Genomic DNA, 72,089 nt, shown 5'->3' on the forward strand with positions numbered 1-72,089 from the left:
CACGTGTAGATGCAACTTGATATCTCAGTTTTGCATTATCCGCCGAGTGTTCTTCATCTGTTCTATTTATTCGACGATCATGGACCAATTGCGCGTTCGCAGTACGTCGACCAATATTTCTGGCTCTTCCTCGAAGACGTAGCAATTTTCTGCAAAAAAAAAATACTTTGATATAATACGCAACGAATGTGAGTTTTTTATTGAGAAAGAAAATATAATTAACTAACAAAAAGATTTATTGTAACAAATTTTAGATAAAAAACGTGTAATTTTATTTAAAACATGAATAATAAAAACAATTTAAAAAAATTATTATGAAATTAATGAGCTACACAAATAAATTTTAAGGTTAGGTTGGTTGTTATAAAATTCACGTGTAAATTTGATAAATTAGATAAAAAAACGTGTAATGTTATTTAAAACATGAATAATAAAAACAATTTAAAAAAATTATTATGAAATTAATGACCTACACAAATAAATTTTAGGTTAGGCTGGTTGTTATAAAACTCACGTGTAAATTTGATAAATTAGATAAAAAAAACGTGTAATTTTATTTAAAACATGAATAATAAAACAATTTAAAAAATTTATTATGAAATTAATGAGCTACGCAAATAAATTTTTAGGTTAGGTTGGTTGTTATAAAACTCACGTGTAAATTTGATAAAAAATTTATGCAAAATATATTTACTTCGATTCCACCCTAAATTCGCAAAAAAACTTTTAAAATGAATTTAAATTTTTTGATTGTTTTCTTTTAAATAATAATTTTTATTTACCAAATAACAATTGAAAAATATGTTATGAAGTCAATAAGCTACCAAATAAGTTTGAGATTACCCAACCAGCTAGGATATATTTAAAAAATATTTTTCTAAATATTACAAAAACGACTTTAAAATGTATTTAAAATATGTATTAAACTTTGCAGAAACATTGCAGCAATGTTATGAGTAGCACAAACCCATTGCGAATGAAACATTGTTGCAACATTTCAAAACATTTTAAAAATATAATGTAAAAACATATATAAAATGTACAAAAAATGATTACGATAGCAAAACAACATATTTTAAAAACATTAAATAGATATTAATAAAAGGTTCCAGCAATATTGGTGCAAGATTTTTAACACTCCTGTTGCAAATGAAACATTTCTGCAATTACATATGTACATGAAATAAATATTAAGAAATGAATGTTGCAAGATTTTGAGCAAGCCTGTTGCAAATGAAACATTGCTGCAATATTTAAAGTATATGGAATAAATATGAATAATTGGTTGCTGCGATATTTTGAACACACCTTTTGCAAATTTAACATTGCTGCAAAATTTTTTAACTTGCAAAACAAATTTTGCAAAATTTTTATGAAATATTAACAAAAGGTTACTGCAATTCAGCTAAAATATTACAACCCTATTGCAAAAGGGACATATTTATAATATTTTTTTAATGTTGGTAGAGCACATCAACCTCCATTGCACATGAACTGTCATTGTATTCTGCTGATATGAAACTCTAAATAAGTAATCGGCGAAGCACCAGAATTAAAAAAATCTACATGAGATATGCTTAGGCAATCTCCCTGTCAATACAATTACATATGTGACTGAACACACTCTCCGCTAATATTTACTATACAAATTTCTTCTTTCATGCCAAAAGAGGGGAAAAGGGGGTAGGACAATGTTGAAGAAAAAATATGCATGGTTTAACAATGCAAGCACTCAATTTTTATTTAACATAGCACAATCAGCAAACTGTCCACCCTCAGTTTAGGAACTCGTGTTCATCTCCCTTATCCTGAGCCGAAGCACTCCTGCAACACATAAAGGATTAATTTATCTTCTTTGTAAGCACCAGCTTCATACAGTGTTCACTCTAGGTTCAAATCTAGTAGTGTAGCCTCTATATCTGAAACTGTCTGGTCTTGTGCTATTTTAAATAGTAGAAATTTTTGGATAATAGTATATTTCTTTGGGGAGGGGATAAAAAAATTAATGATTACATATATGTATTTAACAGTAAAAACCCCCATTTACAAATATTCTTTACTTATATCTAGCAGAAAAAATGCACTCTTACAGAAAATGTTGGAAATATTATTCTAAACATAATATCTCCCATCATTTTTTACCTGATACATTTTTAAAGTGAAATCTACACACCACTCTTTCTTTGTCTAAACGCTGTAACGACAGCCTAAGTCGCAAATGTAGCATCCAACAAAGAACACACAGTTGAGAAAATGTCAAATCCAATTTTTAACAAAATATCCCCTATGTTAGTTCTCAATTTAGTAAGTTTTTAAAGTTAAAAATTAGTAAGTTCTCTTAAAAAAACAATATTTTATTTTGCAAAGTGTGTGAGGCACACACTATGGTCTGTTCTAGGTGTGTGCAACTTGTTGCAAAACTTGTATTAAAATCGTTAAGCAACATGTTTTTAGGCTATCTAGCCAACACCCATTCATATCAAACAAATTTGTGCCCTATCGATTATGACAGCATACCTGCCAACTTTGGCCAGTCCAAAAGAGGGAGGTTTTTTAGTGGAGTAAATACTTGTTCCCCCAATAAAGTGGGGGGTCCGGGGGCTCTCCCCCGGGAAAATTTTGTTTTGAAGACGCAAAATAGTGCTTTAAAGCATATTTCTAAGTAAAAATTATAAAAAACAGCTGGTTGAAATTGTAATATTTTTATTGGGCTAGTTGCTTTTTTTAAGAATTGTCTGCACGTGCCTACTGTGGAGAGTTCAAAAGAGAAAGATTTTCCCATTTACAAAATATAGGGTAGGAAGGGCCACAAAAAGAGGGCATAGTACGGGCACACCATATAAAAACAAATTTAAAATTAACTCATCTTTAACATGGGTTAATTCTAGATTGTTAAATTTTTTTTCCCGATTTTCAATCAACATCTTTAAGTTTCTTGATATTTACTATGCCTAAATAAGTCCTATGTCATTATCAATATTTTATAGAAATTTACCACTTTACAAAATGCAGCATGTTCACCTTTCCTCGATTGCAAATGCACGGAAATTCGTCACTGAATGTCTTCTTGTACACAGCAAGATACTTCACTGTAGGCTTACTTAACGCCATTTCTATTAAATCCCTATTGCGGAGTAGACCTACAACTAAACAAAAATACTCATCACGCAACTGCTTCACAAAATAATATTTTTATGAATACACCGTTGAATAAATTCAAAGACTATAATGCTAACTCTACACTTCGTCTGTGAGCACAGACGCAAACAAAGGCGAATTTGTTCGGGCACAAACTAACAATTCACACATAGCCGGCTTACAAACCAAAGCGAATTTGGGCACGAATGTAAACAGTGGTATCATGAACTCATTAATTCAGTCCGTCTTTATTTCAAACCACCACCACCAAAAACAGTTTTCAATGTTGACAACACACGCCATCTTGGAAAACGAATGAAACCTTTTTCTGGTTGGCTAACAAACACCAATGACGAACGTGTACCAAAACAGCTCCCATAATTATCGTAAATAACTACGTTTCTTTCTACGCTTAACCAAGAGTTTTAGCCGACAATTGTGGGCATTGAGGCTATTAAAATAACCACACGTTATGGTACGAACCGTAGTTACTAAACGCTTGTACGGAATAATGGTACAAACATATTAATACTATAAATTTACGGCATAAAAAACTTCAAGAGAAACAGAACCAAAAAGCGGGAGATTTGAATAACAAATCGGGAGGGCGGGAGAAAGGTTATAAAATCGGGAGTCTCCCGCCTAAAGTGGGAGGGTTGGCAGGTATGTGACAGCGGAGATTCCGTAGTGTATTTCTGCTGTATGCAAACAATCGCCATGTATACCAAAAATATTTATTTATTTATTTTTTCTCAAACTACCATGAGGCCCTGTGCATGTGCAATAACAGGGTTGTTTAACTTAGTTGTTGAAGGATGTGTTTCAAAATCTGTCAGGTCATCACAAACGAGAAAATTTACATTTTTATTCCTACTGCATGCCTTTTTTCCCCCTCAAAATGATAGGAAGTCATGAGGGAGCGTTTTACACTTGTAAACTCTTTAGATTAATATTTCAGAAACCACAACAGCAATGTTCTGCGTTCAATTTGTCAAGACTGAAATTAATTAATTAATTTTTAATTACACACTGAAAAAAAAACTGTATAGTTTACATTATCTGTGTCACTATTTACAAGATTGCTCTGATTGTAGGACTTAATATAAGTCAGTAACTACAGGCTTTAAGCTTGTAACTACACATTTGAATTTCCAGTCACCAGTAATTTCCCCAGGATTTCAAAGATTTCCTTGACCAATTTTAATCCTAGACTTTTCCATGTTTTCTAGTCCTGTAGCAACCCTAAAATTTCACATACGAAAAGGAAACTGAAGAATAGCTAGTGCTGATGTGTTGAGGCTTACCCAAGATAATCTTGACTATCTCCAAATTGCACAGTGCCTTCTTATGCTTCTGCCCCTTCCAACTGTAGCAGGCAGCCGAATTTTTGTCGAACATTAGCCGGAGAGAACTTCCAACTACTCTGGAAATCGTAGTACCCTCAACTGCAAAAAGTGCCTAAACCTAAAACATAAGAAAAATAGTAATTATCTTAGTTCAAACAATGTAACTGAACTGCAAAGGTTGTAAATTGCATGTTTTTCACAAACAAAAAAGGGTGAATAGATTTCCAGCAAATTTATTAATAACAGTAGTTATTTATTGAAAAATAAAATATGAAGCAAAAAATAAGAAAACTTCGAGTGCTACGAGAACATGAATTAATTTAAACTTAACATATTGTAACAAAAAAAATTTCAAGGCATTCAGGTAACAATTTTAAGATATCAAGTAATAACGCACTTTTTAAAAATATATTGGCTTCCTTACCCCAAAACTATATAAAATATACACCAATTCAAAAACCAACCCATTATAGAAAAATTTACTAAATTACACTTAGTTTTATTTCTAAACAATTTTTTTTAACCCTCCTTTCTTAATGCCTGAGTCTGGAAGGTATACCTACTTGCTAAAAACGCCAAAACAATTATTTTATGGGACCGCCCCCTTGAGCCAAACAATACCAACAGAGCTGATTAATTAGCCCTTGTCACTTTTCCGCAAGTTGTGTTAAAAAGAGTAAATTCTTTGGCACAAAATGAAAGTATTGTCAATTTTTAAGGAAGACGGACTAGTCATGATAATTACCGAATTTGTTTATTTCAAATGTTCAATCAAGACCTTGACACTTTTACGAATCTGTGGATAGGCTTGTAAATATTTATCGTTTTTAAATTGTGTCGTAGATGTGCTTATATGATAAAGGAAGGGTTTCTACTACAATGCATTCAGATTTACCCCCTAAAAAAAGTAAATACTATTTGCCTGTACCTACTCAAGATGTTATTACTTCTAGGTTAACAAAATCACTTTGTTATGAAAAATTAAACAATTTAATCCTGAACTAGAAAACAGAAAACTATAATTTACCTGCAATGTGTACGTCCACATTTCACGATTATTTATAACCAACGCACAAACAAATAGCCCAAATAACACCTTTTACTTTCACCACATATAGGCCTACACTGAGTTTTTTTTTCTCATCGTCCACATTCTTTAAGTACCGAGAGGTCTTGTCCAGAGTTTAGCAAAAGCTTTACATTATCTACCTAACCCTACACAGCAGAAAAAGTAATTGGTATCTGCGGGAACACTTGCTTGAGAATAATTCAATGCAACACGTTACAAAAACAAACACATCGTAGCCACCATTTTCTTTTCTGTGTACAAGCAAAAAAAAATCATTGCTGGTTCTACCAATAGGAAATCAGAAACAGATACTGCTGAAATGAAAGCAGCTTTGCTTTTAAAACTTTCTGCAAAACACAATTTTACGGTTGAATAGAATTCTGCACCTATGGTTCAGTTTCATTTTGGTCTCATTTGGTCAATAAGCATCGGTGCAGTAGCTCCATCCAGATTCATAAAATTAAAAAAATTTATTTCAAATTTCTTAACGATTAAGAGAAATTTTCAAAATCAATGGTTTTAAAGGTTTTATTAAAAATGTTTTATAACATGTTTAATGAAATATTTTTCGTGCAATATTAAACAAAGGTTTTAAAAAGACCTTATAAGTAATGTTATACAAACAACATATTTAAAATGTTTCTTCATTAATGTTTTTCAGGAAACATTTTATATATATTACAAAAATGTTTTATTTAACAAATATTGTCAGTGCAATGAAGAAATATTACAAAAATATTTTTAAAATATGTTCTTGCTGCTTGGGTCGGATGGTTGTTAACAAACACACGTGTAAATTTGATGAAAAATTTATACGAAATATACTTAAATAATCCACAAAGAATATGAGTTATTTATTGAAAATAAAATTTTTAATTATCACCGAAAACGATTTATTGTTACAAATTTTAGATGAAAAACGTGTACTTTTATTTTTTTGCTTCTTAATTTTGAAAATGAATAATTTTTTTAAAGTATGTAATTTTTAATAGAATTTTTTTTTAATTTTTTAATATTTTTTTTTATTTCAAACATGAATAATAATAACAATCTAAAAAAAATATCAGGAAATTAATGAGCTACACAAATAAATTTTTAGGTTAGGTTGGTTGTTATAACACTCACGTGTAAATTTGATAAAAAATTTATACAAAATATTCTTACTTTTATTCCACCCTAAATTCGCAAAAAGTATCGTTTTTTAGGAACACTTCAAAACTCTTCAAACATCAATTTCTATTCATAGTTAATATTTTAATTAGCACACGACTTAAACGAACACAATAATAACACAAAATTTTAAATATTTTTCTCAATTTGATCGCAGCACCAACTGTCGGGACAAACTGAAATTAAAATAGACTTATATTTAATATTTGTTGCTGCGATAGTAGCGCAGTCTACCGGATCGAATGTAAATCATTCCAAAATTAACAACTACTTATAAATGAAAAATTAGTTAAATAAACATTTTCCAGTGGACCAAATTGAAATAAACTGAAGTAATCCACAACGAATATGAGTTATTTATTGAAAATAAAATTTTTAATTATCACCGAAAACGATTTATTGTAACAAATTTTAGATGAAAAAAATGTACTTTTATTTTCTTGCTTCTTAATTTTGAAAAAGCCCGTTGCCATGGAGGCTAATTATCAACAATGCTTAGTTTTTTTTGAGGAAAAATATATATAGAAGAAATTAAATTAAAAAAAATGGGTGCGTGTACTTAGGTACGCGCATATGAAGTTATACTTCTTTGGCATCATTAAAAAATAGTTTTTAATTTGCATGCAAAAATATTGCGTGGAGTCCCTCCGCGTGGAAGTAGTGAAACTTCGTAATGTGGAAATGAAAATAGGAAGGGGTAGAAATTGATTTTTAGTGAAATCATATTGTATCAAATCAAACTAAAAAATAAAGGAAATAAATTTGTAACGATTCATAGATTGATCTTCAGAGAGAGAGAGAGAGAGACAGAGAGAGAGAGAGAGAGAGAGAGAGAGAGAGACAGAGAGAGAGAGAGAGAGACAGAGAGAGAGAGAGAGAGACAGAGAGAGAGAGAGAGAGAGAGAGACAGAGAGAGAGAGAGAGAGAGAGAGAGAGACAGAGAGAGAGAGAGAGAGAGAGAGACAGAGAGAGAGAGAGAGAGAGAGAGAGAGAGGGCACCTATTCAATGTCTATAAAACTAACTTTTTTATGAGAGCAGATTTTCATGAAATATATCATGAAATCATTCAACGATAAAACCTGTTTATTTAATCAAGCGGACGGGTTCGCCCCTAGGAGAAAATAACGCGGCGAAACCTTGTGGACATAGAGAAATGACACACTCGCTATTTATGTGTCTATGAAACATGATTTTTTTTCTGCAATTTAAATTGTAATATACAAAAACGGTATTGAAAATTTAAACAAATATGGCGACTCTACAAACTGTCAAGAGCTTTTTTTTTTTCTTACTCTCACTTAGTTCCTTACAATAGCAAACGTAACGTAATGGCTTGAAAGCTATTGCTCGGCAGACATAGAGGAATGACACTAACAGTTTGTATATCTATGACACACATTACATTATTTAGTTTTTTCTTAACTCAGAATCGAGATAAAATATCCAATTGTGAATCTAAACCATCCTCGAATACCCCGTGAACTCACACAAAAAATTTCATCAAAATTGGTCCAGCCGTCTAGGAGGAGTTCAGTGACATACACACGCACACAAGAAATATATATATGAAGATAAAGATAAAGATATATGTCAAGGCCAAATAATTTTATTGTTTTGTGTGGGTGATATCTCATGATTTGAACAAAAAGTAAATTCACTGATAGCTTGCCCTTGCACATTTATAAAATTAATATAATATATTTAATTTAAAAAAACTTGCTAACATGTAATACGGTTTCATGCCGGTCCGTGGTTTTCGCAGCACTGAGCATTCTCTCTTTTCTATAAATATATATATATATATTTATATTTAAATTTATGTGTGTGTGTGTGTGTGTCCTGATATGTCCATTGAGTGCTATTTTGAAATTTAATCTTTAACAGAAAAAGAAAATTCTAAGGAATAAACCAGGATGCCTATAGACATGTTTGTAGTATTCCTTTAATCAATAATGATCCTCTTTCCCCCACCTGGTTTAAGGGGAAAATCTTAATTAGTTTGTCTGGCCTCTCCTTGCTCCCGCTGATGGTATATTTACTTAGTTTTTTTTTCCTCGCGCACTTCCAGTTCTTAATCAGCCACTTGGGCAATTATATTTAATTAGTAGCACGAGAGCCAGTTACACCATGTCAAGTTGTCTCGTGGTACGTACGGTTTTGTGGCTCAATAATTTTTCCATTATTTTTTTTTTTGTTTGTTGTAACTGTATTTTGCTTTACCAGTTATGTATTGTTTTCTGGTCTACGTTAATATTTTAAGCCGTTTGAGGCATGATTGCACTGTATCTATTTGACTCTCTCTCTTTTTGTTATTCACAGCTGGCTAGCTTTTCTTTGCGAAGGTCCAATTACGGGACCTGATAATGTAAAATATAATCGATTTATGTTATGCTTATAATTTTGTACAAGTATAGAATGTTACATTTGCAGGGATCAGTATTATACATTTTTAAGCGAATTATTCAACTATGTAAAAGCATTTTGTGTAAGAAAATATTTGTATCTATTTATAATGTATCTATTTTCAGTTGAAAGGTTAATAATTAAAGGAGACATAAAGATAAAATTTAACTTTGCTTGTACCTACAATAGCACACCTCTAGCAGCCATTCCTAATCCAGCTTAGGACTTTGTCATTTGTTTTAAGGTACATATTTTGTGAGAGTACTTTTTACGTTTATCATTGCGTGGGTTGGAGGTTATTTGCTTATCTGCAACAAGTACCCTTCAGCATAAGAATGTACTTCATGTCGTGGCCTTGGGGTGAGGCCGAGCCTGGCCGAGGTTAGCGCCCGGTCAAAGACCCGGGGTGGTGTTCCCAGGAAAACCTGTAGAGGGGGGTGGGGGTTAAAACTGCGGTTCCAGTGGGAACAGTTGTGTACAGGACCCGAAGGCGTGACTTTATTTTGGTGAAGATGATTCGCGATCATGCCAAGAAGTCAGGCGAGGTCTAGGAACTGGCCGGTCCTAAGAGCTTACAGTGCCTAGCAGTTCTCGTCACAAATCGGGGACGAATTACAGGAGACGTCCGTGCGCCAAGGCGGTAATGAAAATGAATACCCTGCTGGGTCATTGAAATGGTAAAGCTGGGAAAACTTGGGGAGACAAGTCTTATAAAGGTTGGATGGGAGTGTACAGGAGGATGAACAAGTTTAAGTTCATGCAGCAGAGGAATGATTGGAGACATTATTTAAGTTCAAAAATTTAAAATTAAAAATTGTTCCAAAACTATTAGTTGGCGGCACAGTGTTAAAGTGTATTAAAGTATTAAACTGTGTTAAAGTGTTCAAACAACGCTTCATCCTTTTTATTGATATGCCTGAATCAGTTCCACTTCCGTTAAAGAAAATAATTGACTATTAAAGACCTCACAGCCTTGCTGATCTCTTCTGCCACTGCGAACGAATTCACACTTATTGTTACAGGAATGTAATTTGTCCAAATATCAACATCTTGATCAATTGCATTCGATGCGAGAACAAATTCGTAAATTCTTCTTTGAGTTTTTTTAGTGGTCTTGTCATCTTCTGGATCTGTCGCTGTAGTGGTCGAAGGAGGTCCAGTGTCGTGTTCCATATTGTGTGGTTTTTTCACACTATCCTTTTATAAAACATACTTGTGAAATTCTCAATTGAAAATAAGTCTTTACTGCTCGTATGAATTAGTACATACGGTAGGTAACAGTGTAACAATGGTTCGAAATATACCGACAAGGAGCAGCGGGCCGGTTATGGTCCCCAGTTACTTCTCGGAATCAAGGCCTCGTGACAAAATGGTCTTTGCCAAGGGTCAGCCGGTAAAAGGCACCTAAGGTATACCAAGTTAATGCACAGAGAACATCGAAATATTTCCATTTTTAATATTGCACAATAAATATTATAATGCGTGAAAAATCTATAAAAATATTTTTTCAAAACTGTCCAACGTGGGATCGAACCTGAATCGCCAGTGTGGTAATCAACTGCCTAACTGCTGTGTACATGTGCCTCGTTTACCGATCGGTTGTTTCACGAGAAAAATTCACAATTGGGGATTTCTTCTTTATATACGGTAGGTAGCTATTGGAATTTACTTTACTCTCGCAAAGGGTCGTCACATTCGGAGACTCGAGGTTCACGCCCTATCCTAGTTAGTGTGTTAGTTTATCTATTCACAATACCTGTAAAATTTACAGAAGTAGAATTATTTTATGAGAGCCTTGAGCAAAATAAAAAATATATAACGTTTACTTATGTTGTTGTTACATGTGTTAAATGCGGTTTCTCTCGCTCAACATTCTTTAAAAAAAAATGTAATATTTTTTATTTGGTTCAGGTTTTGGCTATCCCTAATTTTATCAATTTTATGGCAATTATTTTGCAAAGCAAAGAGGAGTAAATAATATTTTAAAAGTGGTGTAATGTATTATTTTGTTATTTTCAATGTCCATTTAATAATGTTTGTGCTGCAAACCTTTTTTGAACATACGTATTTGTTTTGTCAAAACACATATTAGATAGTGACCAAAATTTTTATTTACAGTTTTAGTTGGGGCACTTTTGAATAATTTTTGTGCTCGGCCAACCACTTCTAATATTCCAGTAGAATTTGTATCTGGCGTGCTTGTTTATTAGAATCGTTAATTTTTAATTTAACTAATTATTCTAATATTTTTTTATAATTTTTTTCTAGGAATACTTTTACAACTGTCAAACATCCCCACGAGCTTTCACATGAACTAAAATTTATTATATTAAAATTGTTGTTTTTTTTTTAGCCATTATAATAATTTTTTGCGTTTTTGTTTCTGAAGTTTTTTTTTTTAAATAACCTTGTTATTACACTTATATATATGTAAATATATATATATTTTTTGCAATTTTGGGACTATTACGTTAATTTCCTGGGGCTTTCATTTTTTAAAAAAAAATTTGTTGTGTTTCTGGGTAGCTGGTGTTTGCTCAGCCCCAGGGGTTGCCAAATAACGCCGCCGAAAGCCGGCCATTAGTGTGGTATGTGGGCGCACTGATAGCGTATCGGCCGCTGGCTACAGCGGTATCGGCCACCACCAGAAAGCATAAATCACTGCAGTGAGCGCGCACATATCAATGCTTGGCTGAAGGGCCCAGCGAGGGCAAATGGGGAGGGGGTGAGTAGGGCGGCACGCCGGCCGAATGAAGTATTATTGGCGGGAGGCGAGCGCGCAAGGGCGGGACCCACAGCGCCTGCTTGCCTGCTATAAATAACCCTGGCCTCGCCCGCCGAGTTGGACCGCCTGCCCTGCGCACAGTAGCAGTCACAATCGCTCGGCAACCAATCCCTGCGTAAGGCTGCGTCATACCTAGTCAGTACCTACAGCCACCGGCACTGCAGGGGGTGGTGCATGTTTCACTCACTCTTCACATCGAGACGTCTGTTTTCTGGACAAACATTATTATAGTTCAAAACTTGGTATAATTTTTGTCATTGTATATTTTACATATAACCTACTTTAAGGTTACATTTAGTTTACAAATTAATATAACTCAGTAGAGAGAGCATGTATGATTTAGAACACAAAAAAATATGCAAATTAAGTTAAATAATCACTTCTTAATCTTATAATATCTTATAGATCAATTTTTTTTATTTTACTCCCTCCCCCTTACATCACAGGGCACACCCATAATTCCTATAGCACATACGTAGAGAAATCGTCTGTTTACCTACACGTATGGCAGAATAAATTTGTTTTATATTTTATTATAGCTACATTATTTAGCAAGTTTAATTTTTGTATTAATTTTGCAAAAACCTGGTTCTTTAGCATTGTTTTTCCCAACAAAATATGCGGTTTCCCTTGTAAAATAAAGCTATATTCTTTAAATAAACACTATTTATTTTTGTCATTGTATATTTTACATATAACCTACTTTAAGGGTATATTTAGTTTACAAATTAATATAACTCAGTAGAAAGAGCATGTATGTTTTAGAACACAAAAAAAAATATGCAAATTAAGTTAAATAATCACTGTCATCTTATCTCTACGTGACCACGAAAAAATAACTTATAAATCAAATTTTTTTATTTTACTCCCTCCCCCTTACATCACAGGGCACACCCATCCTTACCCCCCCCCCCCCCAAAAAAAAAAAAAAAATATTGAACCACTATACACAACTGTACCTCCCCTTTTTCAATATTAACATTTTTTAAATTTAATTTTCAATTAAGACTGGTCAGTGTATCTCAAAAGTTATTTCCGCCTCTGCAATTCCACAAAACCCCCTCTCACCCTCCTCCGCACCATGTCACTACACCACAAATAACTTTTTTTATTTCCCTCACACACTAATGAACATATTTCACAAGTTGGAATTTAGATGTCACCAATTTTTTTGTCAGCTATCATAAATTGCATAGGAAGGAATATCAGAGTATGCTCAAAAGTAGCTTCAGAGTTGCTGGGTGTCTTTTTAATATATAACAAATTTGAGTGCAGTGGATGAGGCTCGTTCCATTCTAACTCATTTGATTTTAAGGATAGGAAGAGAGCACCTTATCCCTTTAACGAAAATTTCAACTGAAGATTAAGAAAGTAAACTAGGTAGTCTATATAAAATAAAATAAAATAAGTAAAATAGAATAATATATTAATAGTAATAGTATAGTAACAGTATAGTAATAGTAAATAAAATAATAAAATAAGTAAATAAAAGTAATAAAATGTCGAGGGAGGAAGTTCGAAGATGTTTTGACAGGATGGTGGAGGGGAGGTGGTGGGGAAATTTTAAGTTATAAAATTAATTATTACATGTAATGACAGAGATGGTAGCCAGAGCACGCCAAATGTGATGTCAAATCTATATACTAGGATTGCTAGTGGCATCCATCTTTAACTAACAAAAAGGTTACAAAAATATATCACGGTCATACACACCAAAGTGTTCCATTTAGTGCATGATCACTCCCCCTCCAACACAATCACACACATACCTCTCCTCGTTCTTTCTCTTCCTCACACATTCTTTCTTCCTCTCCTCTCTTCTCTTCCTCTTCACCTACAGCCCTATCTGTCCATCACATGCCCCTCCTTCCTCGTCCTCACTACTCTCACTATCTCTACTTTGTCTCTCTCTCCACAAACCCTTTCTCTCTTACCTATTATCTTCACTTGAAGTGTAAATAATTAATAATAATATGTAATAAGTTTACCTAAAAAATAAGAATGTATTTTAAGTAGTATATAATAGTTCCTCCGGGCACAGGGTTGAAGGTATGGAGCCGAGCAGCTAATCACCATCTTGGATGATGACATCACGGCAGCCATCTTGGAAGACTTTGACCTTGACCTTGGCGGCCATCGTGGGTTTGCCATCTTTGAAGACGTCATTGTAGCCATTTTGTTTTCTCGAACATTCCACTATTTAGTTTTCCGCCATTTTGGATTATAACTTCACTGTTGAAATTTCCGTTATGAAAGCAACCTTACAATTTAATTTATTATCCAATTTTAATGAAAAAAATCTAAAATACATATAAAAGAATCAAATTTTTGTTAAAAATTTAATTAAAAATGGGTGCGTGTACTTATGTACGTGCGTGAGAAGATAAATTTCTTTGGCAACATTAAAAAATAGTTTTTAATTGCATGAAAATAATTAATTACAATAAAATAATAAAAGGGATGGAAAAAGATAGTCATGACAGTCAATTTAATTCAGTTCTAATTACAAAAATTAAATAATAAAAAATTATGAGAATAATAAATATATATGACATAATTTGTACTAAATAATGTAAGATACTTAATATTAAATATTTATTATCCACTAGCTGCAGTACCCGGCTTTGCCCGGGCTGAACACCGGGTGATATATTGTCCGCGAGTTACAGCAAAATGGATAGCGATATGTCCATTGTGGTGGAAATTAAGAAATGACACATAATTACTGTTTGTGTATCTGTGACCTATGATTTTCTGTTTACCCATGGCGATCAGTTGAAAGGTTTAGAAGTTGATTCGCTACAGCGCTATCTAGCGGCAAGTTACAAATAAAATGGATAGCATAAAAACCTTCTTCATGATAAAAACACTTCGATGTGCCAACTTTCATAGCGATCGGTCGACGTCATACATGCCAACATCAAATTATATATATTCTTATATTTCGAAATTTTGGGGGTTTCACTTTTGCGGAAAGTGGATGTTCAGGACCTCGAATGGTTCGAAACACTCCATCTCGAAAGAAATAATATTTGAAATTCCTGAAATGTTCGATATTTTTGGGCTTTGTCCCCAGAGGGTGAGGGGTGATTTTGAGGACCCTGAATGGCAGGGAAACACTAAACATCGAAAGAGAATGATTTTTGAAAATTTCTAAATTTTGGGGATTTGACCCCTCAGAAAAAGGGGGGGGGGGGATGTTGAGGACCCCGAATGGCTCGTAAACACTCCAAATCGAAAGAGAATAGGTTTTCGAAATTTTGGGAAATTTTTTTATTATTAGGTCTTTGACTCCTTGTGGGGGGAGGGTAGTTTGAGGACCCCGAATGGCTAGGAAACACTCCAAATAAGATAAAAATTATACTTAAATTTAAGAAACTTTTGAAATTTTTCGTAAATTTGGGGTTTTGCACTCCCCCCCTCCTCCCTCAAAATTGGGTGGGAAGTCAACTTTGGGTAAAAGTTCCACCATACCCCGGACACTTTAGTTCGTAATGGCTTATTTTTAATACAATTTCCTCCATTTTTTCGAAATTTTGTGGCTTTCACTTTTGAAGAAGGGGAGGGGGTGGATGTTCATGGACCTGGAATGTTTCGGAACACTCCATCTCGAAAGAATAGATATTTGAAATTCCTAAAATTATCGAAATTTGGGGGCTTTTTCCCAGAGGGGAGGGGGGTTCGAGACTATGAATGACTCGAAAACACTTAAAATCGAAAAAGAAAGATTTTTAAAATTTTTTGAACTTTCGAAATTTTGGGGCTTTATTCCCCTGGGTAGGTGATGTTGAGGACCCCTAATTGCTCGGAAACTCTCAAATCGAAAGAGATATAAAGAATATAAGTATGTAGGCATTTACTGTACGCCTATCTACCATAATAACAATATTGACAAATAGAAAAACTTATTACCTACCTATGAACAATTTTCTAAATAAATTAATAAATAACTCTATGTTTAAGAATTTGCGTACATACATAATATTAAACTTCTAACTATACACACCAAAAAAAACTAAGGATGTTTGTAAAAATTATTTTTTATTGTCATAATGTTTAAAACATTTGTAGGATTTGTTTATATGTATAACTGTGGTGGCCATATTCCGCTTATCCAAAGTAGTATAGAAATTAATTGAGATATTACTCCCTGTACACACCACAAATCTTTTAATTAATTTAAAAAAAACATAGTCCAAAATGAAACAAAATTATAAATAACAACTAATTTGACAAAAAAATTTATTCAACTGGAATGACAATGTTAACATCCACCTGAAATTTAAAAGAAGTAGGTAGGTAAGTATATATATACACTTATATATATATAAGAAATTAAATGAAATTAAAACATACATAAATAAAATTATCTCACACTCAACCAAACATAATGTTTTATATGAAATAAAGGAAGAAGGCAATTACACGTAACTATTCTAATTAATAAAAAAATCAACCTACCTGAAATAGTAAAATTCAAATTTTTCAACAATATATTACATAATTTATAAATATTTCTGGTCTTCGGTCTCAGAAGCCCTAAGACTCTTGACGCTCAGCAGATAAATTATAAACACTAAACCAAACTCCTTGCAAATAAGTAGGTACTGTAAAAAAATAACAATATTGACAAATAGAAAAAATTCGTAGGCCCTACCAACCTATGAATAAATTTCGAAGAAATTTATAAGTATAAGAATTTATATACCTACATAATATTAAACTTGAAACTATCCACACAACAAAAACCTAAGAATGTTAGTGTTACTAATTTTTTTTATTTGTGATAATACCTAAAATACGTATGTTTCCAAATGAAACAAAGTATAAATAATGACCAATTTGACAAAAAAAAAATTGTACAACTCGAATGATATTGAAAACATACACGTCAAATTTAAAAGAATTATGAGTGCCCTAGGTAGGGAGAAAAAATATATATTGTATAGAAGAAATTAAATTTAAAAAATGGTGCGTGCACTTAGGTACACGCATATGAAGTTATACTTCTTTGGCATCATTAAAAAATAATTTTTAATTGCATGCAAAAATATTGCGTGGAGTCCCTCCGCGTGGAAGAAGTGAAACTTCGTAATGTGGAAATGAAAATAGGAAGGGGTAGAAATTGATTTTTAGTGAAATCATATTGTGTCAAATCAAACTAAAAAAATAAATGAAATAAATTTTATAACGATTCATAGATTGATGTTCAGAGAGAGAGAGAGAGAGAGAGAGAGAGAGAGAGAGAGAGAGAGACCGACCTATTGAATTCCTATAAAACTTACTTTTTTATGAGAGCAGATTTTCATGAAATAAATTATGAAATCATTCAACGATAAAAGCTTTTTATTTAATTAAGCGGACGGGTTCACCCCAAGGAGAAAATTGACGCGGCGAGACCTCGTGGACATAGAGAAATGACACACACTCACAATTTATGTGTTTATGAAACATTATTTTTTTCTGCAATTTAAATTGTAATATACAAAAACGATATTCAAAATTGAAACAAATATGGCGACACTACAAACTGTCAAGATATTTATTTTTTTCTTACTCTCTACTTAGTTCCTTACAATAGCAAAACGTACCGTAATGGTTTGAAAGCTATTGCTCGGTGGACATAGGGGAATGACACATATTACATAAAATTAAGATATATTTTTTTAACCCGTTTAAAATTTATTTTTTTTAGACAAAAGATAGCCTATGTCCATCCCCAGGATATAATCTATCTTTTTGCCAAATTTCGTTACGATCCGTTCAGCCGTTCAGCCGGGAAAAGGTAACAAACAGACAAACAGACAGACAGACAGACAGAGTTACTTTCGCATTTATAATATTAGTAAGGATTATTTAATATTTTAAAAGAAAATAAATAAATGAAATAATTAATTCATTTATTTAATTTAGGTTTATTAATTTTCGAAATATTTATTATTTTCTTAATTTAATAAACACTTTTCATTTTTATCAAAAAGTTTACATTGAATTTGTTCATTTATTTTCATAAATATTTATTGAATTTAATAATAAATATTAAAAATTAATATTTTAATTTGATGCTCTATTTTAATTTTTATCACACATTCTTTATTAAATGTTTTATTAAATTTATTATTTATTTTGTAAATATTAAACAAGAATTATAAATTTTTAACATTTATAATTTAATAATATTTTGTATTAATTATATTAAATAATTATATTTTAATTTATATCAATAAATAATACATACGGATAATAAATATTAATATAATAATAATAATAATAATAATAATAAATATTATAAATATGAAAATAGTGATCAGAGGCGACGAGCGTGCCAACATGCGCGAGTAATAGAGGTTCTATTTCTATTTTGTTGTTAGCATTTTTTATAGACTTAATGAGCGGTTTAGCGGACAGCTTAAACCGTTAATTTTGTGTTACAGTGATCTGCGCGCATCTTAAAATTTCACTCTCATCATTTTGTCATAACGCACCTAAAGAAGTATAACTTAAAAATTGTTTAAAATAATTAAATGTACTTTTTGGCCAAGGAGCTCGGAGTCCTCGGTTCGAAACTGACGAGGTCTAAATAAATAAATAATAGTTTTAAAAAACTAAAAACACGCTTTACATAGAAAACCAAACTTAAAAAAAGAAAAAAATTAATAAATTTTAATTAAGAATAGTGTAAATTTTTTATAAATATAAATTAATAATAATGTAAATAAGAAAAAAAAATGTATTAAATTTAAAAAAGCGTGGGGTTCATGGTGTCAATAGTTATAAATATTTTATAAACAGATATGGGTAGAAGGATTATCATTTCGATAATATCTTAAAAAGCACCCCACGCTTTTTTTTAAATTTAATACGTTATTTTCTTATTTACATTATTATTAATTTATATTTATAAAAAATTACACTATTCTTAATTCAAATTTATTAAAATTAATTTTATATTTTTTAGTTTGGTTTTCTATATAAAGCTTGTTTTTAGTTTTTTAAACTATTATTTATTTTATACTTTTTAGTTTGGTTTATTTATAAAAGTTTTTTTTTCCCTCAATTTCTTCCAGGTAATAATCCTTAAACTGTAAGTTTTGCTCTCTATCCAAATATGTTTTTTGATTTATCATCTGCCAAACTTATCCATATTTTCCGTGTTTGATGTCTTTTATTTAATGATTTACTGACCTTGACATAGTTTGGAGTATTTGTAACTGCTTGGTGTAGATTTGCAGGTTGGTTTTCGAGTGGAATTTAAAAAATCTCCTTATCAGGTGTAGCTATTGAGGTTATGCATAGATATGGTGTTTTTACAAATATAGATAATATTCTCTTCAAGAAAGTATATTGTTCACAATAATCATAACCCACTCTCACTGTTCAATTATTTAAATTTCACAATATATAGTAGGATTTGTTTATATCGCGCCAAAGACAAACTGAAAGAAAAGAGTTTACACATGAGCGAAATGGTTTTCTTTATATATATATATATATATATATATATATTTGTTTCATTTTACCAATAAATCAACAATAATCTTATTTTGCAAATAGATTAATGGAATTATCTTATCAAATTAGTGTATTTTCATTGGTCCTCGATAAATCTACAAAGTTTGAATGAAATCTGGCCGTTTAAAGTGGGTCAAAATCGCACCCAAAGGAGTCGGTTACAAACATACAGGTGAAGCTAATATAAAGCGTATAAAAATGACGTCAGATCTTTCCTCCACGGAAGCGACCGGCAGACTGTTCTTCCAACACTTATGCTAATGTATATATATCGCCAACTAGTAAAACGTCATGTCCGCCATCTTGAAAATCAGTTATTCTTATCCGATTTTGTAAAATAAATTTTAAAATTTTTCAAAATTATTTCATTAAAATTTAATAAGATATTACTTAAAAACCACCGTTTCACATATCGTTATGGTCGCCATCTTGGATCATATAAATTTTGCATGTTTCGATACGCCCGTCATCTTGGTTGAGTATGTAGTCAACGTTACACTTTTCGTTACACCAACCGTATTGAATTCTATAAATGTTGCATTTTCTGTTACGGCCGCCATCTTGATAATCCGTTATTTTATTGCTAGAAATTCCGAAAAAATCCAAAAAATATTTTAAAAATTGGTTACTTCAAATGATTAGTTTCTTAAACGATTTCGGTCCTTTGTTCGATTCCCAACGAGAGTAAACCAGTATATTATTAATATGTATATAAAAATTTCTATGAAAATTAATAAAAAAATCTTGCATTATACCCGACAATTTTAATTATGTCACCACTGTATCAATTATCGTTACGGACGCCAACATGAAATTCTTTATTTATTATCCGTTTTTATGACGAAAAAAAGTTCAAAATTCATTAAAATATATATATTATTAAACTTATTGATTAGATCATATTCCATCCTTGTTAGAAACCGATAAGAGCAAAAAGTAAAAAAAAAAAAAAGAGATCATTCCTCCACGGAAGCCACCTGAAGACTGACCTCCCACCACCAATAACAAGAAATATATCGTCAGCTGGTATGACGTCATTTCATCCATCTTGTCTTCGTCCGCTGGTATGACGTCATGTCCAACATCTTGTCTTCGTCCGCTGGAGGCCACCATCTTGTTTTCGTCTGCTAGAGTGTGCTGACACCATGTTAGTGAAATGTTTTGTTCACCGTACCTTTGACCTCGACTGTTGGCATTGAACTTTGACCTTGATGACCATCTTAGATCCACCATTTTGTGTTCAGTACTCGCTACCAGGAACGATAGTTAACATAATATCATCTGCTAGCAGGCATTGCAACCATCTTGTTTTCGTATGCTGGAGGATGCCATATTGTGTGTGAGACTACTTGTCTGATAGAGTGCATACCATCATATTAGTTTAAGTTTTACCTTCTAGAGTGCAGTTATCATTTATTATTAATGAGGTGCCCACCATCTTAAAATATGGGGGCCATCTTGGAATTGTGTAATTATTCTGCTCGAAATTCAAGAAAACTGCCAAAATTCACCAAAAAATAACCTATTAGTTTACATATTGACTTGATAATTGGTTCGGTCCCTGGAAAATATATATTTCTAAATACCACAAAATTGAAAGTTACAAAAAATAAAACAACACACGTTCTTTTACAAACGTAATACTTATTACTTAAATTATATTCTACTACAAGATCACCCTGCGAATGTTAGCAAATTTTACAAACATTTAGGTCTGCATAGGCGTGAAATGACTAATTCTTAGCTCTAAACGGTTTATACAAGATAGAGACCAGCCAGAATTATTTACTGACATAGTCCTCCTCTTCTTGACAGAGTTTATGGACAACATGTTTAACAGTATGCTTCACATCGTCAGAACTGTAAATAACAGCAGCCGATGTCTTGAAGGTACGCTTCTTAACTTTTTCCTCGAATTGATACGGCTTACCATATACACAATCCAACCACAAAATATATTTCAAAGGTCCGTTTGTTGCTACAACCTCAGTAAGCTGATTTATTATGTTCCGTCTGATTGCAAGAAAATTACAAATGATTTTTGACTCACTAAACGTATTTAGAAAATACCAGTCTTTCAATGTTCCACGAAATGTAGACTGCAGCAAGTACAAGCCATTATCATTCACCTTTAATGCACCGAACACAGTATTAGGTTTTGTTCCATGTCCAGACGCCATAGCAATCGGTTGCTGCACATCTGTTTTCTTGCTTGATCGCTTACAAGCCTCCATTCTAAAGCGTGGAGTCAAAATTTCTGCAGGTTGTTCAGCAGTAGGCGCATGGACTTTACCTTCACATTTTTTCGCATGATGTTGCAAACTGTCAATGCGTGTAAACCAAACACAGCACTCATCGCCGCGAAGCTTTATACGAGAAAGATTCTTCTTGAATTTGGTCCGCTCATTTCTTACTGCATCATGGGAAAATGCGAATGACGTATCACAGTAGCTTCAAGGATACCGTGGTGATGAAGACGAGACTTTCAGACCCGATCAAGATACTGGCGTTGCCAAAGTTGTACCATTTCAAGGCATACTCTTATAAACATCAATTCATCGTTGTTGTATAGTGTTGAAGAGCATTGCTGATGCTTGAGAAAATCTTGTCAAAGTAACGACTTCGATGTTCGTTAGTTGTTGACGAATCACCATCAATTGAAGTCTCCATCGAGGGCGAAAGGGCGTTCGCCGAGGTTTCCTGTGCAGCTAGCACTGAAGTCATTAAGCACTCTTCTGCTGGTGGTACCACGACTGTTGAATTCTCCTCCAGTGTTGACGTCAGGGTACCTGTAGTCTATGGTAAAACCTCCATCGAGTTCGCCGTTAAAGTCGGTAGAGATGCCATCGTGTTAACAAGTACAGGTAATTACCCGACTTATGCACCAGCTGAAACAAACTAGGTGATCCTTACACCGTTGACGTCAGTAACAAACTGAGCGACGTGCTGTCTAGGACTCCCTTATGTACATGCACCTGATGGAATAATATGCTAGTCAAATCAAGAACCATTTACACAAGTCAAAACAACATTAAAAATAGAAGCCCATATGATCGAAACTAATCGATGAGGTGTGATACGTTCTCGTCTCAGTACTTCGATCCCATCAATGTACGCTAGGCCCCAAATGCTCCAATTCAAGCCATCAGGTCTATATACATTTGGCTCCATAACTCCAATTGCCCATCAGCATCATGTGCTACAAGAGCTCCATTAGCTCCATTTGCTCCAACATGCAATAATAACGTAATATACACGGAATGAACAAACAGTACTTACAGTACACACAGTATACACAGTAAACGAAACGAACACGCAATGTTTACGCAATTAATGCGCAAAACACGCATTGTACACGCAATGTACGTAATGACTACACATCGTTCACGCAGTTCAAGCATTTAATTCAATGGAAGTACAATCGGAAACACAATCAACGAAAGGCAGCACAATCGGAAGCACATTCGTCAAAAAAGGAAGCACATTTAACGAAAAGGATGCTATTTTTTCACAAACATTCAACTCAGCAGGATGCAATCACCAATTTTACATAGGATATAATGTCTCCAAAGTTAATTTGCTCCAATAGTCATTAGCTCTAACAGTCATTTATTCTTACAGTCATTGGCTCCAGCATTCATTGGCTCCAACAATATTTTGGTTTTCTAATTTTTTTTTTCGCCAACAGTCATTGGCTTCAATAGTATTGTCGCGTGGCTCAAAATTATCATTAATTTATTTAATTAGTTTATTTGTTGAAAATACAATTTTAAATTCATTTCGCTAGTTCGGGACTTGGTTTCCCTTACGCTAAGATGGGGTAACACCTTTGTTTGATTTGGGTCTCCGCGGGGCTGGAAGAGTGCGAGTCTTGCACGTCTTTGTCTGGGAACGCAGGCGTGACCGCGTTTCAGCCAGGCCAGCTGACACGTTGTTTGCTGCAGTTCCAGAGAAACGCGGCGCAGACTTGTTTACCGTTTCTTTTGAGGCCAGCTGGGAACGAGGTTGTGCGCACGCGCTTTGCGCAGGGCGAGTGTTGCAACCTGGTGGCAGTTTTTCTGACTACGTGGACAACCCGGCGCGGCCGACCGCGCGGCCGGCTTGTTGTAATAACTTTACGTGTTTGTAAAACACAGGAAAACTTCCCGTCAGGATGTTTTCCCCGTAGGGGTTTTGCGGCCAAGCAAATGGCTTAAAAGAGATGTAAAATGTTTTCGTGGGGCTGTAATCCTGTGGAAGGCTGTTATGCTGCCCGGCCGTGCGGCGACTTGGTAATGGTTAGGTGAGTTCTATCGAAATGGCGTCTGAGTGATGCCGAACTCTTAGTCTTCCGCACCTTCATGTTTCTTCGTAGTTAACTTTAAATTTCTCGTTTGGTGTATTATTTGATCTCTTAAATAATTTGTTTTCAAAGCCTGGTGTTATTAACGTGTAATGAGTTGAGCCCTACAGTTTCCTTTTTATTTTCAAGTATAACTCGGTAATTTGTTTGTATCACGATCCTTGTCTTTTCATGTTTATGATGACGTTATAGACTTAAACTAAATAATTTTTAAAATCAGTTTCGAAGTAGTGAATGTTATTAATAATTTTTAAAAAATGAAGTTGTGGAAGAACTAATGAAGTTTGGTATCATTGGGTGGTCGGGAGGAAATTATTAGGATAATGTTAATGTGTAAGTCCTACTAAGGGAATCTTATCTGAAGTCTATTGTTTAATGTCTGGGTATTGAAGGCTTATAGCGTACATGGAAGGTGCCTCATCATTTGTCAGCTCTATTTAATTGTTATAAATAAATGTGATTGTACTATTGTTTTTAGGTTTCTCTTATTTTTTTTTTCAGTATCCTGATTTTCTATTCTTGTATAAGAATACACCTACTAAGATTCAATCCTCAGTGAAACGCTCTATGGCTAACTAATGTTTTGAGTTTATAATTTATCTGAGCTACATTTTTGAAGAATTGAACCCCCCCTCTGAAAGTGAGACGTGACAGTATTTTACTCCAAAAAGTCTCATGTCTAACTGCTTTATAGCTACTAGACTAGGATACTAAGAAGCTACGTGACTACATGACTACAGCATTACATGGCTTTAACTGGCTACGAGGCAGCAAGTCTACAAGGCTACGAGACTAGAAATATACAAATCTAAGAGGCTACAAGTTTATGAGACTACATGACTCTTAAATGTCTTTGGCTCCATTCAGTGGTGAGAGTTAATTTATCCCATGTAAAATTTAATGTTTAAAGTAGTGTCGATTCTTGTCAACAGTGTTGCTTGTAGGTAAATAGTAGGTATTTAGTTCTTTTATGCGGGATGCGGGTTGCTCACTAACGATCGCAAAAGAAGGATGGCTTCGCTCGTGGACCAAGGCTCATTAAGTGTTTTGATGTGGTGAGAGGTTAGTTTGAGTGTAAACAAGGCTGACTGGTCATGCACACTTACAATATACAATTGGAGTATTACTTAATGATAAAAAAAAGGTATTTTCAGATAAATAATAATTTATTTGAATAATTATTTAAAAGTTATGTTACACCTTGACTGACTATGTCAATAATCTCAACAGAAAGTTAAATATCTTACAACATTAATTTTTGTTGTTGTTAATATAGTAGTTGTTTAAACATACTTATATTTTATATTCGTTTTTATTTTAGCTAGGGGCCCCCTTAAAAAATTATTTTCACATACTTATTAAAACACAACCTTTTAAAAGAAAAAAAAATATTAATTACATTATTAATTTTATAAATAACATTTTCCTTAGTTTATCAACATATCTTTAGTCCAAGTCGTTACTCTGTTTTGTTGTTTCAAAATTCATAAATTAGATAAAACGTTGTTTCGTTGGTCCAAAAAAAAAGTTAATTAAAAAAAAGGAGAAAAACTTGGTTGACGAAAAGTCCGACGAGATTAAGTCCACAAAAATTTTCCACTTAGGGTCATGTTGTAAAAAGGTTAGTAATTCATGCCAAAAAATAAAAAATAGCCGTCGGCTTTCCTAATTTGGTGCGGTCACTTCATTTGCTTCAGGGCTGCTGAGGACAGGCCTCAACACCACAGCACAAGGTGGATCAAGCAAACCGCATGGCCGGTAGCGTGGAACCGCACTAAGTGCGGTTTAAAGATGCTTAATGCATGTTGAAAATCACAAACTCCCACAAGAATGAATTTAGCCTTAAGAAAACATGGCGTCAAGGTGCTGGAAAAGACCGTTTGTGCTCGCCAAGGGCAAGACGAATCAGAACATTGAACATGGTACTCGTAGAGAGTACTTTTTGAAAAACAAAAAAGATCGATAATTACTGGAGAATTAAATTCTAGTACAAAAAAGATTGACTTATAATTCCTTAAATATACCTTCACATATTTACTACAATAATTAAATTGTGAACACATTATTCATAATAGATTTAAAAATACATTGACAGAATAAAAAAAACTTTGTGTTCAAACATTTAAATTACACATAATTATAATTATTACAAACAATTTGATCTTTGTTCAGAATTAACTTTTAAATATTTAAATGACATATAAATTATAAATACCAATATTGAATAATGAAAACGTGTGGAAACCAGTTCGCCATTAAAAAAAGAAAAATAATAATAATTAAATAAGTTGAGCAAGTGCCACCAACATTACAATGGCACAGAAATAATCAGGAGCACATTGAGAAAACCATTAAAATATTGACAAGAATAATCAGGAGCACACAGAGGGAACCATCATATTATTGACAAGAATAATCGGGAGGCCACAGAGAAAACCGTTACATGTTTGCTTTGATATCATAAAATATAAAAAAAATATATATAAAAAGTACAATTAATCGAAAAATTACCAAAGTAGTATAGAAAAAGGCAAGCTGGGACTGGGTCCTGGGTCCGGTGCTGGGTGCCGAGCCACATGTCTGATTATGACATCACGGTGGCCATCTTGGATTGTGACATCATGGCGGCCATCTTAGATGACCGTGACCTTGACCTTTGAACTTGACCTTAACCCCGGCGATCATTTTGGATCCACCATCTTAGAGCCGCCATCTTGGATCCGCCATCTTGGATCCACCATCTTTAAATCGAGCGCTCCACTCACTCATGATGAAATTTTCGACATATTGATTTTTCTTGGTCCGCTGGAGGCCACCATCTCGGATACCGTTACTTTGTTTCTGCTGTTTGTTCCTAGAGAGCGCCAGCATCACTCTTGATTTTTTTTTTTTCTGTTCCACTGGAGGCTGTCATCTTTGATACCGTTGACTTTGTTTCTGCTGATTGTTCCTAGAGAGCGCCAGCGTCGCTCTGTCTTACACATAATGTCGATGTTCCATTACCTAACACAGCTATTATGGACCTTATCGACATATTAAATTTAATTTTTTATGCAAAATACATTGGAAGCGCTGTGGTTCGAACCAGCGCAGCTCGGACCTCTATGTTGAAAAACATACACCTTTAACAGCATGGCTATCGAGACACTTTGCCGACTGAGAATTAAATAAGGTATATATAAAAATAACATGCATATTAGGACTTATAATTTTGTTTAATTTGAAGTAATAAAATCATCGAATGTTCGAGACAGAACCACCATCTTGTATTAAGATGTTACTGTTGCAATTAATGTTACAGTCACCATCTTGAAAATCTGTAATTTCAATGCTTGAAATTCCAAAAAGAATACCAAAAAAATTGCCTACTTCAAATGTTTAGTTATTTAAACGATTTCGGTCATCGGTTCCATTTCCGGCGAGAGTAAACCAGTAATTTTTTATTATATTTAAAAAATTCTCAATAAAAAGTAATAAAAATGTCTTACATCACATGCGACATTCTGAATTATGTCACCACTTGTATCAATTTTCGTTACGACCGCCATCGTGAAAATCTTTATTTATTATACGATTTATTTTAATGAAAAAATTAAAAAATATATCAAAAATTTACTTATTATAATACTGATTGATTAGATCGAATCCTGTCCTTGGTTCGAAACCGGTAAGAGCAAAAATTATAAAAACGACAGATCCTTCCTCCACAGAAGCAACCTATCTTTGACCTTAACCTTGAAATTTGACCTTGACCTTGAACTTTGACCTAGACCTTGAACTCTGACCTTGACCTTGAACTTTGACCTTGACCTTGAAATTTTGACATTGACTTTGACGACCATCATGGATCCAACATTTTATGTTCAGTACATGCTACCAGGAGCTACTGCCTGCTAGTGGTCATTGCCACCATCTTGTTTACGTCTGCTGGAGGACACCATATTGTGTGTGTACTCGCCTTACTATCATTGCCATCATGCTAGGTTAATTCTAATCCGCTAGAGTGAGGTAATCATTTATTATTACTGAGGTGCCCGCCATCTTGAAATTTGGGCATTATCTTGGATTCGTGTAATTATTTAGCAAGAAATTCGGAAAAAATCCAAAATTCATTAAATAATTCACTAATTAATTTACATAATGAAACGATGGATTCCTGTATTAGGTTTGATTATTGACCAGTGACAGGTGTACCTAAATATTAAATATATTTAATATTTTATTTTCCATTGCCTTTCGTTTAAGGTGAAAATTTATATTTCGAAATTTAATTTAGCAAAGTAAATGATATTGGTACCAATAATAAACATAAACCTAAAAACTACGAACCAAAATTTTAAATTTTTCGAAGTTTTTATCACGCTAAGTAATAATGACTTAAAATGCGCGTACATATTAGGTGATTCAATATTTCTTTTCATTCACTTATACAGTAGAATGTGGAATCTGTTACTTTTGAACGATGAGCAATACTTGCAATGACCACAAGCACAACTTTTAAGCGAGGTGGAGCAGAAAACCGAGTACGTGCTACGACCTAAAAACACCCCGCACGCGGAAGCTGTTATCTGCGGAGCCGGCCGTAGCAGGCGGCGAGGTAAAAACACTGCTCCGCGGCGCAAACACAAGAACGCCCGCTGAACGGACCGCGCAGAGACGTGGAGGAGCAGTTGGCGGCGCCGGACCCGGACCGGCGAGGCTGCGTCCAATTAGCGAGGCGCGCCCTTATCTCGGCGATAGCGATCCTCGCTGTGCCGCGGCAGTGGTGCGGGCGAGGCTGATCGCGCGCAGATAAGCCCGCGCCGCGCTGAGCCAGCAGCCGAGCCAGCCAGTCAGCGCTCACGGAGCGCGCTTCTTATTTCAGGCTTTTCAACGAACTTTGGTTCATAAACTTTCTGAACGAAACTAGTTACGAGCCGAGTACATATTTTGTTTTGAAAACAATATGGTGACAGGTAATAAATTTTCAATGAAAAATAATTTAATTATATTATTAGGTATGCTTCACAGAATTGCAAGCGTTCGCTTGGATAGTAATTGTTTAGTTAGATACTTAGTTTTTTAAGAAATTCCGCTAATAAGGAGTAATCATCACTGGAGCAACTTTTTATATTTTTTTTCTCTCAGACTGAGTTTATGTGAATTAAAATTAAAGGAAATACAAAAATTTACCGATAATTATTATGAAAAAGCGTAAGTTTTATAATGTAAAATAATCAGTTTAAAAAATTCACAAAATAAATACAAAATAGAGCAATTATTAATCAAAAAATGTAATAAATTAATAATTTAAACAAATTCAGTTAAATAAATTCAAGTTATATATTTTCATATAAATCGGATTCTTTTGATGTACTATCATGACAAATACTGTTTTCTGGTTGTCTTCCGAATCTGCCTCATCGCTATTTTTCAAAGATATTAAATCTTTCAAGTCATGTTTCACCTTCTCAGTTAATCTTCTAATGTTTTTCTTTGGAAATGGGCAAGCGAATGTGACAACGTGGTCTAAAGAAACAAACACTCTTCGATATAAATCATCAATATTTAATTTTATATTTATTTTTTTCTGGTGGAAAATTGTATTTAGTTACGGATATCTTTCCTATTGGCTTCCTGTGTCTCTTTCTGTGTCCAAGAAGCAAAACAACATTTTATTTACAATCAATGTACAATGTTCTCAAATTTTATTAACAGTTAGGGTCTTTTTTAATTTCTCTGCCACAGGATAGTGTGAACAATATGTCTGAAAAACGTTTCATTAATTTCTGGTCCAATCAAGTCGCTTTAGAAGCCATACTTGGATCAGCGAAAAACCTCCTAACAGTGTTTCTGTCGCTAGTTGAACCGAAACCTTGTTTTGGGCGATCTGGTTGGGCGATCTAATTTCTTAAGTAGACGTTCTCTTTGTTCTCGCACTTTTTGAAAATTGTTCTTCTCACAAACTTTTTTTTGTATCTGAAATAAATGTATTTTATTTAATTATAAAATATTACAACATTAAAAATAATAAAGCTATACAAATATTTTTCCTAGTCTATAAAACATGGCCAAAACAAATTCCAAAAATCGTTTATAAGCATGTTGTTGCGTTATTCCATACTATATATTAAGGTGGCCTCATCCGTAGAGTTGTTCCGATTTCACAATGGCAAACCTGTTGATGTTTGCGTACAGATTGGTCACTTAAGCGTATTGATTTCTGTTCAGGAAGAAAAAACTGTCATATTTATCATTGTCAATTGCATTTTGATGTCGATTTCCACTCCTCAGACTTGAAATGATACCAAATTTCTTAATTTTATTTGTTATATTTTGCTCCTCTGAAATGATCACCTGTTTTGTCTCCTTTATAAGTCGAAGCTTTGTAGAACGACAAAGCGGATGGAACTTGAACGGCTATTTTTCTAAATAGCACCATTTTCTCCCAAACGATTTATGGGACAAGTAATGAATGAAATACGCTATCGTCCCTGGATTCGTCTTCTTCCCAGCCTGGTATATATTCTGATTGCTTGAGGAGCCATCAAACCTCCATTTACATAACAAATTATATTTTCCTTGAAATCTTTTACTGACAGTTTCGACAATCCTGCCAGCAGTGTAGTTCAATAAATCCTAAAGTGGAATTTCGGGAACAGTACTATATTTTGGATAGGCCAGCTGTTTGGCTTCGATTAGATTCTTGTAGTTTAGGTAGATAGTGCGCCTTTATTATTCTTAACTGATTTTAACAACTATGTGACCTCTTCGTTAATTTTGCTTTAACGAGAAGAGCTAATCCTCTTCTAGAGACAATTATTTAAATTTCTATATTTTTATTTTTATTTTGCGGTATAAACTCTTAGAAGAACCAGGAATTTCGCTAGAGTATAGCTTTACTAAAGCTGATCCAGCACGATTGCCCTTCTTTGTAGTCAGCAGGAAAGAGCTCTCGCTTCTTGAGGAGTTGTAAATCAGTCGGCTTCACCCTTTATAATTTTCTTTTTTGTTCACTTTTTAGCTTCTTCGAACACGTTTTTGGACAACCACATTTCAATAACCGTAGATGAAGAATTCTAGTCTCTTGTCTCACTGACGGTAGATATTATTTATTCATCATTCAACCATGATTTATATATTATTAAAATCTTGTCTTTGAAATATAAGGCATTTTCCATTTACTTATGTTCAAGTAAAAAATGACATAACCCTTCTTGTAGGCATGTTTCAGTTCTTAAAAGAAATTGAAAATTTATTGCTTATTCTATTCTAGAGGAAATTTACATAACACACATGTTTATTATGAATTGTCTAGGTAAATACATACTTTATTGACTACCCCTACTCAGTTGAATCATTGACAGGTCAGTGTCAATATTAAACGTAAATATATTAGTGATCATAAAATATATATGTAAACGGAAAATTAAAACTTACCGAAAATGATACAGTCCACAAGTTTACACACAGCCACTTCACTCTTTCACTACTTAACGAGAACTGAACACTGGAAATACAAAAACTGCAGAATTCACCAAGATTTTCCCAAAGGCGATCCCCAGGAGGAGGATAAGGGTTAAATGGAGGTAAAGGAAGTATGCCCTCTAGCATCAGGTATGTGAGTTCTGAGATTTTTACAGAAATGTCCCATTCATTACTTTGGCTGTAGGTGGCTGCTGACAAATAAGGCACAGATTGTTACCTACATATATAAATATATATATACACGCATAATATAAATATGTATATCTATATATAAACAATTACCTGGCAACAATATCTTTGCATGATAAGTTATTAATTAATTTAAAATCCTTCTCAGTTTTTAAAGCTTTGAGAATAAATCTTATTCATTTCAATAGGTATTGTTACGCAGCATTTCTTGGGGTACCATTATATAGGGCATTCTATTAACTTTTTAAGGTAGTTGAAATCGTATTAGTAAAAAATATCATCGCATTTAAAATAAAACGTGTATGTATTTTGCGCACATGTACATCAAAACAATTTAGTTATAAATTACAATGTTTGAAAAATCACAAAAGGTTCAATGCATCAATCAAATTAAAATCTAAATTTACCAACAGGTAGTAGACATACTTTAGACGTATACATGAAATAATCGATTAAAAAAAGGTATTTCTCATTTTTTGCAGAATGATTGCTGGATCGGTACACCTGTGAGGTGTCTCTTCCTGACACACGTGACATCCAACAACTTGTAAAAAAGCTAACTTGTATGTCGGGTGAAATAAAACCAATGAATGTTTTTCATGCCATTCTTAAATTGATAATTAAGTGGTGTTTTTACGTTAACCACTTTTATTAAGCATGCAAGTTATAACTTATTTTGAATATAAAAAAATACAATTTGGACATTTTCCACCACTATCTTCAAGAAATGTTTATTGTAGAAGTGTTAATAAACGCTTGTTTGTCCTTCCATTTACATGAATGGGATGTAATGTTTCACTTTAATCTTATTACATCTAACATCTCTAAGAAACTTAATTTCCAAGGGACTTTAGCTCCAAAATTAGTGAATTTACATTTTTCCTCATATGTAATTTGGCTGATATTTTAAATTTTCATATTTTTTACGTTTGGTCAATATTATTTTTACAAAAAAAGCGCAGTACAAATACACGAAAGAGTAGCGGGCATTGGCTTGCCGGGGCCCAGAGCCTATACAGTTATGTAGCCCTACTATTTGGGGAAGTGAGAGAATGTTGCATTGAATTATTGTAGAAAAAATTTAATTTACAACCTAACTCCTCCCCCTTTAGTAGTATACAAAAGTCTTTCCTGCGCCAGGTGTCATGCGGTGGAGCCTGGAGACGGTCCGCCATTTTGGATTGTGACGTCACAGCAGCCATATTGGATGGCCTTGACCTTGATCTTCGACGTTTACCTTGAACATTGACCTACAAAATTTGTCAAACTTTGCCCAAATTTTCCAAATTTCTCCAAAACTCGCCAAAAATTTCCAGTTTTTAGAAAACAAATCCGGAAAAAAATCTTTAAAAATTTGTTTATTCGAAAATTAGGGTTCCGAAAACCTCAAAATACATTTTCCATAGAAAGAACACAAATTCCTAAAAACGGCTTAAGCATCCATGTCTACAGCCTACGATAAGACGTTTCTAGAAATTAGGATGCCATGACTTCTATCTTGAATTATGACGTCACCATTGCAATTTACGTTACGGCCGCCATTTTAAAAATATTAATTAATTCTCCGATTATAATAAAAAATTTCTTAAATTTCAATAAAAAAAAATTATCACACATAGTTCAAAAAATTCCACTTGATTTGTTTTGGAGCATATATTAATTTTAAGTAAAATTTTATAGAAACATTTTTGAAGTAAATATATTTAATGTTCAATAAATTTGAATTTAGGCTAAATGTGCCAAATATTTTATTTAAAAAACTTTAAAAGAAACCTTCAGTAGCTTTTAATTTACGCCAAAAACAAACATGCAAAATAGTAAAAAAAAATTTTTTAAATAATTTATTTCTGATTTTGTTTAAATGTATTATAATATTCTAGATCTGTTTTTCATTATTTCATGCAGTTTTGTAATTAGTATATGTTGTTGTAACCCTTCTTCCTCCTTAATTGGAAGAGGGGTTGCGTCCCCGACTCACTCTGGGCGCGAAGGGAAAAAACAAATATTAAAACCAGGCATAAAAAGCTAAACAATATAAATTCCCCACACCACTGCCCAGGGGCCAGGCCAAAAACTTCAAAGGATATAATAGCAGAGTAACCATTAAACAAACAAGAGGCAAGACTTTGGACGTATGTTATTAAAAAATAGAAATTTGCAAAAATAGTATTTACTATACATAACCATACAAGCTTAGTTACAAAAGCTGACGCTAATAATGGCAGCATCTTATCCCCATTTGCGATACTAACAATAACCTTTAAAACATCATAAAAATATAAATACTGATAACAACAAGTATAAAAATATATAAGGGCGTGAGGCGTGGCCACTATAAAATATCAAAATTTACTGACTGCCCTAATACCAAAAATCAAACAAGACAATCAATACAAATATATAAAAATTCTACAATAATAAAACTGAAGTACAAAAAATTTATTTAAATAAAGTTCTTAAACTCTCAATCAACAGTTTAGTCTTTCATTCTGATGTTCGTTGCTAAAGACTTGCCAAAAAAACAAAGTTAATATCCTAGGCGTGCGCTGGCTTCCTGACCTTCCTCACCAACTCCAGAGTCTAATGCCACGCCGGGCCATAGGTACGAATTCACAAAGGCGTGAACGATGATCAAAAAAAAAATTATCTTATTTTTAAGGGAAATGTAGTAAAAACTCTTCACGTAACATAACTATGTTACCACAGAAGTATTTATCATCTGCTTCAAACAAAATCTTACTTCTTTATTAACTTGCCAATGATTTCATAAAAACGTAGAATGCCCGCACCAACCAACATCAGGCTGCGCATGTAGTCCAATACAGATCGCATACTTTTAATAATACTGCACAAACTGATTATATTAGCTAAAGCCAACTTTAAGTATGCAAATTCCGAAGACAAAGTCTCAAAAACAAATTGCAAAAAGTTCGTTTCTTCCAAACTTATACTTTTATCACAACTACAGGCAAACGGGCGACCTTTTTTAAAAAATCCCACCCTGGAACAACGTGTGAAACGAATGGGCCTCTTCACCAAACAGGCTAATAAAAGTTCCGTCCAAATAAAATTTAGTATGGGAAAATACACAGTTCACTAGGTTTGCCAAAAACCAGTGCAGCACCACGAGGGTAAAAATCAAAATTGCGGCCTCTCTTTACCTTGATAAGTGCAGTATCACAGGGCAAACCATTGCCCTGTCACCCAGCGTGGAGCCTCCACCCCCATACTCTTCGTCGCCCGTTGCCGTCCGGCACACCAGTCCGCGCCGTCACATGGCTCTGTCCTCGACGGTCGCTCGCCACACACTTCGCGCGGCCCCAGCTGATTTTTCACTCCCGGCAAGCCGAAAGTCTGACGTCATCAGCCAACCGCCGGGCGCTCGCCAAGTGGTATTTACGTAAAACACAATCGATGTTCTTAAACTCATAATCGATAGCTACCAAACGGCGTATAACTAATTAACAGAAACAAATATAATTAAAAAAAATTTACAGATAAATTTACATTAATTAAAAAAAGGCGTAAAAATACGTGAAATAAAAAACCATATAAAACTAGAGACCAGCAACAAAAATAAATTACAAGTAAAAATGTGGCCCTGCCGGCCACAACCTCCGCCTTGAACAAAAAAAAATTTAAACAGCAAAGAAAATCTTAAAAATACTAAAGCGTCAAAAAAAAAACCCTTGGACTTGGAGAAAAAGTGTTCACAAAAACTTATAATCCAACAAACCAGCCCAAACTCAAACAAACAAACCAGCAACAAGGAAAACTAGCCTCCAAAGTCCCAGCCAAAAATTTCAATGCTCAAAAAAAAAAACAAGAGAAGGATTTTCCGACAAGAAACGGAAAAGACAAGCTAAACATCACAAACCCAACAAACGGGATCTAAGAATGCCAAAACAAACAAACAAGCTCCAAGGTCAAATCCGAAACGTATTAGACAAAACCTTCTCTTTCAAAAATTATCAAAAACTAAAGATCAAAAAAAAAAAAAAAACAAAGTCTGACAACCCGGAGGTTGCAAACTAAAGCAAAAAACTATAAAAACTATAACCTCACAGGAAAAAAATCAAAATCATCACTGGTAATCTAAAAGACCACTAAAATTCCTGGTGCTGATCCTGCTCCCGCTTCTTTTTAAAGCAAAATTTTTCTGAATGACCATTTTTGCCACAAAAACCACAAACAAATTTATTTACCTCCGAAACCGAGCAATCCTTAGCAAAATGCCCTACCTTATTACACTTAAAACAAGTCTTATCACTTTTTTTATTACCCGGCGTTTTAAAACAAACCGGTTTAAAATTGATTTTGCCTTTACACTTATCGAATTCACTTTTAGCGTAAAAAAATATTATCAACCTGGATAGCCCAAGTGTTGAGTTCCTCCACACTATTAGGTCTGCCAATAAATGCGCATACGTGTCTGATGGCAGGATTTAGATTTTCCAAAATAATAGCTACAAAACGGTGATCATCTAACTGCAGACCAAATACATTAACGTGATTTCTAATATCCTGTATAAATTCTAAGGTACTTTCATTTTCCCGTTGAAAATGGAAAATCAATTCCTTAATTAGATCGCCCTTCACCCTCTTAGGGCACAAATATTCCCACAAATTCTCTTTCACTACCGACCATCCAACAGACTTATATATACCTGACGTAATCACGTCTCTAGCGATCCCGCTACATTTAGTCGAAATACACCTTAACAATTCTTGCTCGTTTTGTAAACAACAATTAGTTTTCAAACTATCTACCCCCAAGCAAAACTTTATTAAATCTCTTGGCCCACCGGAGCATAAAGATGGCAACCTTTCCAGTTCCTTAAAAAGTAATTTACTTTGCATAGCAGTATTCAATGAATTTACTTGGCTGATCTCCGAATTCTCCACATTTTCCTCAACAGGTTTTTTCCTCCCTTCTTTAATGTGGGTACTTAATTTCCTGCGTAAGGTATCAATGTCATCCTCCCGACCACTCTCTACTCCCGCTGCTTGCAAATTAGCGTAAACCTGTTCTTTGGGAAGTTTATAAATCCAAGAAACTGCCATTATTAAAAAAATCAAAGAAGTCAGCAAAATCGCAAAAGTCCAAAGTTTCTGCCAAGCAGAGTGGCGCAGGTTGTAACCCTTCTTCCTCCTTAATTGGAAGAGGGGTTGCGTCCCCGACTCACTCTGGGCGCGAAGGAAAAAAACAAATATTAAAACCAGGCATAAAAAGCTAAACAATATAAATTCCCCACACCACTGCCCAGGGGTCAGGCCAAAAACTTCAAAGGATATAATAGCAGAGTAACCATTAAACAAACAAGAGGCAAGACTTTGGACGTATGTTATTAAAAAATAGAAATTTGCAAAAATAGTATTTACTATACATAACCATACAAGCTTAGTTACAAAAGCTGACGCTAATAATGGCAGCATCTTATCCCCATTTGCGATACTAACAATAACCTTTAAAACATCATAAAAATATAAATACTGATAACAACAAGTATAAAAATATATAAGGGCGTGAGGCATGGCCACTATAAAATATCAAAATTTACTGACTGCCCTAATACCAAAAATCAAACAAGACAATCAATACAAATATATAAAAATTCTACAATAATAAAAACTGAAGTACAAAAAATGTATTTAAATAAAGTTCTTAAACTCTCAATCAACCGTTTAGTCTTTCATTCTGATGTTCGTTGCTAAAGACTTGCCAAAAAAACAAAGTTAATATCCTAGGCGTGCGCTGGCTTCCTGACCTTCCTCACCAACTCCAGAGTCTAATGCCACGCCGGGCCATAGGTACGAATTCACAAAGGCGTGAACGATGATCAAAAAAAAATTATTTTATTTTTAAGGGAAATGTAGTAAAAACTCTTCACGTAACATAACTATGTTACCACAGAAGTATTTATCATCTGCTTCAAACAAAGTCTTACTTCTTTATTAACTTGCCAATGATTTCATAAAAACGTAGAATGCCCGCACCAACCAACATCAGGCTGCGCATGTAGTCCAATACAGATCGCATACTTTTAATAATACTGCACAAACTGATTATATTAGCTAAAGCCAACTTTAAGTATGCAAATTCCGAAGACAAAGTCTCAAAAACAAATTGCAAAAAGTTCGTTTCTTCCAAACTTATACTTTTATCACAACTACAGGCAAACGGGCGACCTTTTTTAAAAAATCCCACCCTGGAACAACGTGTGAAACGAATGGGCCTCTTCACCAAACAGGCTAATAAAAGTTCCGTCCAAATAAAATTTAGTATGGGAAAATACACAGTTCACTAGGTTTGCCAAAAACCAGTGCAGCACCACGAGGGTAAAAATCAAAATTGCGGCCTCTCTTTACCTTGATAAGTTCAGTATCACAGGGCAAACCATTGCCCTGTCACCCAGCGTGGAGCCTCCACCCCCATACTCTTCGTCGCCCGTTGCCGTCCGGCACACCAGTCCGCACCGTCACATGGCTCTGTCCTCGACGGTCGCTCGCCACACACTTCGCGCGGCCCCAGCTGATTTTTCACTCCCGGCAAGCCGAAAGTCTGACGTCATCAGCCAACCGCCGGGCGCTCGCCAAGTGGTATTTACGTGAAACACAATCGATGTTCTTAAACTCATAATCGATAGCTACCAAACGGCGTATAACTAATTAACAGAAACAAATATAATTAAAAAAAATTACAGATAAATTAACATTAATTAAAAAAAGGCGTAAAAATACGTGAAATAAAAAACCATATAAAACTAGAGACCAGCAACAAAAAAAAAATTACAAGTAAAAATGTGGTCCTGCCGGTTATATTTTTAATCTAATGCATTTTATAAAGAATATCGTTTGCCACTTTTTAACTTATTTTCATAGCCTTTGGGGAAAAAAATCATAATTTTAATACTATATTTATAAATTTCATACTCACGTGTTTTTTTTTAAGTTGTGTATTTCAGGCAGCACATTGAAGTTAATATATATTTATTTATTTATTTATTTATTTATTTATATATCCATACTTCCAGAAGTCACGTTCTTCCTGTCTTCAACATTTTAAAATAGATTTGGAAATTACTCAAAACTTAGTTTCATAATTTTATAAAACCATCCTTGTTTAGTCAAAAATGATAGAATCATTTTTTGAAAGTATATATTTATTTATAATTCTTAACTAAAAATCCTTTGATTATTTCCCCTTTCTCCCACTAACAGAAACATGTAATAAATAAATTTTAATATATACCTATATATAATAAACACTTTTTGAAGAAGGATAAAAAAATGAATATGATTTTAATATATTAATTTACAGATAGTATAAAATAATTTTATGGTGTGGCAAAAGAGTTTAATATATTAATTATTGAAACAATTTTCGAAATATTTTTAATTTGATCTCAATAAGTATTAATAAATAATTGTAAACTAGATATATGTCTTGCCTCTTCTTAAATATTATTAAATTATTTAGTAACCAACGTAATTCTTTAATTTCACAAACAAAATTTTTTTAATAAAAAAGGAATGAACAAATTTTTACAGCAATTTACCAAATTTTTTATTTAAACAAATTAAATAACTGTAACGTATGTGTATTGACCATCTAATACTTATGATTTATAAAATAACAGTTCTTATTTTTATATAAACAACCTAGACAATTGAAATAATTGAAATCCTACATGTTATATTTTAACATGTGTGCAATGGTCATACACTATACGCTTTTTGACATTTATGTTTTTTCTTCACAAAGAGAATATTTTTAAGCCTATCGGTGTGTACCTTCGACTAAGAAAACAACACACAAAACCCATACCTTTACGCATCAGTAAGTAGTATCTGAATGCAAAATTTTGTTTTTTTAACATTTTGATTTATTTGTTAAAACCTGGAGATGAATAAAAAATAACACTAATTTTACTATGTCCTAAATTAAAAGAAACTAGAGTAATTATATTTTACTAAATTTAAGGCAAAATTTTAAATTATCACTATTTAACTACAAAATAAATTAGATATTTGAGGTATGGTAAACGTAATCTGGAAGCCAATTTTCTTTCTGACGAACAAAGTTAAAATGCTGCAGTTACTTAAACCTCATAAATAAATGTACATTAAATTACTGAAGAAAATGTATTAAATATTTAAAATCACTTACATGATACACTTTTTTAGTTGTGACACGTTTAAAAGAAAATACTTATAAATTATATTAAAATGTTAGTGTTATTTCTTGTTACTTAATTATTGCTGAATATGTATTGTTTATTGAAAAGCCATTGGGCATTTCAATTTAAATTGTCTTCATTTTCATAACATTTGTGATTGTTATATTGTATTATTTTAAAATATCTTATAACATTTAAAAATTACAAATTTAATCAATAAACCATTAGAGGAACACAATGCAACGTAAATTCATAAATACGTATTTGATTATTCGCGTAAGACATATTTTACAATTCCAATATTTGATTCAGAACTTTCTTCAGAATCTTTGTTTAGTACAGAGTCCATTTCAAGCCGATGTCGAGAGCGATGAACCGAAGCTTTGGCCGGACGTGAAAACGATGAACGTTAATCATTTCCACTGTCTTCCCGCAGTAACTGGCTGGTTAATTGGCTTCCTTCGGCTTTAGTCGTGCGAGGTCTCTGGGGGGAAGCAGGGGTGGGAGCTGGGACTGAAGGCAGGGAGCCACGACCTGTATTGTGAGTCCTAATGAGCGAGCAGCCTCGTCGCTTTCTTCGGCGGGATTCAGCCATCCGAGAGAGCGCGAGCGGCCTCCGCGACGCCGCAGGAACCTGTGCTATCTGCTCCACTGCAAACATCACTTCCAGTTTTGCCCAAGGTCTTCGTAGGCTCGTAACCGTAAAAGTCAAACCATCTTAAGAAAATCAATACGTACTCAGTGAGGAGTTTTAGAACCACTGCACGTTTGCGCAGCAGATACTAGTGGTTTAGTCAAAGAAACAAATATTTTGAATTTCAATTCTTTACAAAAAAATTTGAACAAACAACATTTTGAGATATGGTTTTCGTTGGAGTGTGCCAGCTGTCTGGTGAAAACATATCCATATATCCATCTAATTGGAGGAGAATCGCCGATGTATGAGGCCGAATACGTCTGGAAGAACCGTGGCGAGTCCATGATGGTTGCACAAAGGACCTCTCTATGGTTTTATCAAGACTTTGCAATTAATCTATGTCACTATTTATAATAATACCGTGTAAATGTTTTAATTTTGTGTCAATAACCGATAAGCATTTATATAAATCTACATTATCAGACTTACATAGCAAAACAGTTCACTATAGCTCAAACTGTAAAAACAAGTGTGATTGACGAGGTGAGTTTATTTCTAAAAGTAAGAAAGTATGTTTAAGTTACAAAAACACGTTTTGTGTAATTTTACACGAAATTGAGCCAAGACTGGGAAAAAAAGTAAAACAATTGTTTAAAACACATAGTATTTGTGTGTCATTACACAAATATATATATAAAATTATAATTTGTTCAGTGTCTAAATATATAAAAATATTGTGTATTTTTACACAGTAATTCAGTTAAAATACAATTTGCAATAAGTGTGTTACCTAACTTTTTAATTAAGTAAAATAACACATTAGTCAGTGTTAAATTTATCCTTCATTGTTTGATTAAAATCCCACTGAACTTCTATTAACATAAGATGTAATATGATACGCATGTTACCATTAAGGCAACTGCTACATTTAACAGTAAAAAATCAATGATATTGTAGGTTTTAACACTGCATCGAAATATTGACACAACCACTTGGTTGATATAAGTAAAATAAGTATAAAAATATGTATTTTTATAAATAACTCAGTTGAAAATATCATTTAACTTAACATGTTAGATCGTGTAAAATTACTCGTGACCAAGCGTTAAGTTTATCCTACATTAGTTTGACGTAAGTTGCAAAAGCTGTAACTAAAATAGTAGAATTTTGACCAGAGAAGGAAAGCAAGACGTCACGAAAGAATGATTGTGTTAAAACCCACTACACAAAATGTAAGCTGCAATCGCTGTAGCAGGTTGTTAACACGAAATGTTAGCTTAAAAATACACGGTAGAACATGTAAGGCCAAGCCCACTTAAGTGATAAAAATTATTGCTAAACACACTACACTAAGGAAGAGTGTGAGAACCCTACTCTCTCCTCACCAAGTAACAAGGGGTAAAGAGGGATAAGGTAACTCGAATGTAAATTTTTTATGTTTATAAGAGAATTTTAATATGCTGTGTAAGGAATCCAAACAATAAATAACAAAAGATGTGTGCCCATAAACTTGATTAAAGCTCAAATGCAAAATACTTAACGAGCAGAGAACAGTAATAGTTAACATTTAGAGCTCTCCGAATAGAATCAATCCAAACAACACAATTTTATATTCTCTTCATCCACAATTGTTGCAACATAAACTAAGAGTACAGGGGCTGGAGAGCTGTATCACAGGCCACTCCACTGCCATCAAAATCACAGAGGTTTGTCAACCTCACCTCAAAACCTAAGTCACTGATTGAATACATATCCTTCAATTTAAGAATTATGCCAGCATAACTCTAAATACCTAATACCACAGTTGCACTTTTTCCAATAACTTCCACAGATACAATATTTGAATACCGAAAAAAATAATGTATACATATATAATATTTTAAAAAATTTCAAAATCATTAAATATTCCTGAAATATAAGTATGTATATATATATATATATATATGTATCAGTAGGTACCCATATTATTTCTTTCCTCACTACGAGCATTGTTCACTTCCATTTGGTGTGAGAACAATATTTCTAACTGTACTAAAAAATAAATATCTCCTAAAGCTACATTAAACCATTTTCTAAGCCCAAATATGTATTACAATAACAGTCTTGATGTATAAACGTGTCTTGCGGTAATTCGCCATCAATCATAAATCCTTATATTATAATTGTGCAGATTTATTTTTCAAACAAGCCATACAATGTGCCTAAAATGTGCTTAATTTATCACATTTATTCTTTAATGTTATTGACATGCACAAAGTGTAAAATTTTCGGATAGTGAACATTTACTTAATAGCAATTAGTGTATTTTCGGCAGCGCACAAAAAAAAAAATTATGAAATAATCATAACCTCTCCAACATTCAAATTCCAGCAACAGAATTTAACGATTAAAGCTTCGAGACTGTGTGCTAGGCATTAAATGACTCGTTGATTATGTGACTTAATTCACTAACAGCAAACACTTACTTTCTCGCCCAGGAATATAGGTTTTAAGGAAAATGCCGCGACTACTACCTGTAAATTCTTCGTTTGCTCTCTTCCACCCTCCAGCATAGCAGCAGAAAACCAAACCACGCACCTCCAACATGGCCGCTCATATATCAGAGCAACACGAAACCAGGACCACAGTAGTATAGGCAGCCTCCCGGATGGAAATTTCCAGTAATCCCTCCTCAGAATTACTGAATTCGTTGAAGAAAAGTAATTTAGCTTCCTCCATATTACTCGTGAAACACGAAGATTCTATCGTACATCAAATACCCATCAAATACCAAGAGTTCAAACACGGTTGAATCTCTGTCGTTGCTGTGACAAGTAAAATTGTGTTCCATTCCACAATACATTTTTACGCTGTCCGTCGCATTTCTCTCCCTGAACACAACAACAACCTTCCGTCGTCTCTCTGTCACGTCTCTCGAACAACGCGTCAAAAGAACAGCGAGACAGGAGTAAACCTCATAAAACAAATTTTTTTGACAATACCAACCTCCAACAACCAAACTTCCTACTCTCCACACAAAGAGAGCGAAGGCGCACTGCGAGTACTAAGCCAGCAGAGACTTCCCAGCAAGACACAAGTAAACAAGGCCCGCGGCAAATACCCCAATTCACCGCTATAATGCGTGTAGGTTCACTGATTCGAGAGAGTACGAAAAAAAAAAAATATGACACACCAACAATTGTGGCACTCCAAAGGAGTGTCACACCCACCCGTCCTAAACATTTCCCCCGAGAGTGAAGAAGAACACTCAACCTAATCGGTAGACCCCAAAAGGAATCTTACTCATCCGAACAACACCAACAGTGATCCCAAAAAAAATATCCCACTCAACAAAGGAAAAAAACAATAAGAAACATCAATAACTCACAGACCCACAAAAGAGACTCAATGGACACTAGAACACATGTAAACCTATCCAGACTTTCCGAACAGAGGAGAATAAAGATGATACAAAGTTCTTCAGTGCTGTTATGTGGGCCTTCATCATCACATGAACTTTATCAGGATCTCCAAGATTTACAGTGCTGGGGGTCAAAAAGGATGACACGAAATCGGCCTCAAACGATGGAATTAACTAGCTGGAGACTAAATCTACCTTCTTACTTAGAGTAACTTTATGGCACACCACCAGATCACCCTTTTGGATGTCTGATTAACTCCTGTCCTTATTGTAACTTTTGGCCATCTACGTATGCACTTTCGCCAAAGCTTTTCCATTCTCGACCCATACCTCTTCCAACTCTTTACCAGCACTCTCGAAACAACCCAGTAGTTTCCCCCACACACTCAACAATGGATGAGGCAATTCTCGTCCAAACATGACCATGCTCGTTGACTTACCAGTCACCCCATATGCTACAGAGTTCAGCACCACATTGAGCTGCCTTTTTGTTGATGTTGCTTCCAAATGTGCTGCCTTTTTGTTGATGGTGCTTCCAAATGTGCTGACTTTATGATGATGTTGCTTCCAAATGTGCTGCCTTTTTTTGATGGTGCTTCCAAATGTTCTGCCTTTTTGTTGGTGGTGCTTCCAAATGTGCTGTCTTTTTGTTGGTGGTGCTTCCAAATGTGCTGCCATTTTGTTTGTGCTTCCAAAATGTGCTGCCTTTTTGTTGGTGCTTCCAAATGTGCTGCATTATTGTTAATGGTGCTTCCAAATGTGCTGCCTTTTTGTTGATGGTGTTTCCAAATGTGATGCCTTTTTATTGATGGTGCTCTTAAATTGTTGTGCCTTTTTCGTTGAAAGGGCTTCTATTTTTATGTTGTTTTAACTCTAGTATTATAGTAAATGGTTCTTGATTTGACTAGCGTATTATTCCATCCGGTGCATATATAAGCGAGTCCTAGAGAGCCGGTCCTTAAGTTTGTTACTGTCGTCGATGGTGTAAGGATCACCTAGTTTGTTTCTTCTAGTGCATAAGATGTGTAATAACCTGTTCTTGTGAAGTCGATGGCATCTTTACCGACTTTAACGTCAAACTCGATGGAGGTTGTACCATCGTCTACGGGAACCTTAACGTCAGCGACGACGAAGAAGGAGCAGATCCCGTTGGCAACGACGACGTCAACATTGGAGGAGACTACAACAGTCACCATACCACCAGCAGAAGAGAGCTTAATGACTACAGAGCTGGCTGTGCAGTAAACAACGATGAACGCCTTTTTGACCTCGATGGAGACTTCAATGTCTGGTGATTCAACAACAAACAACGAACATCGGTGCTGTTACGCCGACAATATTTTCTCAATCAACAGCCATACTCGACGACACGAGAGGAGAGAAAGTGCTAAGAACCTTTATGGCAAAATGTTTGGCTGTGAGCAATGTCGTAAGCAATTTACAAGAAATACTTATTTGCAGCAACACTTGGAGACATGCAAAGGACCTGTTGCGCGGCAGAATGTAATGGTTTCTATACAACAGCGAATGATTGATGTGCATAAGGGTATGCCTGGAAATGGTACAACTGCTGCAACGTCAGTATCTGGATCGAGTCTGAAAGGCTCGTCTTCATCACCGCGGTATCCTTGCAGCTACTGTGATATGACGTTTGCATTTGCTCATGATGTACGGAGACATGAGAGGAGTAAATGTACAAAAAATCCTTCTCGTAATAAGTTTCGCTGTATTGAGTGTAATGAATGGTTTACTCGAATTGATAATTTGCGTCGACATTCGAAAAACTGTAACGGTGAAGTCCGTGCGCCTACTGCTGAACTACCTGCAGAAATTTCGACTCCTCGCTTTAGATTGGAGACTCGTAAGCGTACAAGCAAGAAAACAGATGCGCAGCAACCGATTGCTATGGCATCTGGACATGGAACTAAACCTACGACTGTTATCGGTGCTTTACAGGTGAATGACAATGGCTTCTACTTGGCGCAGTCTGCATTTCGTGGAACATTGATGGACTACTATATTCTATATACGCCTAGTAAGTCGAAAGACATTTATAATTTTCTTGCCGATATCAGACAGAACTTAATCAATCAGCTTACTGATGACGTAGCAACAAACGGACCTTTGAAATATAACTTGTGGTTGGACTGTTTATATGAAAAGCCATATATGTTCGATGAAAAAGTGAAGAAGTGTGCATTCAAGACATTGGCTGCAGTATTTTACAGTTCTGACGATGTGAAGCAAACTGTTAAACACAGTATCCAGAAACTCCGTCAAGAAGAGATGGACTATGTTAGCCAAGGTTCTGGTTGGTCTCTGTCTAGTATAAACCGACTGGAGCTAAGAATTAGTAATTTCACGCCTATGCAGGGCTAAATATTATAAGATTTCTGGCTTTCGCAAGTGATCCTGTAGTAGAATAGAAATTATGTAATAAATATTTTGTTTGTAAAAGAACTTGCGGTGTTTAGTTCCTCGAACCTGACGCTTTTCTGGTATTTAAATTAAATTTATTTTTAGCTTCGTTCTGAGATCGAACCAACTATCGATTTAATATGTAAAGTAATGTGTGATTTTTTTGGTGAATTTCGGAATTTTTCCCGAATTTATAAGTCAATAAATACAAATATCTAAGATGGTGGCCGTAATGGCTTATAGAAAGAAGGTTGATTTGGAAACTATGCTTCTTTTAGGAGTTTGATCATTATTTATTAAAATTATTTTTTACATAAAATTATTTTTTTTTAATCGTCCAGGGATCGAACGAAGGACAGGAATCTGTCGAATCAATTAGAATATTGATTAAAAATTTTGGAATTTTTCCCGATTCTATAGCATTTAAATAACGGATTTTCAAGGTGGTTAACATGATAATATATATGCTATGAAAAAAGTGGGGTCAGTCTATCAGCAGCCACCGTGAGGGAAGGAGTAGTCACAATTATTATTTTTTTTTACCCTCGTCAGGTTCGAACTTAGTACTCCAAGCTGCATGTCGTAGAAGTATGTTTTTAAAATATTATTGATTAAAATTTTTATTAATTGAATTTTTTTTACAATTTTTTTTTTCATTAAAAACGGATAATAAATAAAGATTTTCAAGATGGCCTCCGTTACGGAAATTGCTACGGTGACGTCATAATCCAAGATGACATAATCCATGATGACATCAGAGGCTTATCGGAGGAGTAGTATAGGATGGCCGGTCCTGCGCCAGGCTTCAGGCTGTGGATTGTGTGGAATGTGATTGTCGGTCCGCCATATTTAATTGTGACATCACGGTGGCCATCTTGTATGATTGTGACCTTGACCTTTGACCTTGACCTTGACCCCGGCGGCCATTTTGGATCCGCCATCTTGGATGCAGCATAATGGGACACACCGCAACGGGACACGGCGCAACGGGATACGGCGTAACGGGACACAGCATAACGGGACAAATAGGTCACGATCGCCATATTTAAAATCCGCCATCATTAAATCGAGCGCCCCACTCATGATGAAATTTTCGTCTCTGTCGCCATATTGATTTTTTCTGTTCCACTGGAGGCCGCCATCTTGGATACCGTCGACGTTGTTTCTGTTGTTTGTTCCTAGATAGCGCCAGCGGCGCTCTTGATTTATTTCTGTTCCACTGGAAGCTGCCATCTTGGATACCGTCGACTTTGTTTATGTTGTTTGTTCCTAGATAGCGCCAGCGTCGCTCTGTCTCAACACATAAGGCCGATGTTCCATTACCTACTAGAGCTATTATGGTCCTTATCGACATATCAAATTAATTTTTTTATGCAAAATACATTGGAAGCGCTGTGATTCGAACCAGAGTAGCTCTGATCTGTAGGTTGGAAAACATACACCTTTAACCGCTCGGCTATCGAGACATTTACCAGACTGAGAATAAAATAAGGTATATAAAAAAATAACATGCATATCGAGACTTGATTTTTTTTTTAATTTTAAGTAATAATAGCACTACATGTTCGAGACAGATCCGCCATCTTGTATTAAGTCGTAACTGTTGCAATTATCGTTACGCCCGCAATCATTAAAATCCGCAATTTTTATGTTGGAAAATCGGGAAAAATTTTTGAAATTCATAAAAAAATTAATTAATCGAATTAAAAATTAAAAAATTAAAAAACACTGTTGCAGTTATCGTTACGGTCGCCATCTTGAATTATATAAATGTTGCATATATCGTTATACCCGCCATCTTGGTTGAGTACTATGTCATCGTTACACTTTATGTTGCGTCCGTCATATTGGATCCTATTAATGTTGCAATTACCGTTATGGTCGACATTTTTAAATTTAGTTGTCATCTTGGAAATCCATGATTTTCATGTTAGAAACCGGGAAAAATCCCAATATTCGTCAAAAAATTAACTTATTAGAATTCTGATTGATTATATCAATCCCCGTCCTTGGTTCAAAACCGTTAAGAGCATACAACCGATACTTTCTACACGGAAGCTACCTAGACCGACCTCACACCACCAATACCAAGGTATAAATCGTCAGCTGGTATGACATCATGTCCGCCATCTTGTCTTAGTCCGCTGGAGACCGTCATCTAGTTTTCGTCTGCTAGAGTGAGCAGGCGCCATGTTAGTAAAATTTTATGTTCACCATACCTTTAACCTGGACTGTTGGCATTGAACTTTGTCATTGACCTTGTACTATGAACTTGACCTTGAACTATGACCTTGACCGTGAACTTTGACCTTGAACTTGAACTTTGATCTTCACCTTGACATTTGACCCTAACCTTGAAAATTGTCCTTGACCTTGTTCTTTGACTATGACCTTGACGACCATCATGGATTCGACAGTTTATGTTTAGTACATGCTACCAGGAGTACCTACCGCCTGCTAGTGGTCATTGCCACCATCTCTTTTTTGTCTGATGGAAGACACCATCTTGTGTGTACTCGTCTTACCATTATAACCCGCTGCAGTGCAGTAATCATTTATTATTACCAAGGTGCCCCCGCCATCTTGAAATTCGGTCGCCATCTTGAAATCATGTAATTATTTAGCTAGAAATGCGGGAAAAAATTCCAATAGTCACCGAAAAAATAAATTATTAATTTACAAGTTGATTAGATCAATTCCTGTCCACGGTTTGATTCTTGAACAGTGTCAGGTGTAGCTAACTAAAATATTTAATAAATTTTATATTCTGTTTTCCATTACCTTTCGCGGTGTTTATTAATCATTCACTCTACAAAAATCAACTCAACTCAATATACATGACCAACAAATTAAATACAGCGTCGCTATGCTTTACATGAAAGTCTAGTTTTTTTATTTTTAGATTAACCTTTAACATGTTCATGTACAAAGTCATCCATACATATATCACAAACGTCTTCAGACCATGAGATCGAGTCATGACAATGTCTGTCATATAGTCCATGAACACAGTACACACAGGAAAACGGAATGTACACACAGGAAAACGGAATTTACACGCAGGTAAACGAAATGTACACTCAGTACACAAAGGAAAACGAAATGTACACACATTACACACAGGTAACGGAATGTACACACAATACACAAAGGAAATAGAAATGTACACACAGTACACACAGGAAAACGGATTGTACACACAGTACACACAGGAAAACGGAATGTACACACAGGAAAACGGAATGTACACACAGGAAAACGGAATGTACACGCAGTACACACAGGAAAACGGAATGTACACACAATACACACAGGAAATCAAAATGTAGACACAGTACACACAGGAAAACGGATTGTACACACAGTACACACAAGAAAACGGAATGTACACACAGGAAAACGGAATGTACACACAGTACACACAGGAAAACGGAATGTACACACAGTACACACAGGAAAACGGATTTTACACACTGTACACACAGGAAAACGGAATGTACACACAGTACACACAGGAAACGGAACGTACACATAGAAAAAGGAATGAACACACATGCAGTAGCGGAAACACATGCTTAGTTGGAAATCAGAATACAATTAATAAATCATACTTTTTTAAAATATAAATACTTCATTTATTTTTCAATAGTACACACATGACAGTTAAACAAATGATTATTCAATGTAGCCAGCGTTCCGGAGTTCTTTAAGTATGGTCGATACTTCCTCGATATGTGAGTAGTTTCCTCTACGAACAGACGCCACCATCAGTCTTAGCAGGTCAACCAATATGTTTGGATCTTTCCATGATGTGTAATTAATCTCTTCTGTCACCATCGTCCTTGCACGTTTATAATAAATATTAAGATCTCTGGTGTCTTCCGTTTTAACACCAACCTCAAGGTTACTTTAATCATCGAACAAGCGATAATCACATCCTTGATCAGATTTATTTAATATATCACGACGTTTCCATCGTTTCGGTCTCAGGACACCGCCACATTCTTCGATCTTGTCAGCTCTAGGTGCTTCATCACAGTCTATGCCTTTCTAATCAGCCTCAGAGTCACTGTAAAAATCACCGTAGAAGACATCTCCTTCACCCAGATTACCGTATGAATTCGATATCGATGATGTCGAAGTGTCTTCATCGTCTTCTTGCTTCCTTTTTAGGAGTCCATTATTGTTACAAAGTATGGAGGATATACTGAATATCGGCTTGAATGTATTCTCACTTTTCACGGTGTTGATACTTCCATTAGTTTCAGTCTTCCCGAAGCCATCATCATCCTTCAATATTTGTTCTTCGTCACAATCGGGTGAGCTAATACCATCACGCTCAGGACAAGTAAAATTATTGTCGTAATGCAGATCACTCTTCTTTAGTCTAGTGGAACCATCGATGTCCTCGTCGCCATAAGTAGGCTTGGCTTTACATGTTCTACCATGTCTTTCTATGCTGTCAATTCGTGTTAACAACCTGCTACACTGATTACAGCTTATCATTTTGCGTAGTGGGTTTTTAGCACAATCATTCCTCTCATGACGTCTAGCATTCCTTCTCATGACAAAATCCTTGCCACAGTATCTACAGCGGCTTCCTTTCGATTCAGCAGGAGATAACAAATCATGATCCATATTAGTTACTGTGACTATTGTTAGATACAAGCTGTCAGTTTCTCCAATTGGATCCATTACTTAAATAGAATTTTTTAAATATTTCATCAGCGAGAGTGAAGTTATCTAATACAAAGCAAATAGATACAAGTAGTTCTGACTGTCATCCACAGATGTCGACACATTTTGCTTGCAGGTAAATATTATTTATTTTATGCGGGATGCGAGATGCTCACTATCGATCGCAAAAGAAGGAAGGCTTCGCTAGACATTAAGGAGAAGGAAGTTCGTCCTTCGTGATAGTGTTTCTCATCCGTCTTATCAGATGATTTTTGGACTGAGTAATGTTATTTTTTTAATCCACCTTATAAAAATGATGAAAGTTCTGATTTAATACCAGAAATTATCAAATAATTACATCACAGGATAAAATGGCATAACTCATTAGGTAAAAAGTCCTTCCTGCAGTGTTCTTCAAGAGATGTGGTATACAACCAGTTCTACATACAAATCCTTCCTATCAATAATTTGTTTGCTCATTAGAAAAAAAAAACCTTCACGTTATTTTTACGTGGTTTACTAAATTATCACTTCGACTAAAATAATTACCACACCTATTATTTTTTACAAAGGACTCTTTACCCATGACATTTTAAATATCATCTCTGAAAACATCCATGACCCATCTATATCACATAGTAAAAGAGGGTTAGAGGAGATAGGTCAAACGACAAGTGCTAGTCACCCATCGGGTAATAACCATGAGTTCGATACCTAACTCAGTCAATGTAGCATCTATGTATTTTTCTTATCTCATGTAGAAAAATATTTTACATTGCATACGAATTTAAACTTATTCACGTACGACCAGGCAAAGAATTTAAATCCAAGCTCGTTAACTTCAAAGATTTTTAAAAATTCTCGAGGCTAGAGACAGAGGTTGTCAAATGAGATATGGAGACAGTCACCTGCAAATTAACATTGAAACCTCGCGTGCGGGGAGTGACTTGCAAGCCAGCAGACTGTCACGGCAGGCAGATGTTCGCACGAGACACAAAGCCCTACTCGCCTAGACATGACGGCATTCCGTAAAAGAAACACATGTTTGAAATCATAATGAAGCTCATGTAAAGTACTTGTCGAAATCAGTTTAAAGTGCAAAAACGCCACAAGTCTGTTAGTTTTATTTCGGGGAGTAATAAATTATTTCTCAGAAATAATAAATCATGTTCCTATCAGATTTTCTCTAATGTTACGGTATTACAACCAGCGCTTTACCAAATCATCTCCCATAAAAAATCCTAAGAATGCAGATGACATACTCATTCAAAAATAATTTTAGCAAAATAAACTGTCTTCAGCATTATCGGTAAAAAATAATAATACACGCAAACAAGTCAAAACGAGCATTAAAACATCATCCTAAATTACGTGTCACATGTAGTTTATTACATTAAGTTATTACGATGTAGGTTAAGAAAAAGCAAATTAAAAACTCTTTAATTCTATAATTTTATTAAAATTTGTACATTTTTACACAAGAAATCTGACACTGTATAGATATATATCGTATACATTTCTCAGTCCACGCAACATTCAGTTTTATTAAAATAAATTATTATAGTTCGTTTTAAGAGTGAAAAAATACAAATAATTCATACCGATTTCAATACATCAGTTCAGGAGTGTAACACCTTAGAGGACCAGAGATGTTGATGCTTGAAACCTTCCTTTACAAATTTTATAATGTTTTTTCAAGTATAAATTTTGTGTAACCTGTACACCGCACTTTTCACACAGAAATTTTACTCGATCAATATTTCGTCTGCAGCCATGCTTTTCATGGATGCGTACACTTCGTAGTCGTTCAAATCGTGTACCACAGTAGCGACACTGATACAGATATTCAACTCAATTACCATCGCTTCCCCGCTGTACATCTTGCAAATGAACTTTGCTCTTACAATGTCTAATCAAATTACTTTTGTTTGTGAAATGTACACCACATGGGTCACACGGAAATGTCACACGATTAGCGTTTCTTCTACAGACATGATTTTCATGTCTTCTTGCATGTTGACGATATTTAAATCTTTTGTCACAGTACGTACACAGATGTCTCGAAGTTAGTTCTTGAGTCACCGTCGGTTCGGAAAGTATATTACTTTTGATGTACACTGCTGTTGTAGGCGACGAAGTCACGTATGTTGCATGAGTTGGAGATTTCCCACTCGACATTGACAGATCATTTGTACTGGATGTCAAAGAATCTGAAGTATACACGACTGATGCAGAAGCAGGGAATTGCTCACAAAATGTTTTATTTACCAAATGCGGTGTAGCTGCAGGTATCGGAGTCTCCTCTGCCGTTAATGATGCACACATTGAAGTCTCTTGGAGTGAAGGGACAGTAGATACAGCCATCATCGGGATCTCTGGAGATGGTAGCCCCGTTACCATCGGAATCTCTGGAGCAGTCCTCATCGTTGTAATCGGGATCTGCTTCGTCATCGTCGCCTCCGTCGTCAGGGACCCCGGTGAAGACGCGAGACCCTCCGCCAAGATCTCTGCAGCCGTTGAGCCCGCCACCATTGGGATTTGTACCGATGTCGACGTTGCTACCATTGAGTTCAGATATACATTTATATTCATATACCAGACTTATATGCACTCAAGTCAATCCATCATATCTGCACTGTACCACTACAAGAGGTGGACTGAGGGACCTGCTGTCCAAGACTCGCTTAAATAACAGTGTCCGCTTGTATAATACTCAAGTCAATACATAATCCATTGTTATTACTTAAAAAAATTAGGACTTTCAAGGAATACAAGTTTAAAATACATATTCAAACAACTAATCACACATTATAAATACTCGGTTCATTTAAACTTACTAGAGAACCAAGATTCGATGATCAATGTAACTTTCAATATCCAATCATAAATTAAACTACTCAAATTTAAATTTTATTATGTACAGCGACACATATCCTCCAACTGACTCCAAATTTCTACAACACATGACTAAAATATTTTATCCGATACCAGACTATGTCCAAAGTCAATTATTTTTTGTACCTCTCATCTACAGTTCAGGGGTCCTTCAGTGTTAATATAGATACAACCAAGACATGCTCAGTACCACGCATGTTCAAAATACTAAGCATTACGACATTAGTCTCCGAAATAAGAGACCTACTCTATAAGTTTACTAGACATTTTTATGCCTGTCATAGCTCACATCGATAACTATCTTTGTAAATAACCCAAAATATTATCAGACCACTAGCATTCGATTTATGTACATAGAGTAGGACACCAACATATCTATCAACACAAGTCCATTCTAAATTAAGCTCCTCACTTATATTCATCAGTCTACTCGGCTACACTCAGCGTACAAAAACTAAATGAAGTCAATTAACATCTTATTTTTTATTTACATTCAATCATTTTACAGCATACCGACGGCTAGTTAAATAAGCCTGGCAGTGATCATGTTAGATAAGATTACATTTATATAAGACCAGGGACCCATTGAACCTTCAGAACCGAGCTACACATACTCAGTGCTGGATGCAATTTAATTCTACACTCATTTGCCATCACTGACACTCATATTACATCATAGACACTTGAGTCAACACTCATTTTCCATCATTAACATGCACACAAATGCAAATTAACCACCATCGACACTCAATTCAACACTCACTTTCCATAATCTAAACCCAATTCGGCACTCATTTTCCGTCATCGACACTCAATTCTACATACTCCTTCAAACTTTGACACTCATTTTCCATCATCTACATACACTAAAATGGAAACTTTCCACACACACACACACACACACTTAGATATATATTAATATATTCATACTCAACTCAATTCTTTAAATCAGAAAACACATTAACTTTACTAATGTATGAATAACGTAACATTTTTAATATCAATTTTTAAAATTATATTTATATCAAAAATGCAAAACTAGGTATAAAAATTCGTCAGTCAATACACATTAATAACATATTCTATATACCCTGAAATGATAAGTTCATCAAGAATAGCCCACGTTTCTTTGATAACTGATAAAATTTCGTCATCTTGCGAAACAAGTAAAAGTCGCAACCTGTTCGCCAACACGTTCGTGTCTTTCCACGACATTATAATCAATTTTACATATTGCCACCATCTTCTTCGAGTGTTTGCTGTACATATTCGTAATGTCGTTGTAATAATGATTATGATAATTTGTATCATCATCATCATCGCTGCTGTCCACATCTTTGTCAAACACACTGACATCTTCATCTTGCATATCCCAGTATTTCGAATTTTTTGACATTGGAGTACCGTCATTGGCATCAAGCTAACTTGCTAATTGTCCAAAAAAAAAATATTCCAAAGTCCGTAGAAGTCTACTATAAGACGTCTTGTCACTTTTTCTGGAGATGTTACTTTCATTATCTTCTACCTTACTTATATCTCCAACACCATTTAAGCTATTTCCATTCTCAAGACCTGGAGAGATTTTAACACATTCGCTTTTAAGACTAGATAGATCAATTTCATTGTAAGACATAATGTCTCCGAGCATAGCGTCTCCATCTATGTACTTTATCTCCTGCGCGAGCTTGGCTTTACAAGTTTTATCGTGTCTTTTTAAATTATCTCTTCGTATCATCCGCCTACCACACTTGCCACAACTTAGTATTTGACGGAATGGACTTTTAACACAATCGTTATTTTCATGTCTACGAGCATTATAGCCTTTATCAAAGTATTTGCTACAGTATGTACAATGTCCTTCAGATCGAGATCGATATTTGAGTATCGTACCTTCACTAGATACTCCATAATGGTGGAATAGCCACTAAAAGTATTTTTTAGGTACTTCGTATTTTTATGTATGATCATACATCAATTATTTACGAAAAAAGATTTTTTTTTCTCATTTTGACTAAAAAACTCATGTTCCACGTAGTTTTACTACCCACCTTCATATTTCCTCATATGTTAATTTGTAAAAGCAACCAAAGTTGGTTGTAGGATACGGAATGCTCACTCACGATCTGTTGAAAAAGGTGTGCTTTCCTACATCTCAAAAAGAAGAACATTGTCCTTATTTAAATATTAGTGAATAATATCAAGAACTAGCGAGAATCTCAAGATAATCTATTCACATATTAGCAACCATCATGTATCAGTTGTCTGTATATGCAGTCTCTGTTGTATGTATAAGTCGACAATGTTTTGTGTGGGATGCGGGATGCTCCCTAACGATCGCAACAGAAGGAGGGCTTCGCTAGAACTCAAGGGGAAGGGAAATCTTCGTGTGTGATAGCTTTTCCCATTTGTTTCAAGATATAGTAATCGTCTGATTAATGAACTTTGGTTTTTGTGTGATTTCCACCTGTTAAAATTAATTTTAAGATTTTGATTTGATAATATGACTTCGGAAATTTATACGAAACCCTGAATATCTCATTCAACAACCTCTGTCTCTAGCCTCGAGAATTTTTAAAAATCTTTGAAGTTAACGAGCTTGGATTTAAATTCTTTGCCTGGTCGTACGTGAATAAGTTTAAATTCGTATGCAATGTAAAATATTTTTCTACATGAGGTAAGAAAAATACATAGATGCTACATTGACTGAGTTAGGTATCGAACTCATGGTTATTACCCGATGGGTGACTAGCACTTGTCGTTTGACCTATCTTCTCTAACCCTCTTTTACTATGTGATATAGATGGGTCATGGATGTTTTCAGAGATGATATTTAAAATGTCATGGGTAAAGAGTCCTTTGTAAAAAATACTAGGTGTGGTAATTATTTTAGTCGAAGTGATAATTTAGTAAACCACGTAAAAATAACGTGAAGGTTTTTTTTTCTAATGAGCAAACAAATTATTGATAGGACGGATTTGTATGTAGAACTGGTTGTATACCACATCTCTTGAAGAACACTGCAGGAAGGACTTCTTACCTAATGAGTTATGCCATTTTATCCTGTGATGTAATTATTTGATAATTTCTGGTATTAAATCAGAATTTTCATCATTTTTATAAGGTGGATTAAAAAAAAACATTACTCAGTCAAAAAATTATCTGATAAGACGGATGAGAAACACTATCACGAAGGACGAACATTCTTCTCCTTAATGTCTAGCGAAGCCTTCCTTCTTTTGCGATCGATAGTGAGCATCTCGCATCCCGCATAAAATAAATAATATTTACCTGCAAGCAAAATGTGTCGACATCTGTGGATGACAGTCAGAACTACTTGTATCTATTTGCTTTGTATTAGATAACTTCACTCTCGCTGATGAAATATTTAAAAAATTCTATTTAAGTAATGGAACCAATTGGAGAAACGGACAGCTTGTATCTAACAATAGTCACAGTAACTAATATGGATCATGATTTGTTATCTCCTGCTGAATCGGAAGGAAGCCGCTGTAGATACTGTGGCAAGGATTTTGTCATGAGAAGGAATGCTAGACGTCATGAGAGGAATGATTGTGCTAAAAACCCACTACGCAAAATGATAAGCTGTAATCGGTGTAGCAGGTTGTTAACACGAATTGACAGCTTAGAAAGACATGGTAGAACATGTAAAGCCAAGCCTACTTATGGCGACGAGGACATCGATGGTTCCACTAGATTAAAGAAGAGTGATCTGCATTACGACAATAATTTTACTTGTCCTGAGCGTGATGGTATTAGCTCACCCGATTGTGACGAAGAACAAATATTGAAGGATGATGATGGCTTCGGGAAGACTGAAACTAATGGAAGTATCAACACCGTGAAAAGTGAGAATACATTCAAGCCGATATTCAGTATATCCTCCATACTTTGTAACAATAATGGACTCCTAAAAAGGAAGCAAGAAGACGATGAAGACACTTCGACATCATCGATATCGAATTCATACGGTAATCTGGGTGAAGGAGATGTCTTCTACGGTGATTTTTACAGTGACTCTGAGGCTGATTAGAAAGGCATAGACTGTGATGAAGCACCTAGAGCTGACAAGATCGAAGAATGTGGCGGTGTCCTGAGACCGAAACGATGGAAACGTCGTGATATATTAAATAAATCTGATCAAGGATGTGATTATCGCTTGTTCGATGATTAAAGTAACCTTGAGGTTGGTGTTAAAACGGAAGACACCAGAGATCTTAATATTTATTATAAACGTGCAAGGACGATGGTGACAGAAGAGATTAATTACACATCATGGAAAGATCCAAACATATTGGTTGACCTGCTAAGACTGATGGTGGCGTCTGTTCGTAGAGGAAACTACTCACATATCGAGGAATTATCGACCATACTTAAAGAACTCCGGAACGCTGGCTACATTGAATAATCATTTGTTTAACTGTCATGTGTGTACTATTGAAAAATAAATGAAGTATTTATATTTTAAAAAAGTATGATTTATTAATTGTATTCTGATTTCCAACTAAGCATGTGTTTCCGCTACTGCATGTGTGTTCATTCCTTTTTCTATGTGTACGTTCCGTTTCCTGTGTGTACTGTGTGTACATTCCGTTTTCCTGTGTGTACAGTGTGTAAAATCCGTTTTCCTGTGTGTACTGTGTGTACATTCCGTTTTCCTGTGTGTACTGTGTGTACATTCCGTTTTCCTGTGTGTACATTCCGTTTTCTTGTGTTTACTGTGTGTACAATCCGTTTTCCTGTGTGTACTGTGTCTACATTTTGATTTCCTGTGTGTATTGTGTGTACATTCCGTTTTCCTGTGTGTACTGCGTGTACATTCCGTTTTCCTGTGTGTACTGTGTGTACATTTCGTTTTCCTGTGTGTACTGCGTGTACATTCCGTTTTCCTGTGTGTTTATTCCGTTTTCCTGTGTGTACTATGTGTACAATCCGTTTTCCTGTGTGTACTGTGTGTACATTTCGATTTCCTGTGTGTACTGTGTGTACATTCCGTTTTCCTGTGTGTAACGTGTGTACATTTCGTTTTCCTGTGTGTACTGTGTGTACAATCCGTTTTTCTGTGTGTACTGTGTGTAAATTTCGATTTCCTGGGTGTACTGTATGTACATTCCGTTTTCCTGTGTTGAATGTGTGTACATTTCGTTTTCCTGTGTGTACTGAGTGTACATTACTTTTACCTGTGTGTACATTCCGTTTTCCTGTGTGTAAATTCTTTTTTCCTGTGTGTACTGTGTGTACATTCCGTTTTCCTGTGTGTACTGTGTGTAAAATCCGTTTTCCTGTGTGTACTGAGTGTACTGTGTGTACATTTCGATTTCCTGTCTGTACATTCCATTTTCCTGTGTGAACTGTGTTCATGGACTATATGACTGACTGTTCATGACTCGATCTCATGGTCCTGAGACACTTGTGCTATATGTATGGATGACTTTGTACATGAACATTTTAAAGGATAATCTAAATATCAAAAAACTAGAATTTCATGTAAAGCATAGCGACGCTGTATTTAATTCGTTCGTCAGGTATATTGTCTTGAGCTGATTTTCGTAGAGTGAATGATTAATAAACTCCGCGAAATGTAATGGAAAACAGAATCTAAAATTTATTTAATATTTAGTTACAACTCTCACTGTTCAAGAATCGAACCGTGGACAGGAACTGATCTAATCAATTTGTAAATTAATAATTTATTTTTTTGGTGACTATTGGAATTTTTTCCCGCATTTCTAGCTAAATAATTACATGATTTCAAGATAGCGACCGAATTTCAAGATGGCGGGGGCACCTCGGTAATAATAAATGATTACTGCACTGTTGCGGGATAGAATGGTAAGACGAGTACACACAAGATTGTGTCCTCCATCAGACAAAAAAGAGATGTTGGCAATGACCACTAGCAGGTGGTAGGTACTCCTGGTAGCATGTACTAAACATAAACTGTCGGATCCATGATGGTCGTCAAGGTCAAAGTCAAAGATCAAGGTCAAGGTCAAAGTACAAGGTCAATGACAAAGACAAGTTCAATGCCAACAGTCCAGGTTAAAGGTATGGTGAATTTAAAATTATACTTACATGACGCCTGCACACTCTAGCAGACGAAAACAAGATGACGGTCTCCAGCGGACTAAGACAAGATGGCGGACATGATGTCATACCAGCTGACGATGTATACCTTGGTATTGGTGGTGTGAGGTCGGTCTAGGTAGCTTCCGTGTTGGAAGGATCGGTTGTATGCTCTTAACGGTTTCGAACCAATGACTGGAATCGATATAATCAATCAGAATTCTAATAAGTTAATTTTTTGACGAATATTGGGATTTTTCCCGATTTTCGAACATAAAAATTACGGATTTCCAAGATGACAACTAAATTTAAAAATGTCGACCATAACGGTAATAGCAACATTAATAGGATCCAATATGACGGACGCAACATAAAGTATAACGATGACCTAGTACTCAACCAAGATGGCGGGTGTAACGAAATATGCAACATTTATATAATCCAAGATGGCGACCGTAACGATAACTGCAACAGTGGTTTTTAAATTTTTATTATTTAATTCGATTAATTAATTTTTTTATGAATTTCAAAAATTTTTCCCGATTTTCTAACATAAAAATTGCGGATTTTAATGATTGCGGGCATAACGATAATTGCAACAGTTACGACTTAATACAAGATGGCGGATCTGTCTCGAACATGTAGTGCTATTATTACTTAATATTAAAAAAAAATCGAAGTCCCAATATGCATGTTATTTTTTTTATATACCTTATTTTATTGTCAGTCTGGTAAATGTAAAGATAGCCGAGCGGTTAAAGGCGTATGTTTTCCAACCTAGAGGTTAGAGCTGCGCTGGTTCGAATCACAGCGCTTCCTATGTAATTTGCATAAAAAAATAAATTTGATATGTCGATAAGGACCATAATAGCTCTGGTAGGTAATGGAACATCGGCCTTATGTGTTGAGACAGAGCGACGCTGGCGCTATCTAAGAACAAAAAACATAAATAAAGTCGACGGTATCCAAGATGGCGGCCTCCAGTGGAACAGAAAAAAATCAAGAGCGCCGCTGGCGCTATCTAGGAACAAACAACAAAAACAAAGTCGACGGTATCCAAGATGGCGGCCTCCAGCGGAACAGAAAAAATCAATATGGCGACAGAGACGAAAATTTCATCATGAGTGGGGCGCTCGATTTCTAGATGGCGGATTTTAAAGATGGCGATCGTGACCTACTTGTCCCGTTACGCTGTGTCCTATTAGGCCGTGCTCCGTTACGGCGTGTCCCGTTACGGCATGTCCCATTATGCTGCATCCAAGATTGCGGATCCAAGATGGCGGATCCAAGATGGCGGATCCAAAATGGCCTCCGGGGTCAAGGTCAAAGTCAAAGGTCAAGGTCACAACCATCCAAGATGGCTGCCGTGACGTCACAATCAAATATGGCGGACCGACAATCACAATCCACACAATCCACAGCCTGAAGCCTGGCGCAGGACCGGCTATCCTATACTACTCGGAGGCTGTAGACATGGATGCTTAAGCCTCTAAATGGACCAGGTGTTTATTCTAAGGCAAAATGACTTTTGAGGATTTTCGAAATCCTAATTTTCGTATTTTTGCGGAAGAAAACGAGAATTGTTTCCTCAAAACCGGAATTTTTGAGTCATTTTGAGTCATTTTTGAGGAATTTTGAGAAATTTTTGAGTCCAAGATGGCCGCCGTGACGTCATAATCCAAAGATGGCGGACCGGCACCCGGCAACACAGCCAGAAGCCAGGGGCAGGACCGGCTCTTACACACTACTGAGCTACAGTGAATAATAATCATGTCAAAGTATGCCACAGCGGGCGAGTTGCATAAAACCACGAGATAAAGCTTTCACATTAAAAAAATCGCGGTTAATGGTCTGTACGACAATGGGCAGTCTGATTTAATTAAATGATTGTATACGCGCATGTTAACATAGGCTACAGGTACACTCTTCTTGTTATATACACTTAATATAAATTAATTGGGACTAGGACCTTTGAAACAAAAGACATAAGCTGATTTTACGAATGTTATTAATGACATGTTGAAGCAAAAACAAAGATTGTTAATATAGCAGACAAATAATAGGAAAGAATATTTAAATGCGTCATTGAAGGTATTGATGAAGAAGTATGTCTTCAATCACTACTCTACATTTAGCAGTGTAAAAGCATCAATGGCGAACACGTTATACGTACGATCAAAAATAAACTGTATAAAAATTTACAGCGAATGTATATTACAAGTATTTGGATATTTTACTGCAACTAATAAGCGACTACAATTCCACTGTGGATTTTACAATGAATATGAAGCAAACGACGTAAAGGACAATTTCCTGCTTTGAATCGTGGAGACTGGATCCTCGAAACCATAAAGCTAATATTAGTGACGATGTGCGCATTTAAAAAAATTGAGAATTATTTCATAGGCCCTGTAAGAGAAACTGGACTGATGAATTATTTCGTTTTTATAGAATAAGACATGCCTATCCCGAAACATATATTCTGGAAGAATTTGAATGATAAAAAAAATATTAGTTTTTTACCAAGAAGAAGTACAATAAGTTATGTTTCCAGACACTTTCCTCATTGAAAAAATGTTGAAGCGCTAAAGTGTAAGGCCTTAATTAGCTGGCTCTTCCATGGATCTGAGTTTGTTTCGTGGATTGATGAAAGAAAATATTTTGAGACATTAACTTTCTGTGTAATAAAATGTAAATAAATTTTAATTTAAATAAAATTTATGCTTAATATTATGTAAATAAATTTATTTGTAAATTCAATTTGAGGTCCTGTATTTTTTTATATATTTTAGTAAACTGTGTGCATTCGTGGAGCGGTGTTCTTTCTATTTCCCCTTGCCTAGCGCCCGCAGGAGAGGCGGAGCCAGTCTACACACAGCTGTCCTCTGATGCATCGTGCGTGACAGTCTGTGCTTGCAGTTTCTTGCCCTCCGCCCCGGGCGCACCAGCGCCCCTCCAGACACCACGGAGGTGGAGCCAGTTGAAGGCTGCTGTGTCCTCTCTCAGAGGTGTACAAGTGTGCTGGCGAACTTGTATTTGTTTTATATTAATGTAAAAATGCATCTTTCAAGTTAAAATATTACTTTCTTATACAAACTAATAAGTTTTTTACACGTTAAATTTTTATTTGAAATATTAATTTTGTCCAACATTTATTTTGTATTCAACATTCAAGTTTATTTTTACTCACGTAATTATTTCTGTAAGTAGTAACATTTTTTATAACTTTTATTCATCTGAATTTTTTTAAATACTTTTAATCAACAGGTTTTTTAAAATTTTATTTTACACAACCACTTAAGATTAAATCAGCAATGTTTTTTTATTTGATGTGATGACACACGTGAGAAAACATTTTCTTTTCCATTTTTTGTTTCTTACATGTACTTTTTTCTTTAACATTCTATATATGAGTATTAAAGACAATGGTTTTACAATTTTTTAAATATTATTTATTACATTTTAAAAGTATTCTTTCTCTAAAATTACATTAACATTAAAAAAAAGTTACCTTGTTTAATATAATCAGAGAGTTCGGCACCTATCCCTACGGTACAAAAAATTATATCATAATTTTATAACAAAATTAAACTTTAGGAGTCAGCGGTTTTTATTTATTTCTAAAATCAGCTTTAGTTTTGAGGTGCTGCAGTGGTGAAAAGTCACACTAAAACTGTCTTATGTTGCAGTATCTACACATCGCAAAGGTCTCGGGTACACATTCCTCATCGTTTTCCTTTATTTTTAAAGTCCTGGTGGCCCCATCCCAATATTCTAGACATGTTCTTAAGAAACGGTATCAATTTGAATTTTGTTATGATACGTTGGTGTAAGGTTATGTTTTTAATTTCAACCAACGAACTTGAAAACATAATTCCTGGTTGACACATATTAACTGCACAGATGCTATTACTCAATCTTTGACGCTAACTGAAGCTCCTTTGTTAAAAAGGTTATTTTATATATGTTTATGTATGTTGTTACAACAAATTGTTTCCAATATGGCCTCGTGACTTGTAAAAATAAATACGGCGTACGTGACACTACAAAAGTAATAAATATATTTGAATTAATGAATGCAAATAAAAGTAAATTTATAATTAAATTGTAGATTTCATTTCACTCCTTCTTTGTATCCATACAAAATAGTGATAATTTAATAAAAATGATTCAATTTTATTCATAAAAGTATGCAGAGGTAGGCCCTAGATTTTATCATACAAAAGATAGAAAAATTAAAAAAAAATTCTTCCTCAAAGAATATAATATTTTTAATGCCTAAATGGTTTGGTTGCAAAAACCTATTACGGCTCAGTCTCAGGCCGAATATATGATATTTCCTTTTCTTCTGGATCAATCATTTCATCAATGTTTTGTTATGACGTTGTCATGTTAAACTATCGTCCGTAAACCGACTTTACAAACAACCATTTTTTTTGTTTTAAAATAAAATTCACTACATTTAGTTGGCAAAGCGAAAGCTAAGATAGTGGACAAAATAGTGGATAAACAAAAATTTTACTATTTTTACCATATAATTAAGTACCACCCTTAAAGATATGTTGTTTGTTAAGAAAATATTAATTTCAAATAATGATCTCTTCTAATCTACATAAGAAGGTTATAATAATCTTGAAACGAATAATATATGTGGCTGTATAAATATTGCAAAAATTTAAATATTTTTTTGACTACCATGTAGTTAAAAATAAGGCAAGGTAAGTTTTTAAATAAAGTTTAAATCATCTAATCAAACTTATTGAGTGATTAGTAACTGAATGACGATACAATGCAAAGTAACTAGTGTAATCGTTACATTATTATAATTTTTTGAACGCTAAGGGTTTTATAACAGAAAATCACGTATACGAAACATTTTGGTTTGTGGGAAATAAACTGAAAAAATATATATATGTATTCATGTAAATAAATATATATTTTTTGACGTGACAACGTCTAATAAATCGATGAACGCCGGCTGCATGCACTAAAAAGTGTCCCGTAACGCACATTGTCCCACTACGGATGTGTCCCGTTATGCTCATTGTACGCATGCGCCGTATCTCTCTTCCATTTGATTAGAACAATCATCGATTTGACTTTTCAATCATGTTTTTGTCGTTTAAATTAATAATATTATATAATTTAATGATCGTCCACCCATTTTCAGCACAATCTATTCAGTTATTTAAAAGTAATGTTGAATTTTCAAATACGTTTTTAACTAACAATGGTGTTTTAAAGTTACACATAATAATTCAAATTACACCCGGGATCTTTACACAACGTTATAAAAAATTTTGTAACACATTATAAGTAAGTTTGGTGTATTTGGGATGCGCATTTGTTATAAAATCGTATTATAAAAACGAAATAATATTATTACACTACGGTGCTTCCATCTACGGTGACGGACGCGAACCAAACGAATCGTGCTTATCTACCAGCTGACGCGTGAACCAGCCATTCTTTAAAAAATATTTTCCTTTGTTTATCGCAACGGCGTTATTATTAATGAATTATAAATAAAATATCGTACCGGGGCCACAATTGCATATCATTTTGAGCACTGGAAGACATAAAAACGTAAAATATTCTCGACGAATTTTAATCTGTGGTTTTGATTACTTATTACAACAAGAATTTCGGCAATAAAGGTTAATTATTCTTGCATTTTAAAAATCTGATTACTAGTATAATTTTAAGTTATTATTTTTTTATTATAAAAAAAGGAGCTTCTGTCGGCGAGTGAAGTACTAATAGGTTATGTTAGATATTTGATTACATCTTATTTATATGAAAACTTGTTCATAATTATATTTAAACGCAAAGTTAATGTGGTTTTCATTGCTTATTACAACAAAAATTTCGGCAATAAAGGTTAATTATTCTTGCATTTTAAAAATCGGATTACTAGTATATATTCAATTATTAATTCTTTTATTATTAAAAAATAGCATCTGTCGGCGAGTGCAGTAATAAAAGGTTATGTTACAACTGACTAAAAAATTATGATGATTCATATAATTCATGATAGATATTTGATTACAGTTTATTTTAATGAAAACTTGTTCATAATTATATTAAACTTTAAAGCTTAAAGCCAGTTTTAAAATTAATTACAAGTCATCTACACGTGAACTGTTTCGTTGACTGTTTATAAAGTGAAGTGAAAAGTTAATGTGGTTTTCATTGATTATTACAACAATAATTTCGGTAATAAAAGTTATTTATTCTTGCACTTTAAAAATCTGATTACTAGTATAATTTCAAGTATTTATTCTTTTCTTATTAAATAAAAATGATTCAATTTTATTCATAAAAGTATGCAATCATTCCATCAATGTTTTGTTATGACGTTGTCACGTTAAACTATCGTCCGTAAACCGACTTCACAGACAACCAATTTTTTTTAACTATTCCAAATTATATTACTCAGGAGTAAAAATTCTGTATATTCTGTGTTTAAAATAAAGTGAATAATTTATCGAAGATACATCAGCTGATGTTTAATTTTTGGAAACAAATGGTTAACATAATAAATGTTCCAGGTACTATTCGCCCTCTCTTAAAATATGACTCTCATGAGCGTGATAATTAATTGATATTTATTTTATAAATTTATAAAAAACAATTAAAATAAATAGGAGATTAATGAAAAAAGTATATTTTTTGGGTTATTTTTAATTTGAAAATGTTTACCTTAAATCGTGTAAAAAGTAAAGGATCGATTTTATTTAAAAACTAATTCCAACGTAGTTTAACAAAATGTAATTAAAATATTGGGTTTTAACTAAAAACATAGGTACATATTTCGAACACATATTTTTATTTCCATATTACTATACCTAATAAGTGTAAAGGTTTTAACTTATTTATTTTTATACAGGAAATATCACACCACCGATCTTACAATAGTATTCGCATGATATTTATACCTACATTAAAGTAAATGAATAATGAACATAAATTAAAAAATAATAATAGTGCAACACAATTTTTTTAAGAAGGTTTACCCTTAAGGTAGTAATAAATTAGATAAAATTAACAATTATCAAAAATTTTAATTTTAATTATAATAAATACTATTTTTTTAAATTATTTGTGGGAAAAGAGAGCAAGGGTGATGATTTCATCAGTTTTGTTCCATAAATTTAAATATATTTGTGAATTAACTAATAAAAAAGTCAGTTATTTCATATCTTTAATCGATATGAGAAATATTAAGGAGTGTGTTTATTAAAATATCAATAAAATGTACTTAAAATATTTAAATTAAAGTAAATTTATATTTTGTTTGTCTATGATTATAGCCAAATCCAGTAAAATTTTAATTTTTTCTTTCACCAAACACTAGGTAAAATGAAATAAGGCAATATTTTAGCGGTATTTTTTAATTTCTTCCGTAAATAAGCATTGAAACATCAATATAATAATTTTTTTTATTTATATAAATTTTAAATCAACATGAAAATTGAAGACAATTTTTTTATTAAAGTAGGTTGTTATATACTAACACATATTTACTTAGAACTTTAAATAGCTTGGTATTACAACATTTAATAAAGACCTAATAATAATATTTTATGATAATGAACCTAAATATGTTTTGTATTTATCACTAATGTATCTTACACTATTATAATTTTAAGTGAGCAAAGCTGCGGGTGATAAGCTGTGGTGATATGTACAACCTATATTTTTACTAATTAGAAAAAATGTTAACAATTTTTTATAGTTTTTCTTTAAATATTCTTGCAAGTATAAAAATAGTAAAAAATATTTCTGTGGCCAAACACCAATGCTGGTTTCACTGTAAACCTTAAATATATATTTTAAGTCGGGACAAAATCTATTAATGAAAAACTCTTCAAAAGAAGCTAAAGTAAGCTGATGTAAAATGTTATACTTACACAAAGACCGCACAGATAATATGGTGGAAGCAATCAACCAGAAAAATATCATAGCACAGACAAATACCTTGGGATGACAACGACGAGACAATTGCAACAAGAATAATAAATATAGACAAACTACAATCTTGGAAAAAACCCAGCTACAAACATACTAACTGAAAATCTGGATTACAGCACAACACAGTGACGCACAAGCGAACCAAATGATGAATCCAAGCAGATGTTTTGGACAGCACAGCGACGGCAGCACAGGCAAACACAGTAGCCTTCCTAAGACAAAACAAAATGTGACGTTTCAGGAACTGACATCTGCTTTAGTCAACAGGCACAAAATAACTCAAAGCAAACATGCCACCACCGACCCAGCTTCTGCTATTTAGGAATTTGGTGTAGATAAGATCATAAACGCAACTTTCTGTATCTCATTCTGTGCACTCATTCTGTGACAGGAGAAAAAAAATGTACAATTTTTGCTAAAATTAATACACATATTTATCCCGCTCAACATTGTTTTAACGAATTATATGTTCAATTCCGTAATATAGTTTTGTATACTAAAATTATTTGCAACTTGAGAACATGAATTTTATCGTTACCGTGGTTACATGCTTACACATCACTGGCGAGTACTGAAAGACTCGTTCACATTTTTTTTGTATGTTCTGTTTAATTTAATTGGTAACAACTAAAATAAATAAGGAAGTTTGAGTTTTATAAAATATGTTTGTTTTGAATTAATAAGTATTTGTGATAATAAAAAATTACGTTTTAACAATATTTCAGAATTTTTTGTGTAAAACTTGATTCAATTACAATCGTTTGGGTTCGAACTATTGATTATTTATGCAATGACGTAAAACACTTATTTTTATTACTTTGTTACAATTTTATTTTTTTTTTTTGTATTTTTTTTTTTCATTTTTTTTATTTCTTATTTTTTTATTCAATATCGAGGGCAAGATTGTCAGATAGTTACAGGTTGCATGAAGGTGGATTTATAGGCCATATATTTTACGTTTTTTATCATATTTGCTGAGACTTTTTGTTACAAATAACAACAATTTTTCCCTCGTAAATATATTTTTTTCCTAGCAAATGGGGCATTTGGAACCTTTTTGGGAACTTTAATTTTTTTTTTTTGGGACTACTGAAGGTCAATGTTATCCATATGGCTGATTCCTTACTTCAACGCCAAACTTTTTGGATCTTTTCAGAAAGTTTAAAGCTTTTTTTAGGGTATTCGTATGGGGGGCTGGAAGGGGGAGATTTGCGCTACTTTGTAGATTTTTCAAGCCAGCGATATTTTTGTGAAATAAAATGGAAAATTTTTCCTTGAAATGAATAATTCATTCTTTGAAAATAGAACGTTAACCTTTTAAGTGGTTGTTAAGTCGATTTGGCTGTATATTTAGAGGATTTTTACCTTTGCTAATTATAATATCGGTTTCTCTGCACCTCCGTCTGATGTTGAACCACCATTTTACATTTTCATATTATGTTCTACAGCAACATATTTTTTGTCTAAATAAATTATTTTGGTTGTGTTATTTTATGTGTTAATCATTACAGTTTTGGTGCTTGTTTGATGAATGGAATGAAAGTGCAGGTATTTACATGTATGTTTGCGTTTTGTTTGACTTTAGTCCTGATTTTGCAGTGATAACTGTGATAACCGAGCTTATAAGTGAAGGAGTGTACGGCTTGTCGTTGTGGTCGTACCCTGCGCTCGCCTCGCTGGTGAGGCTGGACTGGCTGGGAGATCGCTGCCTCCCAGGGTTCAGCTACCCTTCTTCGCTGCTTCGTTTCTTTCAATCCACGCGTTGCGTCTTTTGTCTCTTAATCCGCGGCTGCAACTCGGGTGACACGAGACGGGTCCGCAAACTTTATCTCTTTCTAAACTTTTACTTGTTCCCTTCTCCCTAGCCTCACGGTCCTCCATCTTTCAAGTTTCCGACCTCTGTGCTTGCTCCTGCTGACTGCAAACAGCCTCCGCGTGCCTCTTGCGAGTCGCCCCACGCTAGGTCTGCCCGCCATCACCGGGTCGGTCACACTGTACGTGGTGCGCCACGCTCACGTAGGGTTCAACTCATTAGATACTATTTTCACGTAGGTTTAATAGCATTAAATTTTCACTTATTTTATTTGTTTTATGTTTAGGTATAAGTACATGATGTTAATAAATATTATTTGAACTTTTGACAATAATCAAAAAATTAACAATATAAATATAATTTCAAAATTTATTTCTAAAATGTTTTTATTTTACATAAATATATAGTACTAGCAGAACCCGGCAGACGTTATCCTGTCAGTGTTTATTTATTTATCTCTATATCTAAAATTGATGAAAATTGATGGTGTGTATGTAATCTAGACTCTATAAAGCGATTGAAATGGTATTCCATTTTAAACTCACTCACCAAATACTAATCACAGTGACAAATACTATTTGTTGTTATTGATGATTAAGGACAGTAAAATTACAATAAATTATAGACTACCAATGTTCATGGCGATTTGTTGAACGGAATATAATTTGATACGAATTAATGCCATCTAGGGGTGAGTTTAGCCAAATGGATAGCATTAAAACACTCAGAGTTGCCAACATTCATAGTGATCGGTTAAAAGGTGTCAGAGTTTATTAACGTTATATAGCGTATATAAATATATATATCATCTTAATGCGTATTTTTATTCTTAAAATATTAAAAAGTCTAGACAAGAAACGTTTCTAAATGCTTAGTGAAAAAGCAGAGTATTTGGTGTTGAAACTAATAGATCAAAAACAAAAAAATTAATATTAATATTATCAAATTCTTATAACGTAATTAAACTAATTATTAAATTATTTTAAAATGTTTTTTTATTGATCAGATGGCGACATGTAACATCTGACATACATTTTTTTTTGCAATCAAAATAATTATTTTGAAATACAATGGTATACCCAAAATTAATTTTTGTTTAAAGTAAGGTAATTAATAACTTATATAAGCTATGAATTTTAAGATTATTTTTAAAACTATGCTTCGTTTAATTAGTTTATTAACACAAAAACTTTATTAATGTCTCCAAAACAACACCTTCAATTATCGGAAAGTGTTTTATTTCAAATTAATATACTAATCACCACTGTCCCTAACGTCATCCCTTAAGTGATTGCTTAGAAATAATAAGACCATTGAAAATCTTATGTAATAAAAGTAGATAAAATGGATGTTCTGGCACAGACGAAGAAGTGAGGAGTCGATATGCTAATAGCCAGGGGGAGTATTGGAAGATTGGTGAGGGAGGAAGCGGAGGAACACGGCGTGACATGTGGTTGTCAAATGAATCGGAACGTCTTGGTCTGCTGGCAGCCGTCATGTTGGACTCTTCATGGATAGTTACTAGCTTTGCTATGCGACAGCACTTGTATCGCAGTGTTAGTTTTTATAGTTAAAAAAAAAAGCCAATTTCAGGTAATTTGTTTCGTGCCGCCGAACACTGTTCATCAGAAATTGTTAGACTGTTCAACCACTTTAAGATTACTAAATTTAAAGTTTATTTATATATATTTATAATATAAAAAATATATTATTCGGAAAAGCGGAAAGGGGCGATGCGGTAGAGGAGCATGACATGATTAGTGGGGTATCAAACGAACCTAGGCGATGAGAAGGGTGGAATTTCCATGTCATCTGCCACCAACCGCCATATCGGATGGTTTCTTGGACGGATAACGCTTTACTGCCAGAGCATGATGGTGTCACTGTTTGGAATTATTTTATTGGTGTCTGCTAGTGGTAGTCATCTCAGTTCTTATATCAACTGAAATAATGTGATAACGTCGCTGTCCTCCTTCTTGGACGATGTCACAGAGGGGTAAGGCTAGTGGCGTTATTAAAATATATCACAATAAAGTATATTATGGGTTTTTGGATTCGAACCATGTTCAAACAGTTACATATGGTCCTCTCATATCTACACATTTGAATGTAGTTTTTGGCAGCAGCCACATGTGCATACATTTTATCGCAGACGAAAAGCTAAAGAGATTGATATACTTAAAAAATAACATATTTTTTTAAAAAATATAAATATAATTATATAATATGCTTTAATATTAATGGCTTAGGATAGTTAGGAACAAACAAAATAAATCACATAATCACACATGGGTAATATAAAATATTGAAATACAATTCAACCAATATGTGTTAATTATAGTCGTACTCCACTGCAAACTATTTAAGATTAAAGAGGTTCTCGATTTCCGCATCTACTATTCACGAATTAAAGTGAGATAATAATTTTCACCATTTTACGAAGAACCATCTACTTCTTTCGTTCAAAACCTTCACAATGAAATATGAGTTGGGATACATCGCAATTCAGATACCTTCATCATAGAAGCCACCGCGATTAGGAATGAGGTCTATGCGTTACAAGTTTATTTTAAATTATTTATTATAAAT

General features: G+C 34.2%; 1 long non-coding RNA gene across 1 annotated transcript; it reads left to right on the forward strand.

The window, feature by feature from the left end:
* Positions 1-23,487: 23,487 nt before the first annotated feature.
* On the forward strand, positions 23,488-37,037 carry LOC134531627 (uncharacterized). The gene is made up of 2 exons (XR_010075047.1): positions 23,488-23,706; positions 25,464-37,037. It is a non-coding gene; the product is annotated as an uncharacterized LOC134531627 (long non-coding RNA).
* Positions 37,038-72,089: the final 35,052 nt, after the last annotated feature.

This window comes from Bacillus rossius, chromosome 5 (assembly GCF_032445375.1).
Source record: "Bacillus rossius redtenbacheri isolate Brsri chromosome 5, Brsri_v3, whole genome shotgun sequence".
In the NCBI taxonomy this organism is placed as follows: Eukaryota; Metazoa; Arthropoda; class Insecta; order Phasmatodea; family Bacillidae; genus Bacillus; species Bacillus rossius.